The 72,089-nt window shown below is 37.9% G+C and overlaps 1 protein-coding gene across 1 annotated transcript; it reads left to right on the top strand.

The window, feature by feature from the left end:
- Window positions 1-39,757: 39,757 nt before the first annotated feature.
- On the top strand, window positions 39,758-69,844 carry SYT4 (synaptotagmin 4). Its single transcript, XM_053700397.1, has 4 exons — window positions 39,758-39,977; window positions 42,272-43,083; window positions 43,615-43,735; window positions 66,774-69,844. The coding sequence occupies exons 1-4, from the start codon at window positions 39,944-39,946 to the stop codon at window positions 67,079-67,081; spliced, it is 1,275 nt and encodes a 424-aa protein (XP_053556372.1). The 5' UTR covers window positions 39,758-39,943; the 3' UTR covers window positions 67,082-69,844.
- Window positions 69,845-72,089: the final 2,245 nt, after the last annotated feature.

The following is a 72,089-nucleotide window of genomic DNA, read 5'->3' as shown; positions in this document are numbered from 1 at the left end:
GCTTCCCGACATCTTCACCACTATAATAAAATTATTAACCCCTAAACCACCCCCCTCCTGCATCGCAAACACTATTTAAATATCATTAACCCCTAATCTGCCGTCCGCCCACACCGCGGCTATAATAAACCTATTAACCATTAAAACGCAAGCCCCCCACAATGAAATATACTAAATTAAACTATTAACCCCTAAACCTCTGGCCTCCCACATCACTACATAAATATATTAACCCCTAAACCTAACCCTAACCCTAACGTAACCCTAACCCTAAGCATAACCCTAACACCCCCTAACTTAAATATAATTAAATCTAAATAAAACTTACAATTCTTACCTAAATAATTCCTATTTAAAACTAAATACATACTTACCTATAAAATAAAACCTAAGCTAGCTACAATATAACTAATATTTACGAGCTACCTCGTTAAAATAAATACTAATTTACCTGTAAAATAAAACCTAACCTGCCTCACACTAAAACCTAACATTACAATAAAATGAAATAAATTAAATTAATCAAATACAATTATCTAAATTAGAAAAAAAAAATAAACACTAAATTACACAAAATAAAAAACAAAATTATCAAAAATAAAAACGAATTATTCCTAATCTAATAGCCCTATAAAAAATAAAAAAAAACAAATAAAAAAACCCCTAGTCTACATTAAACTGCCAATGGCCCTTAAAAGGGCCTTTTGCGGGGCATTGCCCCAAAGAAATCAGCTCTTTTACCTGTAAAAAAAATACAAAACAACCCCCCCAACATTAAAACCCACCACCCACACAGCCAAACCCCCCCAAATAAAAACCTATCTAAATAAACCTAAGATAACCATTGCCCTGAAAAGGGCATTTGGATGGGCATTTCCCTTAAAAGGGCATTTAGCTCTTTTACTGCCCAAACCCTAAGCTAACAATAAAAACCTCTCAATAAACCCTTAAAAAAACCTAACACTAACCCCCGACGATCCAGAAGTCTTCATCCAAGCAGGCAGAAGTCATCATTGAAGAAGGCAGAAGTCCTTATCCAAACTGGCAGAAGTCCTCATCTAAGCCGGCAGATGTCTTCATCCAAGCGGGCAGAAGTCCTCATCGAAAACGGCAGAAGTCTTCATCCAAGCGGGCAGAAATCTTCATCTAGACGGCATCTTCTATCTTCATCCATCCAGCGCGGAGCGGGTCCATCTTCAAGACATCCGGCGCGGAGCATCCTCTTCTTCCGATGGTCCCTTGAAAATGAAGTTTCCCTTAAGGTGACATCATCCAAGATGGCGTCCCTTACATTCCGATTGGCTGATAGAATTCTATCAGCCAATAGGAATTAAAGAGAAAAAATCCTATTGACTGATTGGGCTCACATTCTATTGGCCAATATGATTTTTCCCCTTTAATTCCTATTGGCTGATAGAATTCTATCAGCCAATCGGAATGTAAGGGACGCCATCTTGGATGACGTCACTTAAAGGGAAACTTCATTTTCAAGCGACCATTGGAAGAAGAGGATGCTCCGCGCCTGGATGTCTTGAAGATGGACCCGCTCCGCACCGGATGGATGAAGATAGAAGATGCCGTCTGGATGAAGACTTCTGCCCGCTTGGATGAAGACTTCTGCCGACTGGATGAGGATGGATGTCCGGTCTTCGAAAACTGGATCGTCAGGGGTTAGTGTTAGGTTTTTTTAAAGGTTTATTGGGTGGGTTTTATTTTTAGCTTAGGGTTTGGGCAGTGAAAGAGCTAAATGCCCTTGTAAGGGCAATGCCCTTAGCTTAGGTTTATTTAGATAGGTTTTTATTTGGGGGGTTTGGTTGTGTGGATGGTGGGTTTTACTGTTGGGGGTTGTTTGTATTTTTTTTACAGGTAAAAGAGCTGATTTCTTTGGGGCAATGCCCTGCAAAAGGCCCTTTTAAGGGCCATTGGCAGTTTAGTGTAGACTAGGGTTTCTTTTTATTTTGGGGGGGCTTTTTATTTTGATAGGGCTATTAGATTAGCAGTAATTCATTTTTATTTTTGATCATTTTGTTTTTTATTTTGTGTAATTTAGTGTTTTTTTTTGTAATTTAGATAATTGTATTTTATTAATTACATTTATTTTATTTTATTGTAATGTTAGTTTTTAGTGTAAGGCAGGTTATGTTTTATTTTACAGGTAACTGTATTTATTTTAACTAGGTAGCTAGTAAATAGTTAATAACTATTTACTAACTAGTCTATCTAGTTAAAATAAATACAAACTTACCTGTGAAATAAAAAATAAAACCTTAGCTAACTACAATGTAACTATTAGTTACATTGTATCTATCTTAATTTTTATTTTATAGGTAAGTATGTATGAAGTTTTAAATAGGTAATAATTGTAATTTTTATTTAGATTTATTTTAATTATATTTAAGTTAGGTGGTGTTAGGGTTATGTTAGGGTTAGGGTTATGCTTATGGTTACGTTAGGGTTAGGGTTATGCTTAGGGTTACGTTAGGGTTAGGGTAAGCTTTAGGGATTAATATATTAATTTAGTGTTAGTGATGTTGGAGGCCAGAGGTTTAGGGGTTAATAACTTTATTATAGTTGCAGCGACATTGGGAGTGGCAGATTAGGGGTTAATAACTGTAATGTAAGTGGCGGCGATGTTAAGGGCGGCAGATTAGGGGTTAATAAGTGTATTTAGGTGGCGGCGATGTTAGGGGCAGCAGATTAGGGGTTAATAGTTTTATGTAGGTGGCGGCGATGTTAAGGGCGGCAGATTAGGGGTTAACAACTGTAATGTAGGTAGCAGTGATGTTAGGGGCAGCAGATTAGGGGTGTTTAGACGTGGTTTTTGTGTTAGGTTTAAACGTAACTTTTTCTTTCCCCATAGACATCAATGGGGCTGCGTTAAGGAGCTTTTGTTTCCGCAATCGCAGGTGTTAGGCATTGATGTCTATGGGGAAATCGTGCACGAGCACGTCTCAGCAGCGCTTGTATTTGGATGTAATAGCAGTGCTATTAAAGGTGAGTGATGAAAATAACGTACACGAAATTAGCGAGCAGCCATAACGCCATAACTTGTAATCTAGCTGATAGAAAATAATGTACTTTTTATTATTAAATATATATTTCTATTTATAGCTGATACTTTTCATTTAAAATACATATCTATACCTAGATATCTATAGGAATAGATATACAGGTATAGATATATACAGATATGTGTAGAAATATGTATTTAAGAATAAAAAGCATCCTGTAAGTGAAGAACATTGGAATGTTGAATATGTACAGTAAATATACAGTAAAGCACAGAAATACATAAATATGTATGATGTATGTACATACATAATCACACACATATATATATTTACAGTATACATATATATATATATATACATGTATCTCTATGTTTTATATATCCTATTATATAAAAGGCCAAGTGTGTTTGTCCGAAGCTGTCATGCACAGTAGAGACAGCACGAGGACAAACACACCTGGCCTTTGAGTCCCACTCCCTTGCTGATCTCATCTTTGGCAGAAGTGGGCATGACTGGACGTGAAGGGGGAGTGGCCGGGCGTGAATTGCTGTGAAAGGGGTGTGGTCGGGCGTGAAGGGGGCGTGACCGGGCGCGGTCGCAAGATAGAGAGGGTAGAGAGACAGAGAGGAGGGGAGAGAGAGGAGGGGAGAGAGAGAGGAGAGGGGGAGAAAGAGAGGAGAGGGGAGAGAGAGGAGAGAGGGGGAGAGACAGGAGGGGAGAGAGAGAGGGGAGAGAGAGGAGGGGAGAGAGAGAGGAGGGGAGAGAGAGAGAGGAGGGGAGAGAGAGAGGAGAAGGGGGAGAGAGCACAAAAGAGATGGCGAGAGAGAGCAAAAGAGAGGGGGGAGAGAGAGAGAGAGCAAAAGAGGGGGGAGAGAGAGAGAGCACAAAAGAGAGGGGGGAGAGAGAGAGAGCAAAAGAGAGGGGGGGAGAGTGCAAAAGATAGGGGGAGATAGAGAGCGCAAAAGAGAGGGGGAGAGAGAGCACAAAAGAGAGGGGGAGAGAGAAAGCAAAAGAGGGGGAGAGAGAGAGAGCACAAAAGAGAGAGAGCCCAAAAGAGAGAGGGGAGAGAAAGAGGAGGGGAGAGAGAGAGGAGAGGGGGAGAGAGAGGAGGAGGAGAGAGAGAGGAGGGGGGAGAAAAAGAGAGGAGGGGGAGAGAGAGAGAGAGAGAGAGAGAGAGAGAGGAGGGGGGAGAGGGAGAGAGAGAGGAGGGGGGGAGAGAGGAGAGGGAGAGAGAGGGGGGAGGGAGAGAGAGGGGGGAGAGAGAGCTTAAAAGAGAGGGAGAGAGAGAGCGCAAAAGAGATGGGGGAGAGACTGGGGGTAGAGCTCAAAAGAGAGGTGGAGAGAGAGCGCAAAAGAGATGGGGGAGAGAGAGAGCTCAAAAAAGAGGGGGGAGAGAGAGAGAAAAGAGAGGGGGGAGAGAGTGCAAAAGAGAGGGGGGAGAGAGCACAAAAGAGAGGGGGAGAGAGCAAAAAGAGAGGGGGAGAGAGAGAGCGCAAAAGAGAGGGGGAGAGAGAGAGCGCAAAAGAGAGGGGGAGAGAGAGCAAAAGAGGGGGAGAGAGAGAGAGCACAAAAGAGAGAGGGGGGAGAGAGGGGAGAGAGAGAGAGGGAGAGAGAGAGAGAGAGAGAGGAGGGGAGAGAGAGGAGGGGAGAGAGAGGAGAGGGGGGGAGAGAGAGGGGGGAGAGAGCTCAAAAGAGAGGGGGAGAAACAGCGCAAAAGAGATGGGGGAGAAAGAGAGCTCAAAAGAGAGGGGGGAGAGAGCGCAAAAGAGAGGGGGAGAGAGAGAGCGCAAAAGAGAGGGGGGAGAGAGCACAAAAGAGAGGGGGAGAGAGAGAGCGCAAAAGAGAGGGGGAGAGAGAGAGCACAAAAGAGAGGGGGAGAGAGAGAGCTCAAAAGAGAGGGGGAGAGAGAGAGCATAAAAGAGAGGGGGGGGAGAGAGAGCAAATGAGGTGGAGAAAGAGAGAGCACAAAAGATAGGGGGAGAGAGAGAGGGGAGAGAGAGAGGGGGAGAGAGAGAGAGAGAGAGGAGGGGAAAGAGAGGAGAGGGGGGAGAGAGCTCAAAAGAGAGGGGGAGAGGCAGCGCAAAAGAGATGGGGGAGAGAGAGAGCTCAAAAGAGAGGGGGAGAGAGAGCGCAAAAGAGATAGGGGGGAGAGAGTGCAAAAAGAGATGGGAGAGAGAGAGTGCAAAAGAGATGGGGGAGAGAGAGAGCGCAAAAGAGAGGGGGAGAGAGAGAGCAAAAAAGAGGGGGAGAGAGAGCGCAAAAGAGGGGGGAGGGAGAGTGCAAAAGAGAGGGGGGAGAGAGAGCGCAAAAGAGAGGGGAGAGAGAGAGCGCAAAAGAAAAGGGGGGAGAGAGAGAGAGCAAAAGAGAGGGGGGAGAGAGAGAGCTCAAAAGAGAGGGGGGAGAGAGAGACAGCTCAAAAGAGAGGGGGAGAGAGAGAGCAAAAGAGAGGGGGGAGAGAGAGAGAGCAAAAGAGAGGGGGAGGGAGAGAGCGCAAGGGGTGGGACCACTGTACTGCAAAAAATGGCCCGTGTATATATATATATCTATGTTAAAGCCCTTTGCATGTATTTTTTTTCTAACACTTCAGACCTCATTTCTTTGACCCCTTTTAACTTTTAAATGCAATATTTTTATTGAATATTTTTTATCAGATAGTTATTATTAGTGTAAATTTACTGTTAAATGTTTTTTTGTGCCACTTTTTTGTTTTGCGTAACAGTTAACCAGAGCTCTGAAGTCATGGTAACCTGACAAGCGTTAAATTTGATTGTGCTCAAGTTAATTCCTTTTCTTTAAACTCGTAATATTCGTGCAAAGAGCTGCAAAATGTCCCTAATTGCTCTTGTGCAACAGTTAGCTCACCACTCATATTCTAGCCCCTAATCGGGATGATTGACAGTACCTGCTCGTGCTTGACATGCTGTGCGGGAGTAGGGGGCGGTATTGGCTCACTGCGAGGCCGGGCAGACCAGGATCATGATAGTGAACCTCATCCATCCGACACATAATAAATGGAGCCCTCTGACTTAAATCCTAAGGATAACATAAATAATTAAAAGTAATGTCACATATATCCCTGTTAAGGTAAAGCCTAGGTTATAGTATTTTCTAACTTGTCAAGACAGTCCTGATTAATCTGAAAAGACATTTCAGGCTGAAAATACCAGCAATTAACCTCAGGCAACCAATTTGTAAGTCCTATGTCTCACCAGAGAGGTTCCACAGTGATACATCATTAGTCCACACATGCATTACCTCATTAACTTTAAGGAGAGATATTTTAAGCTTAATTTATAAAACCAAACAAAATGTCTGGGATACCGTTGTTAAGGTAACTCCCAGCCTCATTTGTTACACATGTTGAACTCTGAAAACAACATTCCTGTAAGATAGCAGTATAACCCTATTCAAAAGCATGGTTCAATGTCAACATATCAAGCCTATTTCTACTTCTGATAAACTGGTAAACCTAAAGCTAAAACCTAAGTTCCTTCAAAAAAGGATATCATGAGAATGAAGCAAATTGTATAAAATAAGTAAATTGGAAAGCTTATTAAAATCACATGATCTATTTGAATCATGAAAAATAAGAAAAATAATAATGAAGGGTTTAATGTACCTTTATGTAGGACTAAGTTATAAACAGTAGTTTGTAGCTTCAGGTTAAAGGGATACTAAACCTACATTTTTTCCTTTCATGATTCAGATAGAGCATGCAATTTTAAGCAACTTTCAAATTTACACCTATTATCAAATTTTCTTTGTTCTCTTGATTTCTTTATTTAAAAAGCAGGAATGTGATGCATAGGAGCCGGCCCATTTTTGGTTGAGAACCTGGGTTATGCTTGCTTATTGGTGGGTAAATGTCAGCCTCCAATAAGCAAGCGCTATCCATGGTGCTGAACCTAAAATGGGCTGGCTGCTAAGATTTACATTCCTGCTTTTAAAATAAAGATAGCAAGAGAATGAAGAAAAAATGATAATAGGACTAAATTAGAAAGTTGATTAAAACGTCATGCTCTATCTGAATCATGAAAGAAAATAATTTGGGTTTAATGTCCCTTTAAGACTAAAGACTGACACCTGCCTTATAAACTATGGGAGCACTACAGCACAATACCAGCGTACTAAACGTATAGCATTAACACAAGGATTAGTAAATAATATAAATAAGCATAAAGAAAGCTGGGGCTACCAAAAACTAATAATAAGAGATGAGCCTCTAGTAATCAGTACTCAAATTATAAAATTAGGTAGAAGCTCTGGTACATTGTGAGGTGCAAATGTCAGATGAGGATAAGGTCAGTTAAAGCAAAAAGATACGGACTAACACATAGAACACTGCAGGAAAAATATTATAGCATTGAAATTAAACTTCCATAAATATACTGCATTAAAACTTCATAACCATAAGTGTAATAAATTGCACAGGGAATGTTTTGCAGTTTACAAAGCTACAAGTAGTTTAAACATAAATAGACTGAACTGCAGATTGCATCGCTAAAGCAAGAACTACTTTGACCGCCATGTAAAGAAGAACAAATATATAGTTATAGGAAGTATTGAATAGCAGCTATATCTTGTTCCCAATGCTTAACAAGGACATATGGTGAGCTCCATTATCCCGGCTGCTGTCAATGCAGCAACAATCACACATTATATACACACACATACATATACATATTTAGACATGTGTATGTAAGTATGTACTGTATCTCTATGTTAAAGGGACAGTCAACACCAGAATTGTTGTTGTTTAAAAAGATAGATAACCCCTTTATTACCCATTCCCCAGATTTGCATAACCAACACAGTTGTAATAATACACGTTTTACCTCTGTTATTACATTGCATCTAAGCATCTGCAGACTGCCCCCTTATTTCAGTTAATTTGACAGACTTGCATTTTAGCCAATTAGTGCTCACTCCTCGGTAAATTCACGTGCGTGAGCTCAATGTTATCTATGTGAAACACATGAACTAATGCCCTCTAGTGGTGACAAACTGTCAAAATGCTTTCAGATTAGAGGCAGCCTTCAAGGTCTAAGAAATTAGCATATGAACCTCCTAGGTTTATCTTTCAACTAAGAATACCAAGAGAACAAAGCAAAATTGGTGATAAAAGTAAATTGGAAAGTTGTTTAAAATTACATGCCCTATTTAAATCATGAACTTTTTTTTTGGACTTGACTGTCCCTTTAAAGCCATTTGCCGTCCTTTTTTTTCTAACACTTGATATCTTAAATCTTTGAGCCCTTATAACTTTTTCATGCAATATTTTTTTTTTAAATCAGAAAGTGTTATTATGAGTTCAACTGTAATTTTAAATGTATTTTTGATGTGTTTTGTTCAACTATTTTATTGCGGGTAATAGTTAAGAAGAGCTCTGAAGTCACACTATCCTGATGCTCGTTAAAGTCAATGGCGCTCAAGAAAATGCGTTTACCTTCAATCTATAATACACACTACTTCTGATGCATGCGAACAGCCGCAATAAACCAATTTTTGCTTGTGCGACACTCGTAATCTAGCCCTTATTAAGTAATAAAAATTCAATTAGCTTGCCAAATAAATTGGGACAAAACATACTGTATTTTTCGCTACATAAGACGCACCTGACCATAAGACGCACCTAGTTTTTAGAGGAGGAAAACAAGAAAAAAATATTCTGAATCAAATGGTGTAGTAAACTGTTTAATAAACAACTTCTTCCCTCTCCCCCTTGAGACTAAAGTTACAGCCTTAGAGTAATGATAATGATAACTAACGGACCACAGTGCACTCAGGATTCAGGAACTTCCTAAACACCTTGAGTGCAGCGTGGTCCGTTAGTTATCATTATCATTACTGTAAGGCTGTAGCTTTAGTCTCAAGGGGGAGAGGGAAGAACAACAAGCAGTGAGTCGGCAGATGCAGCCTAAGTGAAAGCGGCCAGGCAGCAGATAGGAAATTGCCAATAAAAAATAAAAATGCATTTGATGATGTGCCGTGTAGCGTTGCATGCATACACTGACACTCGGCCACTACCGGAAACAAACTAAGCAAACAGTATACAGCACAGGGCAGTCATATTAGTTATATCATCAGACCCCATAAATAAAAAATACATAATAAGCCTTTACCGTCTTTTAGCGCGCAAACACTGGGGCAGGGCACCACAGCAACAAACTAAACACTGAATGCAGCACTGTCCGAAGTCTCAGAGTCAGTCCCATACATCCTGATTACCCTTGTGCTGTGCACATAGAAGACAGAAGAGACAGGACAGACATACTAAGCTGCTAGTGCTTACCATGTTGCTGCTGTTTGTTTTCCTCCGGTTCCGATAAGTTATGGTCTCAGTCACTGGAGTTCTGCTAAGATCCTCTGTTCTTTTTGAATCGAGAATGTTAGCAAAACTCCAGTCACTGACTGAGACCATAACTTATCGGGACCAGAGGAAACAGCATGGTAAGCTCTAGCAGCTTATTATGTCTGTTCTGTCTCTTGTCTTCTATGTGAGTACCACTCATTGCCAGTATTTGTGTGTGCCTAGGGAGTTATTTCACCCTAAACAATGTAATGTTAGTCCCAGTATTAGCGCTCTAGACAAGGGAAAATGGATAACCCCAACTGGGAAAGTTGCAAAAACAGCAGGCTGACTTATCTGTTTTATGTCTGCAAGGAAACGCTGCAGCCAAAAAAATGTTGCATTTTTAACCTGCCTATATATGTCTGGCAGTGACTGTATTTTTTATTTTACTAATAAAGTTCAGTTTTTTTGCCACCAAGATTGCTGACTATTGTCTACAATATGTAGTCCCTATCCCACATCCTGCTCACACAGGGGACACCAAACTTTGAGAATAGTGTGCCTCTTACCTGGGGGGCTAGGATTACCACCACTGTAGTGACACTTCCTACAGCTACAGCTCCTAGAATTCTGGGGTGTCTTTCATAGCAGGCTTCTACAATCAGCGTGTTCAGCATGTGACATATAACCCCAACCTCTATGCTGTCAGCCAATGAGCTCTTTTAATTTTTCTTAAGGCCGTCTATGTTTAGACATCCGTAAAGAACACTGACTGCAGCACTGTCCGAAGTCTCAGAGTCAGTGGGCGGGGCCAAAGGTAACCGGCGGCCAACACATTTGCTCCATAAGACACACAGACATTTCCCCTTACTTTTGAGGGGGGGAAATTGCGTCGTATGGAGCGAAAAATACGGTAATTTATGCTTACCTGATAAATTTATTTATTTCATGGTGATGAGAGTCCACTATCCATTACTCATGGGAATTACTGTCCCTACTATTTGGAGGCAAAGATTCCCAAACCCCAAGAGCTCTATATAACTCCTCCCACCTCACACATACCTTAGTCTAACACATAGTCAAGCAGAAGTGAAATAAGAAAAAAGAGCAAGAGCCAAAAAAAATGGAGCAGGGAAAAAGATGTGCTTAAATAGAAACATACCCTCTAGTGGTGAAAAACTGTCAAAATTGCATTCAGATGAGAGGCAGCCTTCAAGGTCTAAGAAATTAGCATATGAACCTCCTAGGTTTAGCTTTCAACTAAGAATACCAAGAGAACAAAGCAAACATTGGTGATAAAAGTAAATTGGGAAATTGTTTAAAATTACATGCCCTATCTGAACCATGAAAAATTATTTTAGACTAGAATTTAAACAGGCAAGAATCAAACTAAAACAATTGCCTGAAGCACTTTTTTTTTTTTTTACCAAAAGCTGCTTTAGAGGAAGCAAAACAATCAAAAGGGTAGAATTTTGTAAAAGTATGCATAGAAGACTGAGTAGCTGCTTACAAATTTGATCAACGGAGACCTCATTCTTAAAAGCCCATGAAGTGGCAATTGACCTTGTAGATTGAGCAGTAATCTGTTACAGCGGAGGCTGACCTGCCTCCAAATAAGCCTTGTGAATCAAATGTTTCAACCAGGAAGCCAAAGAAACCGAAGAATCCTTCTATCCTTTCTTAGAGCCAGAAAAACGAATGAACAAACTAGAAGTCTGCCTAAAGGCCTTAGTAGCATCAATTTAAAACTTTAATGCCCTAACAAAAAGCAAATTATGAAAATATCTATTTTGAAGCAGAGATTGGATTAGGACACAAAGAAGGAACAGCAATTAATTTGCTGAAGTTATCAGAAGAAACAACCTTTGGCAAGAAATCAAAAGTAGTTCTTAAGACTGCCTTATCCTCATGAAAAATCAGATAAGAAGGTTCACAAGAAAGAGCAGATAATCCAGAAACTCTTCTAGTAGATGAAATAGCTAAAATGAACAACACTTTCAAAGTAAGTAGCTTAATGTCAATCTTATGCATAGGTTCAAAAGGAGGATCTTGCAAAACGTTTAATACCAAGTTGAGATACCAAGCAGACAAAATTAGCTTAATTACTGGTTGGATACAAACCAAAGCCTGGACAAAACTATGAATATCAGGAAGATCAGCAATTTTCCTATGAAACAAAACTGAAAGAGAAATCTGTCCTTTCAGGGAAATCTGTCCTTTCAGGGAACTGGCAGATAAACCCTTATTCAAGTTTTCTTGTAAAAACTGTAGAATCCTAGGAATTCTTAAAGAATGACAAGAAAAACCATGGTCTATACATCAAAAAATAAAGGCTTCTCAGACTTTATGGAAACTTTTTCTAGTTGCAGGCTTCCAATGCCTGAATTAAGGTTTGAGTCACAGAATCAGAGAAACCCCTATGTCTTATAAATAAACGTTCTATTTCCATACCATCAACTTCAGACACTTGAGAACCAGATGGAAGAACACATTTAGAAATAGGAGGGCAAGTCCCAGGGAAAAAGTAGGCAACTGAACCTCTGTACTAGATTTGGATACCAAATCCTGCAAAATCATGGTAGGATTTCCAAAACCACAAATATTCTTTCTAGGCTCACCTTGAAAACTATTCTGATTAGATGTACCAACATATACACAGACTGAAAAAAGAGAAAAAGTAGAACAACAATTAATATTATGTAAGGGACCCTGATCCTTACCAAGAGGCTGAAAAGTTTTTTTAATGTATGTTTAAATGCTGAAGTAGAAACAACTCCATTACGAGACAAAACTGAGGACTGAAAAAAATAATTTCCCAAATGATCAGCCCTAGAATAAGAACTACCAAAGCTAGACAACACCTGCTCTTTGGCTAAGAGGGAATTTTAAAACATTACCCTTATCATTTAGAAACTGAGAGTTCCCCTCAGATGGAAGACATACTGTGACCCTGTCTAACTGCAAGATGAAATTAAACTTTCTTTTCAACAGAGGCTAAAACTAAAAAACTTTGAAGGTTGCACCGAGACTCAGAATCTATATTGAAAACCTGACCTCCTGAGGAAACCAAAAATGTGATTCTCAGTTTCAAAAAGGACTGGAACAGAAAGGTACATAGGCAGAATACATTTTCCATCATTTTTTTTTTCTGATGTTCCTAAAGAAACTTAAGCAGTAGCCAGAGAATTGGGACAGACCAAACCTAAGCCTCTTAAAAGAGACTTAGCCCGGGGGGGGGGGGGGGCGTGTCCAGGCAGTGCCAGGAAAGGGTGCAAAATCAATGGTCTCCAGCCTGAGTTCTTTAATCTTGCAACTATCACTGAAACCAAACAGCATATCTGGTCAAATATTGTTCAGCTAACTACATGAACACTTACTGATCACGGAAATATCATGCTTTGTGATATTTGCTTCATCTATACCCTGATCTAGACAGTTGAGGCCTTAGGACGCTGGATCCTCGACTACCTTCCCTGGTAAGCTGGGTGCAACAGTTATCTTCTGATAACTTAGCATTCAACACAAAGCTACACTAAACATGGAGGAGGTTTATAAGGTTTTGAACGCCTTACTACAAGATTTCGACAGACAACTAGATGGCTGTTTCACAGACCTATCAGATAAGCTAGAAGCGGCAATGCAAGGTGCGGCTAGCTATACTCTTGATGTCATGGAATTAGGAGCCACACCGTAAGAGCAACATCGAGAGCGACTACAAGCACCATCTCATCAACCCCCACTGCTTGTCGGCTATAACGAGGGTTTTGAGGTTACATTGCAATGCCAAAATGACCCACCTTTCACTGATCCCTTAACAAGGAGAGTTAAAGACACGGCAACGGCTTGGAGCTGCATCACATTGCTGATGGGGAATCTACAGAACTTGATGACTCGGCAACCACCTGACACCAAACTGCTCCTCACAGCATCAGAGGCACATTGCATGCTTTTAGCCCTTACACTGCAAAGCTGGGCCAGGCAGTCAGATATTCTTCCATTGATGTGGTCTGCGTATCCAGATATGACACAGGCCTTCAGAATCGACCACGCATATCCGGAGAGCTTGGTCCCCTATCAAGTTTACATGGAGTCTCTGTAAACCGGAGTAGGTTAACAAAATGGAGATTACCCGCAAAAAATCAGGGGCTGCTTTTTGTATGTTATGCTAGATACTGGCATTGATTATACGCCCACATACTGCAGTTTTCCCAAAAGAATAGTGGACAGTTTATTTTCATGTATTAACTACTAAGTTTTAACTGTTGTATTGCTGTGTTATAATTGCATGGGTTTTATCTTCAATTGTTACATCTGAACTCTATTTCGAAAGTGCATTGCTTCATACCATTTGACCTTAACAGAGAAATGCCATATTACTTAGCCCCAGTTTGATTTCTATTGTTGTAATACCTAATTATTTCATTAATACAAACTCAACACTCCCTAGGTATCCAGCATACTGGGATTTAAATGTTTTAAATGTTTTGGATATATCTATGTAGAGGTTTATATTTCACTATTTTACCTATTGAGCGGGTCATATCCTTCTTCCTTTACCCACATCGCCTATAGGTGGCACCTCCCCGAGAGGGGGGCACATACTGAAGTCCTCTATCCTCAACCAGCTGCTGCAACACTAGAGGCAGAGCTGAGCTATACTTTATATTAGCCAGATTCAGGGAGTCTACATTATTGTTCAGTTATTTAGGAGAGGTATTGGGTGACTACAAAAATCCTATAAGGTACTTCATGGGAGAAGTGTTGCTGACTTTAGGCTTGAGATGCCTACGAGTCCCACATAATCACCTCATAGATGCGACCTCTCACTGTTTGATAATATGTTTTTACTCTCTTGTTTGTACCACTATATTCTGTCTATCCATGTTTATATATGCTCCTTAAAACCTGCATATGTCCTGATAGTAAATTATTAATATGTAGATTAACCTGCAGGCACATTTCTCTAATTTAGGTCAGTTCTCTGTTATATTTACTGATAGTGGATATCTCATCACATCTCTATAAGGAATTGGGTAATTAAAGTTAGCAGGGAGCGCATTGAGAGGATTGCTTCATAAGTCTGGACTTCCTCCGATTCCCTTCAACCTCTGCCCCTAACTAATATATTAAATAGGCCCCTGATATGGATGTATAGGTCCCTAATGACAGTAGCAGTACTTGAGAAATGGGCCTAAAAGCCTTCATGTAACGGCCACTTGTATAGCTTATACTTTGTATATTCCTTCTCTGGTTTTCTCTCAATGTCATTTGTTTCCTAGTTTGTAACTTTAAAAAGAGTCTTGTAGTTATTATATATAGATCAGAATTAGTGTCCCATTAGGCTCAAACACAAGGATGACATGTATACCATATACCTAACGATCTGAACACTTGAATACAGCATAGCCACTAGTAAGTTAGATTCATAGTACTATTTGTTATCAATTGCTAACAGCGGGGTTTGTGGGAAGCTCTGCCTACATGTTCTATACATTGGAGAACCTGGCCTCATATGTTCGACCCCATACAGATCCATTCTCACATTCAGGTACTACTTTACCCAATCTGCTATATAACTTTAGAGGGGAACACCACACAACACCATCCCACTTTTAGAAAATCCGCTACTTGCAACATAAGCACACATATCTCAGTAATATTTTAAAGCAGATTGTGTGTAATCTCTTATACCCTCTCGCGCTCAAGTTAGAATATTACTATATCATTAGACCTCCCAGACACGTCCCTCCCTTTATCCCCCCTAATATTCAAGCAGCTCTTGCCTGCTGATTCCCCCCAACTTTTCATTTATTGCTACATATTTAATGTTAACCCTATCAAAAATCAAAAATAAGATTTCATTATCCTAAATCCATTTACTTATTCAACGGTGGAGACCTGAGATGACTAATAGATATGTTTGGAAATCATTTAAATAAGGTTTTATTACATCTTAACACACAATCATGTATTATTATATAAAAGGGCATGTCTGTTGGGTATTAAATTGAAAATGTATTCACTTTTCCTTTTAAAATAACTTTCATAGACATATATGCTTTGCGAAAATACTTGTGTTTCTTATTGTTGTCATAATAAGCTTACAAACATATTGTATAACCAATTATTTACCATATCCACCCTTATATATTATGTACATTTTCTACTGCTGTAAATGGATGAAAGTTATGTTTTGTATTTGCCTAAAATCTCAATAAAAAACTTGAATTATAAAAAAAAGAGACACAGGGGGGTAGTTATCAAGCCGTCTAATTTTCTGGCTTCGCCGGCCCAATACGCCCGCCTAAGCTCGCCTCAAATCGCCGCCGCGGACCTGAAAAAATACGCCTAAGTTATCAAATAAAGCTGTCAAAAAGCCGCGGGGCGATGAGCAGCGGACTGTGACAGTTATCACTCATCCGATCTCGCTGCCCTTCGGCTTTTTCCCAGCTTTATTGCTAGCCTGTCACTAAGCACTCACACTAAACTACACTGTTCTACCCCCTATACCGGCGCCCCCGGAGCCTCCCGCAACTCAATAAAGTTACTAACCCCTAAACCGCCGCTCCTAGACCCTGCCGCAACTATTAAAAATGTATTAACCACTAAACCACCGCTCCCAGACCCCGCCACAACTCTTATAAATGTATTAACCCCTAAACCGCCGCTCCCGGACACCGCTGCCACCTACATAATGCCTAGTAACCCCTATCCTGCCCCCCCTACACCGTCGCCCTCTATTATAAAATTATTAACCCCTATCCTGCCCCCCACTACACCGCCGCCACTGTAATAAAATTATTAACCCCTAAACCTAAGTCTAACCCTAACCCTAACGCCCCCCTAACTTAAATATTAATTAAATAAATCTAAATAAATTAACTCTTATTAACTAAATGAATCCTATTTAAAACTGAATACTTACCTTTAAAATAAACCCTAATAGAGCTACAATATAAATAATAATTATATTCTAGCTATCTTAGGATTTATATTTATTTTACAGGTACCTTTCAATTTATTTTAACCAGGTACAATAGCTATTAAATAGTTATTAACTATTTAATAGCTACCTAGCTAAAATAAAGAGAAATTTACCTGTAAAATAAATCCTAACCTAAGTTACAATTACACCTAACACTACACTATACTTTAATAAATTAATCCCTATTTAAAAATAAATACTTACCTGTAAAATAAACCCGAAGATAGCTACAATATAATTAATAATTATATTGTAGCTATCTTAGGATTTATATTTATTTTACAGGTAACTTTGTATTTATTTTAGCTAGTTAGAATAGTTATTAAATAGTTATTAACTATTTAATAACTACCTAGCTAAAAGAAATACAAAATTACCTGTAAAATAAATCCTAACCTAAGTTACAATTAAACCTAATACTACACTATCATTAAATTAATTAAATAAACTACCTACAAATAACTACAATTAAATACAATTACATAAACTAACTAAAGTACAAAAAATAAAAAAAGCTAAGTTACAAAAAATAAAAAAATAAGTTACAAACATGTTAAAAATATTACAACAATTTTAAGCTACTTACACCTAATCTAAGCCCCCTAATAAAATAACAACCCCCCCCAAAATAAAAAAAATGCCCTACCCTATTCTAAATTAAATAAATTTCAAAGCTCTTTTACCTTACCAGCCCTTAAAAGGGCCATTTGTGGGGGCATGCCCCAAAGAAAACAGCTCTTTTGCCTGTAAAAGAAAAATACAACCCCCCCAACATTAAAACCCACCACCCACATACCCCTAATCTAACCCAAACCCCCCTTACAAAAACCTAACACTAATCCCCTGAAGATCATCCTACCTTTAGTTGTCTTCACTCAGCCGAGCCACCGATGGAACTGAAGAGGACATCCGGAGCGGAAGAAGTTAATCCTCCAAGCGGCGCTGAAGAAATCTTCCATCCGATGAAGTCATCATCCAGGCGGCGCTGAAGAAAAGTCTTCGATCCGGCCCATGTCATCTTCAAAGAGGCGCTGAAGAGGTCTTCTATCCGGGCGAAGTCATCTTCCAAGCTGAGTCTTGAATCTTCCTTCCGCCGACGCGGAACCACCTTCTTCACCGACGGACTACGACGAATGACGGCTCCTTTAAGGGACGTCATCCAAGATGGCGTCCCCTCAATTCCAATTGGCTGATAGGATTCTATCAGCCAATCGGAATTAAGGTAGGAAAAATCTGATTGGCTGATGGAATCAGCCAATCAGATTGAGCTTGCATTCTATTGGCTGTTCCGATCAGCCAATAGAATGCGAGCTCAATCTGATTGGCTGATTGGATTGATAACCAATAAGTAGAAATGGCTGGCCTTAGTAAAAAAAAAGTCCTTCTGTGAAAAGACTCTATCTTTCTGTTTATAGGGTCCTTAAAATGTACTATCTTCCAAAGGAATAGTAGTACACTTAGCCAAAGTGGAAATATCCCCATCAACCTTATGAACTGTTTCCCATAACTCAATAATAGCAGCTGACAAAGGAAATATTTTTTTAAACCTTGCAGAAGGGTTAAATGAATTTCCAAACTTAGACCATTCCTTAGAAATCAGGTCAGAGACAGCATCAGGAATAGAAAAAAAAACTTCAGGGACTTTAACAACAGTCTTAAAAACTGAATTTAAAAAAATTACAAGGTTTCTAATCAGAAGCTTTAGAATTTTTAACCCCTAAAGTAATTAAGACCTCCTTTAAAAGAGAAAGAATATGTTCAACTTTAAACAAACAAGAGGAAATATCAGGCTCAACATCACATGAAGATTCCTGCAGTCATAGGCAGGCAAAGGGGTTGATAAATTGACCCCTTAGTCTGCAGATAACAAGACTATACACAGTTATAATGTTAATATAAAATGCATTGTTTTGAAGTTATCTGTTAAAGCCAATTAGGAATAAAATAGGTAGTGGGTACACATGGGCATTCTTTGTTAGCTGTCAAATGCGGAAATAGGCACCCCCTCATTTACAGGCTCTTTTCGGGGCCACCTACTTCCGCATTCAACAGCTAACAAAGCTGCCAGATGCCCATGTCTAGTAGTGGGGTTACACATGATAAGTCAGCAGGGTGCCTTTCAATTTCTAAAGAATTAGAAAATAAACAATTTTCAGAGCTAAATTACATGAAAAGGGGGACAAAATAAATGAAACTATATTGCAAAGTTGTTTATTTACACATAACATTTATATAAAAATATTAAGGAGTTTATTGTCCCCTTTAAAATAAAATGTTTATCTTATTGAAGAAAAATACTCTGACTGTATGTTTTTTTTTAATTTGCTGTAATTAACCCTAATGTTATGGTATACAAAAATGGCTACATAAATCTATTTAATTAAAAGGATTTATGTATCAGTATAAAAGTGAATGCCATGGTATGATTGGAAAACTATACTTGAAGTGGAATTTCAAGTACTAGTGACATAACTTTTTTCAACATAAAGGACAGTACACCGATTTAGTCTTATTATTTTCCTGTCTACATTAAACAATTAGGCTTAATTAATTCACATGATAGCATTGTACAGACTATGCACTAAGAATAATGAATTCCATTATTGCTTCTGCTGTAAGACTATTTCAGTTTCCAATTGCCCTTTCTCAAATGTGGTACTTCCTTTAATGACTTCCCTTATTATCTTGTATAAATAATGTGCATGAAATATAAATGCAACTTTGGGCATTCTTAATTGTTTAATTAGTGCAGCGCCCAGGTAGCAAACCATCTGTTTAAATCCCTCCAGGCCCGGACTGGCCATAGGGCATACCGGGCATTTGCCCGGTGGGCCGCCGGTTACCTTGGCCCCCCACTAGTACTGCTGACTTAATAAATTATTTGAGAACTTTTTTTTGTAAATTGTTTATTAAATGTTTAATTTTTAAACTTTATTATCTGTAGTCTGCAGCAGCGCAGCTCAACTTTGGTACTACTACTTCAGGGCCAGCCTATATACAAACATGGGCCCATTCGGATTGGCCGCACAGGCTGCGGCGCACTGCTTCCACCTTCCGGCCTGGGTCTGAGTGCACTGTCTGTTACTAACTAGTGACGTCACAGTCACACACACACCGTCGCCCTGCACGCGACTGCACTACACTCATGCCGCGTGCCGGGTCCACATGGTGTCATTGGTGTGTCAGTGGTTGGAGGCCGGAAAGATGCTGGCTGGCGCCGGGCCGGGTGGATCTGGAGTGGTCCTGAGTCCTCCATAGGCTGATGCTCCACATGGCATTCCATGAGGCCAGGGGGCTAGCAGCTAGTGAGCAGTGCCAGTGATGACGCCGCGACTCAGCAGGACAGGTGGCCGGCAGCAGGGGCAGGCAGCAGGGGCAGGCAGGAGGTAGGTGAGGTCTGGAGGACCTTTTTTTTGGAGTATATATATATATATATACACACTACACACAGGTAAATGTTGAGCCCTGTTTTATATATATATATATATATATATATATATTTTTTTTTTTTTTTAAATAGTGCAGCAGCTATGTGGGGGGGGGGGTGAGTGGGCCTCTTTGCCCTAAAATGCCGGGCCTTTTTTTGATCCCAGTCCGGCCCTGAATCCCTCCTATACTGTCCTGTACAGGTTTATAAAAAAAACTAGCTAGGACATGTTTTCAAAATATTCTTCACTTTTATATGACAATTAGTGCATTTTTTTTTTTTTTTTAATATGTGTTCCCCTTTAATATATTTCCAAATATGTTTTTTTTTTTTTTATTTTTTTTTTTTTATTGAGGTAATAAATTGGCATACATATACAAAATTGCAGCGGTATATAACATGAAACTGGATATGCTTATAGCCTGTTACCTTGTATAGGCTACACAGTAATAGACATAACATACAGTCTTAGTTGTGCTAAGCAAAGCGAAAAACAAACCACCTGCTGCAGAGATAAGAAAGGAACAATAATTCAAGGAAATGCCAATATCAATGTTAAACCTTCTTATCAATCTAAGAGGTCACTCTTGGACGACATCACAAAAAGTATTAAACATTTATAACTGAAGGTTACCCCCATGTTCAGAGGCCTCTCATGGACCTCAGCATTGAAACCTCAGAATTTCATTGTGTTGCCTGGTGTGGTTGTTAAGTAGGGGGAAAATAAGATTTCTTTTCAATTAAGTGAGTTTACCAAATGAGCCTAGGGTGTATAAGCCTGGTTGGAGACATACCATAGGTGTTAGTTTATCAACAAAGGAGCTACATAAAGTTGTGGGGGAGAACATAAGTTACAAGGAATACAGGTTACTGTTCCTAAGGTATTAGGTATTAGGTAGGGAAGCATGGAAGGCATGCACTCATATGATGTAGCTAATAAAGAGATAAGATTGCTGTTGCTAAGAAAGAGATAAGATTGCTGTAGCTAATAAAGAGATAAGATGATAGAATGCTGTAGCTAATAAAGAGATAAGATGATAGAATGCCTGACGGTAACAGAAATGGGAGATAATATACAGCTAACCCATTTGTGAACCAATGATGAAGTTTCTTGGAAGGTGTTATTATTAGAACCGTTATTACCTATATATGGGTCATGAGACATCTACGAACCCCCAGACACACACAGGATCCCGCCATCCCGGCCGCAAACAGCGCGACCCAGTGCATGCCAATGGGAAATAGAAAATAGAAATTCTCATATAGGTCTCAGAGGACTAGAGTATAAAATAACATTGGTCAAATTGTTGCTACAAGGTGAGGAGGATTAAATATATTTGTCCTGCAAATATGCATTAGAAAAGGGTTAAACATCCACAATTAGTTGTGTTATCAGGGTAATCCAGGATTCACAGCTACAGCACTTTTACAATATTTGACCTGTAATGAGCATAGTAGATACACATTCAACCCCTATTGCAATAACCAGCTGGACAGTGTGAGATAAATGTCCTCAACATGAGTTCCTAGTGCTTTACAACATCTCAGCCTGATAGGTACAAGATCACTGTAGGAGTTATAGACCTCAAAGCATGGAAAATGTGGCTAGTAGCCATATAACAAAAACAGTATAGGTATATTTGCTTGTCCTGCATTTATATACAGGGAGTGCAGAATTATTAGGCAAATGAGTATTTTGACCACATCATCCTCTTTATGCATGTTGTCTTACTCCAAGCTGTATAGGCTCGAAAGCCTACTACCAATTAAGCATATTAGGTGATGTGCATCTCTGTAATGAGAAGGGGTGTGGTCTAATGACATCAACACCCTATATCAGGTGTGCATAATTATTAGGCAACTTCCTTTCCTTTGGCAAAATGGGTCAAAAGAAGGACTTGACAGGCTCAGAAAAGTAAAAAAATAGTGAGATATCTTGCAGAGGGATGCAGCACTCTTAAAATTGCAAAGCTTCTGAAGCGTGATCATCGAACAATCAAGCGTTTCATTCAAAATAGTCAACAGGGTCGCAAGAAGCGTGTGGAAAAACCAAGGCGCAAAATAACTGCCCATGGACTGAGAAAAGTCAAGCGTGCAGCTGCCAAGATGCCACTTGCCACCAGTTTGGCCATATTTCAGAGCTGCAACATCACTGGAGTGCCCAAAAGCACAAGGTGTGCAATACTCAGAGACATGGCCAAGGTAAGAAAGGCTGAAAGACGACCACTACTGAACAAGACACACAAGCTGAAACGTCAAGACTGGGCCAAGAAATATCTCAAGATATTTTCTAAGGTTTTATGGACTGATGAAATGAGAGTGAGTCTTGATGGGCCAGATGGATGGGCCCGTGGCTGGATTGGTAAAGGGCAGAGAGCTCCAGTCCGACTCAGACGCCAGCAAGGTGGAGGTGGAGTATTGGTTTGGGCTGGTATCATCAAAGATGAGCTTGTGGGGCCTATTCGGGTTGAGGATGGAGTCAAGCTCAACTCCCAGTCCTACTGCCAGTTTCTGGAAGACACCTTCTTCAAGCAGTGGTACAGGAAGAAGTCTGCATACTTCAAGAAAAACATGATTTTCATGCAGGACAATGCTCCATCACACGCGTCCAAGTACTCCACAGCGTGGCTGGCAAGAAAGGGTATAAAAGAAGAAAATCTAATGACATGGCCTCCTTGTTCACCTGATCTGAACCCCATTGAGAACCTGTGGTCCATCATCAAATGTGAGATTTACAAGGAGGGAAAACAGTACACCTCTGAACAGTGTCTGGGAGGCTGTGGTTGCTGCTGCACGCAATGTTGATGGTGAACAGATCAAAACACTGACAGAATCCATGGATGGCAGGCTTTTGAGTGTCCTTGCAAAGAAAGGTGGCTATATTGGTCACTGATTTGTTTTTGTTTTGTTTTTGAATGTCAGAAATGTATATTTGTGAATATTGAGATGTTATATTGGTTTCACTGGTAAAAATAAATTATTGAAATGGGTATATATTTGTTTTTTGTTAAGTTGCCTAATAATTATACACAGTAATAGTCACCTGCACACACAGATTTCCCCCTAAAATAGCTATAACTAAAACAAACTAAAAACTACTTCCAAAACTATTCAGCTTTGATATTAATGAGTTTTTTGGGTTCATTGAGAACATGGTTGTTGTTCAATAATAAAATTAATCCTCAAAAATACAACTTGCCTAATAATTCTGCACTCCCTGTACAATTCCAGCAGCTAATGATGTACAAGCCTACCAAACATTTACCTAAATGAAAAATATCTGTAGTAGGCTGAACTGACAGTCTTAGAAGATTTATAACTAGTTGGGACAGCAGCAGTAACAATAACACAAGGATCATGACTAGGAAAATACACCTAGTAAGAGCAGTAAAAAAAATAAAAAATAAAACCTTGCAGTTCCAAGTGCTAATAACGTGAATAGTGTTTCTCAGAGGTGTCCCATTCTAGATCACAAGAGTCAATTTAGCAGGTGATGGTGGTACAAAACGTATGCTCAACACCTTTACCCACTTATTTATTAATATTTAGCCTACCCCATTTTATTGCACACAATCCTAGAGCGCTGTCTGTGACTCTGAGGTAGGCTATCTGCTAAACTATACAAAGCCGTGTCTAAGATGTGAGCCATATCGGGCATGTGCCATACCCTTTGCAGCGCCTGCTGCGTACTCTGTGTGTCCTGAATAACTGCCGGTGGGATGATGTGTGAGAGCCCCAGTTTCATCCAGGCCAAACTGTTCAGCGGCAACGAGCGCACAACACAGGGGACAATAGCAGATTGGGCAGGAGCAGTGAGATTTGCCTTGACCGGCTTGTCGGGGTTCCTTGTGTCAATTGACATTAACTCTCTCTTCCTTACAGCAGTGTCCATGGGAGGTAAGTCAATCTGCAGCATTAACCCCTTAATGACCACAGCACTTTTCCATTTTCTGTCCGTTTGGGACCAAGGCTATTTTTACATTTTTGCGGTGTTTGTGTTTAGCTGTAATTTTCATCTTACTCATTTACTGTACCCACACATATTATATACCGTTTTTCTCGCCATTAAATGGACTTTCTAAAGATACCATTATTTTCATCATATCTTATAATTTACTATAAAAATTTTTATAAAATATGAGGAAAAAAATTGAAAAAAACACACTTTTTCTAACTTTGACCCCCAAAATCTGTTACACATCTACAACCACCAAAAAACACCCATGCTAAATAGTTTCTAAATTTTGTCCTGAGTTTAGAAATACCCAATGTTTACATCTTCTTTGCTTTTTTTGTAAGTTATAGGGCCATAAATACAAGTAGCACTTTGCTATTTCCAAACCATTATTTTTCAAAATTAGCGCTAGTTACATTAGAACACTAATATCTTTCAGGAATCTCTGAATATCCATTGACATGTATATATTTTTTTTAGTAGACATCCCAAAGTATTGATCTAGGCCCATTTTGGTATATTTCATGCCACCATTTCACCGCCAAATGCGATTAAATACAAAAAATCGTTCACTTTTTTACAAATTTTTTCACAAACTTTTGGTTTCTCACTGAAATTATTTACAAACAGCTTGTGCAATTATGGCTTAAATGGTTGTAAATTCTTCTCTGGGATCCCCTTTGTTCAGAAATAGCAGACATATATGGCTTTGGCGTTGCTTTTTAGTAATTAGAAGGCTGCTAAATGCCACTGCGCACTACACGTGTATTATGCCCAGCAGTGAAGGGGTTAATTATGGAGCATGTAGGGAGCTTCTAGGGTTAATTTTAGCTTTAGTGTAGTGTAGTAGACAACCCCAAGTATTGATCTAGGCCCATTTTGGTATATTTCATGCCACCATTTCACCGCCAAATGCGATCAAATTAAAAAAAAGTTACATTTTTCACAATTTTAGGTTTCTCACTGAAATCATTTACAAACAGCTTGTGCAATTATGGCACAAATGGTTGTAAATGCTTCTCTGGGATCCCCTTTGTTCAGAAATAGCAGACATATATGGCTTTGGCGTTGCTTTTTGGTAATTAGAAGGCCGCCAAATGCCGCTGCATTTCACACGTGTATTATGGCTAGCAGTGAAGGGGTTAATTATGTAGCTTGTAGGGAGCTTGCAGGGTTAATTTTAGCTTTAGTGTAGAGCTCAGCCTCCCACCTGAAACATGAGACCCCCTGATCCCTCCCAAACAGCTCTCTTCCCTCCCCCACCCCCCAATTGTCCCCGCCATCTTAAGTACTGGCAGAAACTCTGCCAGTACTAAAATAAAAGCTATATTTGGGCTTTTTTTGTGGTTTTTTTATAGCATATTTACATATGCTGCTGTGTAGGATCCCCCCTTAGCCCCCAGCCTAACTGATCCCCCACCAAAGAGCTCTCTAACCCTCCCCCTCTGCCTTAATGGGCACCATCTTGGGTACTGGCAGCTGTCTGCCAGTACCCAGTTTAGTGAAAAAATGTGCCTTTTTTAAAAAAAAAAACCCTTTTCTGCAGTGTAGCCCCCCCCCCCCCAAGATCAACCCCCCACCCCTTCCACATCTCTTAGCTGTTTATTTACAGCTTTCAAAAAGTTATTTTGTTGTACTTTTTAAACTTTATTTTTCTGTAGTGTAGCGGTTCCCTCCCGCTCCCGCCCCGTGCACGCGCCCGCCCGCCGCCCCCCGTGCACGCGCGCGCTCCCGTGCGCGCTCCCGCCCCTCCCGCCCCCGATCCCGCCCCCCTCCACTCCACTGGGCACATCGATAGCCGCCCACCCGCCTCCCAGACTTGCTCCCACCCACCAACGATACCGGCCACCGATGTCCGGTGCAGAGAGGGCCACAGAGTGGCTCTCTCTGCATCGGATGGCCAAGGAGGGTTATTGCAGGATGCCTCCATATCGAGGCATCACTGCAATAACCGGAAAGCAGCTGGAAGCGAGCAGGATCGCTTCCAGCTGCTTTCCAGACCAAGGACGTACGCCACACGTCCTCGGTCATTAACTGTATTTTTTTTGAGGACGTGTGGCGTACGTCCTTGGTCCTTAAGGGGTTAAAGGGACATGAAACCCAATTTTTTTCTTCCATGATTTAGAAAGATCATACAATTATAAAAAACTTTCTAATTTACTTCTATTATCTAATTTGCTTCCTTCTCTTGATATTCTTTGCTGAAAATCATATCTAGATATGCTTAGTAGCTTCTGATTGGTAGCTGCACATAGATGCCTCCTGTGATTGGCTCACCATGTGCATTGCTATTTCTTAATTAAAGGATATCTAAAGAATGAAGCAAACCAGATAATAGAAGTAAATTGGAATGTTGTTTAAAATTGTATTCTCTACCTTAATCATGAAATAATTTTTTTGGGTATAGTGTCCCTTTAATGAGAGGCTATTGTCCATAGCAAGCTCCAGATTAGGCGATACCGCACTCGCAACAAAAAATGTTGCTCTGCTGAACTAGGTCACTGTCGCTCCTCCAAGCCGAATCCACTGCTCTCTCAAGCCTTACAAAGTGGCCATCCAGGATCTTGGCGATTTGCGCAAGTAGGTTTGCTCCCCCAGACTCCATCTGGTGCAATGGTAGGTAAATCCCCACTGATTAAATTATAACAGTGACTGGTGAGGTGCCACTGCTGCTTAAGGACAGGCCCGCAAAGGGTACCCGCCGGGGGGTCAGAAAAGATGATGACAGTCCTCATCATAGAATGGGAGCCCGGCTAGATTGAAGAAATTCTGCAGCCACGAGGTTGTAAAAATGGCCTCCGCTTCTGTGTGTTCAAGGTAAAACTCCGGTCCTGGGTCCAGGGAATAACACCAAGGGTTAAATTTGGCTTTCGCCTGCTGGTAGACAAGAGTTCAGGGTATGCTTGAGAAGTTTCTCGGGGTTCACTGCTTGAATACAAGGTGAATAAGGCTGTTTATGGCTTAATCAGGACCGGAGCAGCAAGATTGTGCGGCCATTCTCGAGCGCTCCAGACTCCGCCCCCCCCAATTAGTGCATTTTAGTATGAGCAGTGTTGTATTAGTAAACTATAGGTACATTACACTAAAAACTTCTCTATAAGACATATAAAAACAGTAAATACATTTGCATTTTTGCATGTAAAAGATAACATTCATTTAAACTGATTTTGATAGTAATAGGAACTGCAGATTTGTCTACAAATCATTCTTAAGAAAGATTAATTACTGGCTGATTAGAGCAACCTCAATTTATCTTTCTCTTTTTAGCTATCTATGGCCTAGATTTAGAGTTTGGCGGTAGCCGTGAAAACCAGCGTTAGAGGCTCCTAACGCTGGTTTTAGGCTACCGCCGGTATTTGGAGTCAGTCAGGAAAGGGTCTAACGCTCACTTTCCAGCCGCGACTTTTCCATACCGTAGATCCCCTTACGTCAATTGCGTATCCTATCTTTTCAATGGGATCTTTCTAACTCCGCTATTTAGAGTCGTGGCTGAAGTGAGCGTTAGAAATCTAACGACAAAACTCCAGCCGCAGAAAAAAGTCAGTAGTTAAGAGCTTTCTGGGCTAACGCCGGTTTATAAAGCTCTTAACTACTATGCTCTAAAGTACACTAACACCAATAAACTACCTATGTACCCCTAAACCGAGGTCCCCCCACATCGCCGCCACTCGATTAAATTTTTTTAACCCCTAATCTGCCGACCGCCACCTACGTTATACTTATGTACCCCTAATCTGCTGCCCCTAACACCGCCGACCCCTATATTATATTTATTAACCCCTAATCTGCCCCCCACAACGTCGCCGCCAGCTACCTACAATAATTAACCCCTAATCTGCCGATCGCAAAGCGCGGCCACCTACATTATAGCTATGTACCCCTAATCTGCTGCCACTAACACCGCCGACCCCTATATTATATTTATTAACCCCTAATCTGCCCCCTCAACGTCGCCTCCACCTGCCTACACTTATTAACCCCTAATCTGCCGAGCGGATCTCACCGCTACTATAATAAAGTTATTAACCCCTAATCCGCCTCACTCCTGCCTCAATAACCCTATAATAAATAGTATTAACCCCTAATCTGCCCTCCCTAACATCGCCGACACCTAACTTCAATTATTAACCCCTAATCTGCCGACCGAATCTCGCCGCTATTCTAATAAATGGATTAACCCCTAAAGCTAAGTCTAACCCTAACACTAACACCCCCCTAAATTAAATATAATTTAAATCTAACGAAATAAATTAACTCTTATTAAATAAATTATTCCTATTTAAAGCTAAATACTTACCTGTAAAATAAACCCTAATATAGCTACAATATAAATTATAATTATATTATAGCTATTTTAGTATTTATATTTATTTTACAGGCAACTTTGTATTTATTTTAACCAGGTACAATAGCTATTAAATAGTTAAGAACTATTTAATAGCTGAAATAGTTAAAATAATTACAAAATTACCTGTAAAATAAATCCTAACCTAAGTTACAATTAAACCTAACACTACACTATCAATAAATAAATTAAATAAACTACCTACAATTATCTACAATTAAACCTTACACTACACTATCAATAAATAAATTAAATACAATTCCTACAAATAAATACAATTAAAGGGACACTGTACCCAAATTTTTTCTTTTGTGATTCAGATTGAGCATGACATTTTAAGCATTTTTCTAATTTACTCCTTTTATCAATTTTTCTTCATTCTCTTGGTATCTTTATTTGAAATGCAAGAATGTAAGTTTAGATGCCGGCCCATTTTTGTTGAACAACCTGGGTTGTCCTTGTTGATTGGTGGATAAATTCATTCACCAATAAAAAAGTTGCTGTCCAGAGTACTGAACCCAAAACAAGCTTAGGTGCCTTCTTTTTCAAATAAAGATAGCAAGAGAACGAAGAAAAATTGATAATAGGAGTAAGTTAGAAAGTTGCTTAAAACTGCATGCTCTTTCTGAATTACAAAAGAAAAATTTTGGGTACAGTGTCCCTTTAAATAAACTAACTAAAGTACAAAAAATAAAAAAGAACTAAGTTACAAAAAATAAAAAAATATTTACAAACATTAGAAAAAAATTACAACAATTTTAAACTAATTACACCTACTCTAAGTCCCCTAATAAAATAACAAAGACCCCCAAAATAAAAAAAATGCCCTACCCTATTCTAAATTACAAAAGTTCAAAGCTCTTTTACCTTACCAGCCCTGAACAGGAGAATTCAGCTCTTTTGTCTGTAAAAAAAACACATACAATACCCCCCCCCCCCAACATTACAACCCACCACCCACATACCCCTAATCTAACCCAAACCCCCATTAAATAAACCTAACACTAAGCCCCTGAAGATCTTCCTACCTTGTCTTCACCATGCCAGGTTCACCGATTGATCCAGAAGAGCCTCCGATGACTTGATCCAAGCCCAAGCTGATGATTGGGCTTGATCCAAGCCCAAGCTGATGATTGGGCTTGGATTCTTGATTCTGATTGGCTGATGGAATCAGCCAATCAGAATCAAGTTCAATCCGATTGGCTGATCCAATCAGCCAATCAGATTGAGCTCGCATTCTATTGGCTCTTCCGATCAGCCAATAGAATGCGAGCTCAATCTGATTGGCTGATCAGTTGGACGTCGGAGGAAGAAGTTTGGTCTGCGCTGGAGGTCTTCACGATGGAGCCGTTCCTCATCGGATGAAGATAGAAAATGCCGCTTGGATCAAGATGGTTGCCGGTCTGGATCGCCTCTTCTTCCCGGATAGGATGAAGACTTTGGAGCCTCTTCTGGACCTCTTCAGCCGCAGAATTATGGATCGCCAGCCCCCGCTTGGGTTGGATGAAGATTTTGGAGCCAGGACCGATCGGTGATACCCGGTGAGGTGAAGATAAGGTAGGAAAATCTTCAGGGGCTTAGTGTTAGGTTCATTTAAGGGGGGTTTGGGTTAGATTAGGGATATGTGGGTGATAATGTATGTGGGTTGTAATGTTGGGGGGGTATTGTATGTGTTTTTTTACAGGCAAAAGAGCTGAATTCTTTGGGGCATGCCCCGCAAAGGGCCCTGTTCAGGACTGGTAAGGTAAAAGAGCTTTGAACTTTTGTAATTTAGAATAGGGTAGGGCATTTTTTTATTTGGGGGGTCTTTGTTATTTTATTAGGGGGCTTAGAGTAGGTGTAATTAGTTTAAAATTGTTGTAATATTTTTCTAATGTTTGTAAATATTTTTTTTATTTTTTGTAACTTAGTTCTTTTTTATTTTTTGTACTTTAGTTAGTTTATTTAATCATATTTATGTGTAGGTATTGTATTTAATTAATTTATTGATAGTGTAGTGTTAGGTTTAATTGTAGATAATTGTAGGTTTTTTATTTAATTAATTTATTGATAGTGTAGTGTTAGGTTTAATTGTAATTTAGGTTAGGATTTATTTTACAGGTAATTTTGTAATTTTTTTAACTATTTTAGCTATTAAATAGTTTTTAACTATTTAATAGCTATTATACCTGGTTAAAATAAATACAAAGTTACCTGTAAAATAAATATAAATCCTAAAATAGCTATAATATAATTATAATTTATATTGTAGCTATATTAGGATTTATTTACAGGTAAGTATTTAGCTTTAAATAGGAATAATTTATTTAATAAGAGTTAATTTATTTCGTTAGATTTAAATTATATTTAACTTAGGGGGGTGTTAGTGTTAGGGTTAGACTTAACTTTAGGGGTTAATACATTTATTAGAATAGCGGTGAGCTCCAGTCGGCAGATTAGGGGTTAATGTTTGAAGTTAGGTGTTGGCGATGTTAGGGAGGGCAGATTAGGGGTTAATACTATTTATTATAGGGTTATTGAGGCGGGAGTGAGGCGGATTAGGGGTTAATAACTTTATTATAATAGCGGTGCGGTCCGCTCGGCAGATTAGGGGTTAATAAGTGTAGGCAGGTGGAGGCGACGTTGTGGGGGGCAGATTAGGGGTTAATAAATATAATATAGGGGTCGGCGGTGTTAGGGGCAGCAGATTAGGGGTACATAGGGATAATGTAAGTAGCGGCGGTTTACGGAGCGGCAGATTAGGGGTTAATAATAATATGCAGGGGTCAGCGATAGCGGGGGTGGCAGATTAGGGGTTAATAAGTGTAAGGTTAGGGGTGTTTAGACTCGGGGTACATGTTAGGGTGTTAGGTGCAGACGTAGGAAGTGTTTCCCCATAGAAAACAATGGGGCTGCGTTAGGAGCTGAACGTGGCTTTTTTGCAGGTGTTAGGTTTTTTTTCAGCTCAAACAGCCCCATTGTTTCCTATGGGGGAATCGTGCACGAGCACGTTTTTTAAGCTGGCCGCGTCCGTAAGCACCGCTGGTATCGAGAGTTGAAGTTGCGGTAAATATGCTCTACGCTCCTTTTTTGGAGCCTAACGCAGCCATTCTGTGAACTCTCAATACCAGCGGTATTTAAAAGGTGCGGCCAGAAAAAAGCCAGCGTAGCTAAAGCACCCCTTTGGCCGCAGAACTCTAAATCTAGGCGTATGGTTGCTGTCCCTCTGTCTATCTGCATATCATTTGATTATCATTCTCAATCAGGCTTGTCCAGCATAAGGCCCAGGTTCCACAACATGACTTCCAATGGACTGTGTTTTCTTTGCTCTTTCAATTCTCCATATTACATATGTCTGCAACTCTGTAGAATTTCAGTGTCTTGATATCCTCAAGCAGCAAATGTGTGGTTATGGAATACAATTAGAGGTGATACACTATTACGGTATAATAATAAAAAATTTCATTATTTTACACAGATATGTGGATATTAACACTTTGCAAAAAAATAGCAAACAGCTTAGTAAAACAAATAATCTGGAGTATCTTTTATGATAGGATGGCAAACTTGATTTTCGATTAGCCAAATAAGCATACAAATTTGGGTGTGGCAAAAAGTTGGATCCTGCCGGATTCATGTCTAATTTAGACAGACATACACAAATTTAAATGTTTTCCACACAAACACATCCAGACACTTATGGATCCACCAATTTTTTTTACACATAAACATCTGGGTTCTCTCAGAACCAACACTTTTTTTTACAGAAAAACAACCGTATCCTGCAGGATCCATGTCTAATTTAGACAGATATACACAAATTTAAGTGTCTTTCACACAAACACATCCAGACACTTCTGGATCCACCAATTTTTTACACATAAACATCTGGGTCCTTTCAGAACCAACATTTTTTTAAAGAAAAACAGCCGGATCCTGTCGGATCCATGTCTAATTTAGACAGATATACACAAATTTAAGTGTTTTTTGCACACAAACACATCCAGACACTTCTGGATCCACCAATTTTTTGCACATAAATATCTGGGTTCTTTCAGAACCGACACTTTTTTTACAGAAAAACAACCGGATCTTGCCGGATCCATGTCTAACTTAGACAGATATACACAAATGTAAGTGTCTTTCACACAAACACATCCAGACAATTCTGGATCCACCAATTTTTTACACAAAAACATCTGGGTCCTTTCAGAACCAACACTTATTTACAGAAAAACAACCGGATACTGCTGGATACATGTCTAATTTAGACAGATATACACAAATTTAAGTGTTTTCCAAACAAACACATCCAGACACTTCTGAATCTACAAATTTTTTATACAAAAACATCTGGGTCCTTTCAGAACCAAAACTTTTTTACAGAAAAACAGCCGGATCCGGTCGGATCCATGTCTAGTTTAGAAAGAGATAAACACATTTAACTGTTTTACACACAAACACATCCAGACACTTGGATCCACCAATTTTTTACACAAAAAAATCTAGGTCCTTTCAGAACCAACATTTTTTTTAAAGAAAAACAGCCGGAACCTATTGGATCCATGTCTAATTTAGACAGATATACACAAATTTAAATGTTTTCCACACAAACACATCCAGACACTTCTGGATCCACCAATTTTTTAAACTAAAACATCTGGGTCCTTTCAGAACCAACACTTTTTTACAGAAAAACAGCTGGATCCTACCGGATCCTCATTTAATTTAGACAGATGTACACAAATTTAAATGTTTTCCACACAAACACATTCAGACACTTCTGGATCCACCAATTGTTTGCACATAAACATCTGGGTCCTTTCAGAACCAACACTTTTTTTTTACAGATAAACAGTCGGATCCTGCCGGATCCATGTCTAATTTAGACAGATATACACAAATGTAAGTGTTTTCCACATAAACACATCCAGTCACTTCTTGATCCAACAATTGTTTACAGATTAACATTTGGGTCCTTTCAGAACCAACACTTTTTTTACAGAAAAACAACTGGATCCTGCCGGATCCATGTCTAATTTAAACTGATATACACAAATTTAACTGTTTTCCACACAAACACATCCAGACACTTCTTGGTCCACCATTTTTTTACACAAAAACATCTGGGTCCTTTCAGAACCAACACTTTTTTACAGAAAAACAGCTGGATCCTGTCGGATCCATGTCTAATTTAGACAGATATACACATATTTAAGTGTTTTCCACACAAACACATCCAGACACTTCTGGATCCACCAATTTTTTTACACATAGACATCTGGGTCCTTTCAGAACCAACACTTTTTTTTACAGAAAAACAGCCGGATCCATGTCTAATTTAGACAGATATACATAAATGTATGTGTTTTCCACACAGACACATCCAGACACTTCTGTATCCAACTATATTTTACACAAAATCATCTGGGTCCTTTCAGAAGCAACACTTTTTATAAAATAAACAGTCGGATCCTGCCAGATCCATGTCTAATTTAGAGAATCCATGTTTAATTTAGACAGATACACAGAAATGTAACTGTTTTCCAGACAAACACATCCAAAAACTTCTGGATCCAACAATATTGTATACAAAAACATCTGGGTACTTTCAGAACCAACTCTTTTTTTACACAAAAATAGCTGGTCCTACCAGATCCATGTCTAATTTAGACAGATATAAACAAATTTAAGTGTTTTCCACACAAGCACATTCACACACTTCTGAATCCAACAATATTTTAGGTCCTTTCAGAACCAACACATTTTGTTTGTGTGTAAATATAGCACTGGATTCAGCAGAGAGTTAATTCTGGTAGGAACCTGGTGTTTTTGTGTACTATAGCTTTGGATCCAGGAGTGTCTGGATATGTTTGTGTTGAAAAGACTTGGATTTGTATGTACCTGTCTAAATTAGTCTCGGATCCGGCAGGATCTAGATGTTTAGTTGTAAAAAAGAGTTGATTCTGGTAGGATCCTGGTCTTTTGGTGAATAATAGCATTGGATACAGCAATGTCTAGATGAGTTTGTATGGAAAACATTTGGATTTTGTATGTGTCAGTCTAGATCAAATATGGATCAGGCATGGTCTGTCTATTTTCTGTAAAAAGAGTTGGTTCTCAGAGGATAAGACTTTTATGTCTAAAATAGCATTAGTTCAGGCAGTGTCTGAATGTTTTTGTGTGGAAAGCACTTACATTTATATGTGTCTGTCTCAATAAGACATGGATCAAGCTGGTTGCGGCTATTTTTCTGTAATAAAAATGTCAGTTCTAGTAGGATCTATATGTTGTTGTTTTTTTAAAAATAGCATTAGATCTAGTAGAGTCTATATATGTTTGTGTGGAAAACATTTGAATATGTGTGTGTCTGTGTAAGTTATCCATGGATCTGACAGGATCCAGCTGTTTATCTGTTAAAAAGAGATGGTGCTAGTAGAATCCAGATGTGTTTTTGCCAAAAATAGTGATGGATCCACCAGTATATAGATGTGTTTGCATGAAAACCACTAAATTAGAGATGGATTCAGCAGACAGTTCTGGAAGTTACCAGATGTGTTTGTATAAAATAACACTAGATTCAGCAGTGTCTGGATGTGTTTGTTTGGAAAATACCTGAATTTGTGTATGTGTCTGTCTTAATAGGACATGGATCCAACTGTTTTTTCGTTAAAAAAGGCTGGTTCTGGTAGGATCCAGATGTTTTTGTACAAAATATTGTTGGATTCAGAAGTGTCTGGAAGTGTTTGTGTGGAAACCACTTCAATTTGTGGGTATCTGTCTAAATTAGACATGGATCCAACAGAATCTTTTTTCTGTAAAAAAGGGTTGCTTCTAAAAGGACCCAGATGTTTATGTGTAAAACATTGATGGATCCAGAAGTGTCTGGATGTATTTGCGTGGGAAACATTTACATTTGTAGGTATCTGTCTAAATTAGACATGTATCTGTCAGGATCCGGCATTTTTTTTTTTATAAAAAAGTGTTGGTTGCGAAAGGCCCTAGATGTTTTTGTGTAAATAATTTGTGGATACAGAAGTGTCTGGATGTGTTTGTGTGGTAAACACTTACATTTGTGTGTATCTGTCTAAGTTAGACATGGATCCGGAGGTTCCAGCTGTTTTTCTGTAAAAAAAGTATTGGTTCTAAAAGGAACCAAATGTTTTTGTGTAAATAAATGGTGGATCCAGAAGTGTCTGGATGTGTTTGTGTGGAAAACACTTAAATTTATGTGTATCTGTCTAAATTGGAGATGGATCCGACAGGATCCGGCTGTTTTTCTGTAAAAACTTTTTGGTTCTGAAAGGACCCAGATTTTTGTTTGTGTAAAAAATTGGTGGATTCAGAAGTGCCTGGATGTGTTTGTGTGGAAAACACTTAAATGTGTGTGTATTTGTCTAAATTAGACTTAGATTCATTAGGATCCGGATGTTTTTCTGTAAAAAAAAGTGCTGGTTCTGAAAGGACCCAGATGTTTTTGTGTAAAAAATTGGTGGATTCACAAGTGTCTGGATGTGTTTGTGTGGAAAACACTTACATTTGTGTAAACTAGACATGGATCCGGCAGGATCCGGCAGTTTTTCTGTAAAAAAAGTGTTGGTTCTGAAAGTACCCAGATGTTTTTGTGTAAAAAATTGGTGGATCTAGAAGTGAATGGATGTATTTGTGTGGAAAACAGTTAAAGTTGTGTATCGCTGTCTAAACTAGACAAGGATCCGGCTGTGTTTCTATAAAAATTTGTTGGTTCTGAAAGGACCCAGATGTTTATGTGAAAAAAAATGGTGAATCCAGAAGTGTCTGGATGTGTTTGTGTGGAAAACACTTACATTTGTGTATCTCTGTCTAAAGTAGACATGGATCCGGCAGGATCCGACTGTTTTTCTGTAAAAAAGTGTTGGTTCTGAAAGGACCCAGATGTTTATGTGAAAAAAATGGTGGATCCAGAAGTGTCTGGATGTGTTTGTGTGGAAAACACTTAAATGTATCTATCTCTGTCTAAATTCGACATGGATCCAGCAGGATCCGGCTGTTTTTCTGTAAAAAAGTGTTGGTTCTGAAAGGACCCAAATGTTTATGTGAAAAAAATGGTGGATCCAGAAGTGTCTGGATGTGTTTGTGTGGAAAACACTTAAATGTATCTATCTCTGTCTAAATTTGACATGGATCCGGCAGGACCGGCTGTTTTTCTGTAAAAAAGTGTTGGTTCTGAAAGGACCCAGATGTTTATGTGAAAAAATGGTGGATCCAGAAGTGTCTGGATGTTTGTGTGGAAAACACTTAAATTTGTGTGTATCTATCTAAATTGGAGATGGATCCGACAGGATCCAGCTGTTTTTCTGTAAAAATGTTTTGGTTCTGAAAGGACCCAGATTTTTGTTTGTGTACAAAATTGGTGGATTCAGAAGTGTCTGGATGTGTTTGTGTGGAAAACACTTAAATGTGTGTGTATTTCTCTAAATTAGATATATATTCAGTAGGATCCGGCTATTTTTCTGTAAAAAAAGTGTTGGTTCTGAAAGGACCCAGATGTTTTTGTGTAAACAATTGGTGGATTCACAAGTATCTGGATGTGTTTGTATGGAAAACACTTACATTTGTGTATCTCTGTCTAAACTAGACATGGATTCGGCAGGATCCGGCTATTTTTCTGTAAAAAAGTGTTGGTTCGAAAAGTACCCAGATGTTTTTGAGCAAAAAATTGTTGGATCCAGAAGTGAATGGATGTATTTGTGTGGAAAACAGTTAAATTTTTGTATCGCTGTCTAAACTAGACAAGGATCCGGCTGTTTTTCTGTAAAAATGTGTTGGTTCTGAAAGGACTCAGATGTTTATGTGAAAAAAATGGTGAATTCAGAAGTGTCTGGATGTTTTTGAGTGGAAAACACTTACATTTGTGTATCTCTGTCTAAATTAGACATGGATCCGGCAGGATCCGACTGCTTTTCTGTAAAAAAGTGTTGGTTCTGAAAGGACCCAGATGTATTAGTGTAAAAAAATGGTGGATCCAGAAGTGTCTGGATGTGTTTGTGTGGAAAACAGTTAAATTTGTGTATCTCTGTCTAAACTAGACATGGATCCGCTAGGATCCGGCTGTTTTTCGGTAAAAAAGTGTTGGTTCTGAAAGGACCCACATGTTTTTGTATTAAAAACTGGTGAATCCAGAAGTGTCTGGATGTGTTTGTGTGGAAAACATTTAAATTTGCGTATATCTGTCTAAATTAGACATGAATCCAGCAGGTTCCGGCTGTTTTTCTGTAAACAAGTGTTGGTTCTGAAAAGACCCAGATGTTTATGTGAAAAAATTGGTGGATCCAGAAGTGTCTGGATGTGTTTGTGTGGAAAACACTTACATTTATCTATCTCTGTCTAAATTAGACATGGATCTGGCATGATCCGGCTGTTTTTCTGTAAAAAAGTGTTGGTTCTGAAAGTACCCAGATGTTTATGTTAAAAAAATGGTGGATCCAGAAGTGTCTGGATGTGTTTGTGTGGAAAACACTTAAGTTTATCTATCTATGTCTAAATTAGACATGGATCCGGCAAGATCCGGCTGTTTTTCTTTAAAAAAGTGTTGGTTCTGAAAGGAACCACATGTTTTTTGTGTAAAAAATTGGTGGATCCAGATGTGAATAGATATATTTGTGTGGAAAATAGTTAAATTTGTGTATCGCTGTCTAAACTAGACAAGGATCCGGCAGGATCCGACTGATTTTCTGTAAAAAAAGTGTTGGTTCTGAAAGGACCAAGATGTTTATGTGAAAAAAATGGTGGATCCAGAATGTCTGGATGTGTTTGTGTGGAAAACACTTAAGTTTATCTATCTATGTCTAAATTAGACATGGATCCGGCAAGATCCGGCTGTTTTTCTTTAAAAAAGTGTTGGTTCTGAAAGGAACCACATGTTTTTTGTGTAAAAAATTGGTGGATCCAGATGTGAATAGATATATTTGTGTGGAAAATAGTTAAATTTGTGTATTGCTGTCTAAACTAGACAAGGATCCGGCAGGATCCAACTAATTTTCTGTAAAAAAGTGTTGGTTCTGAAAGGACCAAGATGTTTTTGTGAAAAAAATTGGTGGATCCAGAAGTGTCTGGATGTGTTTGTGTGGAAACACTTAAATTTATCTATCTCTGTCTAAATTAGACATCGATCCGGCAGGATCCGGCTGCTTTTCTGTAAAAAAGTGTTGGTTCTGAAAGGACCCAGATGTTTTTGTGTAAACAATTGGTGGATCCAGATATGAATAGATATATTTGTGTGGAAAATAGTTAAATTTGTGTATCGCTGTCTAAACTAGACAAGGATCCAGTAGGATCCGACTGCTTTTCTGTAAAAAAGTGTTGGTTCTGAAAGGACCCAGATGTTTTTGTGTAAAAAAATTGGTGGGATCCAGAAGTGTCTGGATGTGTTTGTGTGGAAAACAGTTATATTTGTGTATTTCTGTCTAAACTAGACATGGATCCGCTAGGATCCGGCTGGTTTCTGTAAATAAATGTTGGTTCTGAAAGGACCCACATGTTTTTGTGTTAAAAATTGATGGATCCAGAAGTGTCTGGATGTGTTTGTGTGGAAAACATTTAAATTTGTGTAACTCTGTCTAAATTAGACATGAATCCGGCTTTTTCCCACACCCTAAAAATTCCAACATGGCCCATTAAATATTTTTATGTCCACTTACTTGTCTGTCTGCCTATTTGTGTTACTGTCTGCGTGTCAATAAGCTTCTATAACACATAAACCACGGTTGGCTAAAAGTCTCAGATTTCAAATATCAATATCTTTATCTTTGACCTTTCTCGTTTTGCTTAAAACTACAGAAAATCTCATGCATTATCCTTATGAATATAAAATTACCAAAACAGAATACAGCTGTGAAAATGTAACTGAATGATTAAAGCATATAGATCTAGTAGTATTTGTTAAAAATATAGTTTAGGGCAGGCGATATGGTAAGTTGATATGGTTTTACTGAGACTCAGATTTATTGCTACTCTGATAGTCTTTGCTGGTTGGTGGAAGATCAGTTACATCTAATAAAGTTGCTAGGTTTGTGACCTAAAGAGTCTAACTCTAGCCAATGCCACTAGATAATATTATTTTTTTCTTTCTTAAACATATAACTAATTTTACTGCATCATAGCAGTTCACACCTCCTGCAAATGAAAAGTGAGCGTTTGTTATATTTTCCTTGGTAAATCCTTTTTTTAAGGTTATAAATCAACGTTTTATTTCTGCAACAATTATACAACATATTCTATAAACTTTCTCAAGTGCAATTTACACAGTAAAATAAATGCATATTAAATATTTATGTATGTATATTTCCATCTATTATTTATCTCTTGCACTTACATTTATTTTGTCTCTTCTTTATGAAATCTCTTTAGTCTTCCCTTATTTTACTTACACCTTGCAGAAAATGTTGGCTAAACGCAGGGCAGTAAATGTCTTAATTGGCTTCTTGGTGATTCATATATAGTTTGTTTCTAAATTATTTTGACCAAAAAGTACTTTCATTATTATGTAGCTCTGCACAATACATAAACAATTGTGTCAATCCACCTTAAATAAATACAGTGGATAGACGCTCTGAAAGAGCTAGGGTGGGGTCTGAGCTGAATGCTGCTTTAGGAAAGAGAGAGAGGGGGATACATGATTCACCGAGGAAACAGAATCTGATACCACAGTGGGGAAGTTGTTCATTCCATCTCTGTAGCGTCAGCATTGCGTCAATTTGGTTGCCAGCCCTGTCTGCAATTGGAGTGGTCAGACTCCCCGAGCAGGAGGTTAGCTGCAGTCATCACAAGGAATATCTCAGCTCATCCTCACATACCCAGCAACAAATTCTATACCTGCCATTTTCTGAAATAGCTTCTTCAATGTAAAAGAAAACGTAGCATTGAATTGCAATCAGTTTAATTTCAGAACCTTGGACAGCGAGCAGCAAAATGGCTCCGATCTCCAGCCATACAGAGGCTTTTGGTAAGCAAGTTGTCTTCTAAAGTTTTTGCTATCAGTCACTATAAAACTCTGATTATAGCTATTTGTTTGCCGTTATTCTCAGTATTGTTTAACAGTAAAAAGCAAGACGGAGTCAGTGAACACTGTTCAGTTTTCCTAGCCATGAAAAAGTAATCCAATAGGTAAACAATATATTGTAAAACTGATTTATTTTTGTGCAAAATACAAACATCTATTTTTTCTTTAATTTCTTTAGTATTATGCAGTAACCTTGGTTGGAGCTACAGTCATAGTAATGTAAATATAAATATATATATATATATATATATATATATATATATATATATATATATATATATATATATATATATACATATACACACCCTATCAGTAGACAGATTAAATATTTTATGGATTCTACCATATTTATTTTGTTTTAATCATGGATGCATATGAATTTGGAGCATTTTTAGACTATTCTATTTTTTATCATTTTCGATGGTTATATCCATAAAACTTTCAATTTATTGTTCTTAATACAAATAAAATAGTTTATTTTCAATAGATTTTCATTTAATATTACTGATTTCTTCTGCAATGTAATTTTATATTATGTTTATTTGCTGTGAAATAGTTTAATTTCAAGCAAAGTATTTCATTTCAAAATGTCATGTTCTGCATAAAGTAGTCATTCTTTATTCTGGAGACATAAATATATTCACTTCTGACTGATTTTGACAACAGATAAAAAAGGAATTCAATAGAACCTTTATTCTGCAACTGCAATACTGAAACATCCTGTGCTTCCTTATAAAACAGTTTCCAGTAATCCCTTGTATATCAAGGTTAAATGTGAAGTGCTGATGTTCTCAGCTAGGACTGACGTCATACAAAATGAAAAATTAAAAATAGATATGCTTAACATTGGATAATGTTTCTGCAAATAAGCAGCCCAGCTGACATACAGTATTTCCAATGAAACAGATCTTTTTTTCACTTTAGTTTTTATCTGTGAAAACAAAATTGGCTTATTAGCTACTCTACTATATTCAGATATATTAAAATACACATTTAATAAAGCATGTTTTCCTATGTTCAGATTGAGATAAACACAATACAGTACTCAGTTAATTTACATAGACACAGATAGTGCCTTCCTGAAAATGTAAAACTATGTATGTAATGCCACATTTATTTGTAGCTTTCAGGTAAGTCTAGGATCTTTATAGGAGCCAGTTTTCAAGTTTTACATTTCTAAAATGTGCTAATTTATGCACTTAGTTATCTTCAAGATAAAATATCACTTCTGTGAGTTCGTGTTTGCACTGAATTGTTTAAGTACCTTTAGTTTTAGAATGCAGGCTGATGTATTTCTTAGAATCAGTGCTATACACTGGGACTTACCAATCTAAATATCAATATTGCTAAGATAAAGTGTTTTAGTTTAAAAGCTAAAGTTAATACTAAAAATTACTAAATGTTTGCAATCTATAGTTTGATAGTTATTATTTATGTAACCAGGATAGACAGAAAGACAGATAGATAGATAGATAGATAGATAGAGATAGATAGATAGATAGACAGACAGACAGAAAGATAGATAAATAGATAGATAGAGATAGATAGATAGATAGATAGATAGATAGATAGATAGACAGACAGATAGAAAGACAGATAGAAAGATAGATAGATAGATAGATAGATAGATAGATATAGATGATATATAGATAGACAGATAGATAGATAGATAGATAGATAGATAGATGATAGATAGATATATAGATAGATAGATAGATAGATTATAGATAGATGTGCAAAGAATGTTGACTGCTGCAGATGTAGATATTTTATGATATTATAAATAGTGCAACATTAAAATAAAAATGTAGAGTACATTCTATACTTTATATTCTATACACAATCATGTTTACATAAGATAGTCCTGTGTTATTATATGGAAATTATTAGTTTGGTAAATCAAATCTTTGTCAGTTTGTGAATGTGAATGCATTTATGATCCCCAACTTTAAGGTAATAAGCTCCATTTAAAACTAAATAGAAGCAAAAAAATATATAAAATGATTTAAGCTTAGAAACAGGCTTCCATTATATGATTTACTGTTTTAAACAAATTGTTAAAACCCACATTGAACTGTAGGTGGCACATCAAATCTATTTGTACTGTGACTTATAGCTGTAACACTTGTATTAAGGTATATTTCAGTAGCTTCAAGCTTATTTTGTTCACGAGTTATAATTCTTTTTTTATTATTACTTCATATATTGTGGTGACTATTGTTTTTATTTCATTTTAGAAGAATTCCCTACAATGGTTGGACTTTTAAGTGCTTTTGGCCTTGTGTTCACAGTTTCTCTGTTTTCTTGGATCTGCTGCCAGCGTAAATCAACAAAGTCTAACAAGACTCCTCCATATAAGTTTGTCCATGTATTAAAAGGTGTTGACATATATCCAGAAAACCTAAACAGTAAAAAGAAATTTGGGGCAGATGAAAAAACAGAGTTAAATGGCAAATCATTGATATCAAAGTCTTCTCTTCATCTTGATCTTGAAAAAAGTGACTTAAATGGTAATTTTCCTAAAGCGAACAAAGTTAGAAGTTCTCCAGATCTTGAGGATTTTTCCCAACCACAGTTACCTGAAAAGGAGAAAGAGTCTATATCTCCTGATAGTATAAAGTCAAGCACATCCTTATCATCTGTGGACAAACAAGACAAACTTGGAACACTTTTTTTCTCCCTAGAGTATAATTTTGAGAAAAAGGCTTTTGTGGTACACATAAAAGAAGCAAAATCCCTTCCAGCAATGGATGAGCAATCCATGACATCTGACCCATATATAAAAATGACCATCCTTCCAGAAAAAAAGCACAAAGTCAAAACTAGAGTGCTCCGAAAGACTCTTGATCCGGCTTTTGATGAAACCTTCACTTTTTATGGAATTCCTTATAGCCAGGTTCAAGACCTCATTCTTCACTTTATGATCCTAAGCTTTGACAGGTTTTCAAGAGATGATGTCATTGGAGAAGTACATTTTCCTCTTTCTGGAATTGAGCTGTCAGAGGGAAGAGTTTTGATGACCCGAGAAATCAATAAAAGAAATGTTCGGGTAAATAGTTTACAGTTTTTTATACAATATGATTATGTATGAGTCTAATTATCCTTAACAACTCAACTGAAATATGCCTATTGAGTACATTTTAAGTCATATGGAAAAATCTATTTTAAACTTTTAAAGGTTTTCAAGCATACTTAATGCTTTTTATTTAAAACTGCAATATTTTATGCAAATTAATGTAATATACATCTATTTATCTTAAGTAGTACATTTACAATAGTAGAAGCCTTTTACCGACTTAAACATCTATTTCACTTACACAAATCAAATATAATTTTTAAAAGTAAACTAAATGTTGGATAAAATGATGTTATATTCAATGTAAAATGTCATATTTTATGGTAACAAGATGATAAAAAATGTATTTCCTCTATACTGTTTTTTCATTATTGCACTGTATATTATATTTTTCATATATGATGTTTTTATCTTAAATTAGTTAATTTGATTCTGTGTTTTAAGAACATGATAGAAAAATATCTGTAAAATTTTGTTTCAATGTATATCTTGTATTGGCTTTAGAAATCAACGGGGCGTGGGGAATTACTCATCTCTCTGTGCTACCAGTCTACAACAAACACTTTAACTGTGGTTGTCTTAAAAGCTCGACACTTACCGAAAGCTGACACGTCAGGATTATCAGGTATTATCATTTTTTTTTTTAAATGGATTTTTTACTTTTTTTTGGGTTGATCTTAAAACCTATGTCATAAGAGTAATTTTATGTGTCTGCATTTAAGTAATTGTTAAAGAAGTAAAAATAGGACTGAAATTCGACACAACAGATATATAATTAAGAAATGTTTATATAATTATTTTGCTACATTAATTGGTCAGGAATCATGGATATTGTTTTCAGATTAAGGTTAAAAAATGTGTGATTTGATTGTTTTATTTGCTCTTGTTAACTAGCGTTTGCTTCTAGTTAAAGGTAGTGTATTTCACATAGAGCATATGGTCTCTAGGTGTTGTTTTATTGGAATATAAAATACAAACATGCTGTATGGTTGAAGGATAATGGGAAGAGAAAAGGGATAAATTATTCATATAATTAATAATGCAATGGGAACTCTTATTCAATTCCATTCCAAAGGACCAAGAGCAAATTCTGATATTAGTATTATGTGAAGATTGCAATTTGTAGTAAGATAATCACATGTGCCAATAAATTTAAAGAACAGATACAACATAAATAGCATTATAAAGTCAGCAACTTTAGATAATATGAATAGTAGGCTCATTATTTCTGCAGAGCTCCAAGTGGGCGATCAGTGTAGCTTGAAAGAGCAGTGAGAAATATCAGCAGGACAAAAGGTTAAATATGTTTAGAGAAGAATTAGCATGTATATACTATAATAAAGTAACTCAATGTCTATGTTTTATCTGTACTAACCATTTTTGCAGTTATATATTTAAGATCTGTTCTGCCATTGTCCCCAATCCATTATATATCATATTTCCTTCACAAATAAGTAGATATACATAAGACTTGTAAATAACCCATTCCTGCCAGTAGCACAGAATGCAATGATTAGCCCTTTAATGTCAGACATATAGGCTACAGTATGCAACACCATCATATAAGAGAGAATTGTGATTAATCAATGTATTATAGACAGAGAACAGTAATTGCCAGACACACATTGGCATTGGTAAACACCGTTATGTCAGACATAAAAGCAGTGTAAAGCAGTGATTAACACCTTCTTAAACAGTTAGAGAATAGTTATGGGCAGCATACAGAATACAGTGAATAACGCTTTCATACCAGTAAAACTGTACAGTGCTTTTCCCCTTTTCTTCATACAGGGAGCGGAGTTGCCACTCCCTGCACATTTTGTTTCTGGCATTGGTCATGTTGGCCTAATTCCTCCATCAGTATATATTATGTATTCTTCACCTCAACATATCATCTCTTGTATTTATTTATTTTTTTTGGTTTGCTGGTGTAAAGCTTTAAATGGACTGTAAAGGCAAAATGACAAATTCATGATTCGGACAAATCATGCAATTTCAAACAACTTTATTTTTGTTAGCAAATGTATGTTATTCTCTTTGTATTCTTTGTTGAAGAGCATATCAATGTTGGCTCAGAAGCGTCAATGCACTACTGGAAGCTAGCTGGTGATTGGTGATAGCACATAGATACCTCTTATTATTGGCAAACCATATGTGTTTAAAGGGACAGATAGAGCATGCAGTTTTAAGACACTTTCCAATTTACTTTCATTATCACACTTTCTGGGGAACAGATCCTACTGAGCATGTGCAGAAATTCACATGGCATACATATACTAGTCTGTGATTGGCTGATGTCTGTCACATGAAAATGGTAGAAAAAATAAACTTGTCAGAAAAAAATCTGAAATTCAGAGTAGGTGGTATTGTATTGTCTTTTTATTATGTACATGTTAATTATGTAATTCTACTGCATTGAGTGGACTAGCTCCCTTTGTGCATTGCTTTTCCCAAGCCTACTCTTCAACAAAGGATACAAAGATAACGAAGCAAATTTTATAATAGAAGTCATTTGTAAAGTTGTTTAACATTGCATGCTCTATTTCAATCATGAAAGTTTAAATTTGACTTTACTGTCCTTTTAAGTAGCTATGTAAATTGAATGTGTGCCACCTGGTGGCAAAATCTTGAAAAGCAGTCAAGGTTACAATTTGTATATCATTTTATGGAGCCTCTTAAGTTATTAAGTTATTATATAGTAAAATACCAGTGTTCCGGTCTGTAAATAAAAAATGCAACACTCCCACTTTAAAAACTCTAACAACACTGACCCTCACTACACCACCCCACCCCTGCTCAGAACCTTGACCCACTATTTAACCCCAGTCCACTGAACTTCACAGTTTCACTTTCCAACTATTCCAGTAAGCATACCTCAGGTCCAATAAATAAATGATCCATCTATATGATTACCTTACTGAAAGCTCACCCAATATCCTAACACAAGAACCAGAGGCCCCAACTATATTATTCCCTAGTGCAAATCACACAATACCAAAGGGCTTAACCCTCCTATCTCAGAATCACTGAAAACATCCACCAAAAATAACCACTCCAGAGTATTTTCCTACCCCAATCCTCTTTACAGCATGATTGATTCACAGTCTCTTCCAGCTACAGCAACATAGTACATTGCACCATCATTTGTCAAGTGAGCCCTTCCATTTACTTGAGAGGCAGAAATGTTGAGAATTCTTGTCCAAATTAATTCCTACTAATTTTAACTTTTATTAATCATCTTTCTTAATACAATACATAATGAGATACTTATCAACTCCAAAACAAGACGTGATTTGTATCTTAGGGCCCCGATGTACTAAGAGGCGGGCGAACAGCTTTGCAACTTACAAAGCTGTCCGTACACCTTGGCTACATAAGGGCAGCGGATCTGTTTGTCCACTGGTTCATACGTATCATTACACACTCATCAGAGAGTGTAATGACCGCCCCTTCATTTGCGCGACTGAAGGGACTGTCAATTACCGCGAGCGAGCAAGAAAGCTCTCAGTGATTTTCCCTTGCCACCTCAGAGGTGGCATAGGGTGTAAGAAGCAGCGGTCTAATGACCGCTTCTTCTTACATTGCGGGAAGCAAGAACCTTTTTTTTTTAAATGTCTTATAATTTTTTAATCTATTAGTATTATCTGTCTCAATGGCATTCATTAATTGAAAAAAAAATCCTAAAAGCATAGCATGATCTTAAAGAATTACAAAACAATATCAATTAGCCCCTTAACAAAACATATAGATTGTTACTACTGTGTAGCACATAAAAAAAATTACTTGGATATCCAAACAAAGGTTTGTTATGCTTTATTATGTAGTACATTAAAACAAACTTACTTGGATATCAAAACGAAGGTTCGTTATGCTTTAAAGTGAATTATTTTATGACCGTTATGATGTCACAAGAGACTTCCCCCCAGAAAGGGCTGATCAAATGGCTAAACAAACTGGCGAACAATTTGAAAGCTTGCTTAGGGGCACTGTGTACCATTTCCCATCTATAGATGTAGATTAGCGCACAGTAAATTAAACAGTTGTGGTGACATCAGCGGGTACCTAGACCCACCCACATGCATCAGGAGATAGGGCTGCCATATTGCTACCTGGGTAGACCCCCCCGATAGGATTCATATAATGAGTTCTACAGGGGGTTTGGAAAATAAGTATTTTTCTTTATAAAATTGCAAGAAAGAGGTTTGAAATAACAGTAAGTAATTGTGAAAAATACATGTCTATAATATCATGTCCTTTAATGAGTAAGTAGTGTAGGTATTGAATTATTGTGTAATTAATGCATTTTGTAGGGGTCTATGATATGATGACATATAGATGTGTTGTTCATTTAAAGCCATTGAATATTTTAGCCTAAAAAAAACCCAGGCCACCCAATAGTGGCTGGCATAGGGTCTGTATTATGTAAGATGGTTATATATCTTGATAAGGTTTTGAGACCATTTGTTAATTCTAGTTGATTTATCAGGGATACTGGTGACTTTTTGAACAAAATACAGGAAATAACTTTGGATGGTAATAAAGGGATTTTGTTTAGTTTGGATGTAACTAGTTTGTATACATCCATTACCCATGCAGCAGGTATAGGAGCAGTGAATAAATCATTGATTCGGGATGAAGATACAAGTGATATTCAGAGGAGGTTCATTTTGGACCTTTTATCTATAGTATTAAGGTGTAATTACTTTTTATTTTAAGACCAGTTTTATTTGCAGCTCCAGAGAACTGCTATTGGTTCCAATGTTGCCCCAACATACGCAAATATTTTTATGAATGTATTTGAGGAATATTTTGTATACAATCACCCACTGTTTTTTTATATGGTGCCACTTGCTGGCGCTATAAAGATTATATATTTGGAGTGTGGTTGGGCTACATTGGGACCCTTGAATAATTTGTCAAGGATTTGAATAGTGCTACTCAGCATATTAAATTCAAGCTGAAATTCAGTAAAGAGAGGATTAATTTTTTAGACACTGCTGTATATAAAAAAGAAGGAACATTGTCAGTGGACATTTTAAGAGTGCTCATCCTCCAGCTCTGTTAAAATCCTTACCCAAGAGTCAATTCCTAAGAATGAGACGGGTTGTCTCTGATAAAAAATTTAGTGAAGGTAGACTCTTGGAAATGGGAGAATGATTTTTATAGAGAGGTTATCCTGTTGACCTGATAAAAAAAAATTGGAGGATGTGTTAAAAGTTTCAAGGGGTTTACTTTTACAAAAGAAGTCAAAGTAAGTTAAAACACCTATAATGGTATTTGCTAATGAATACTCCCCATGGAGTAAACAAATACAAAAATGTTATGTAAACATTGGCATATATTGAGGGTCTCTAATCCTGAAGTGAAGGAATTTGAAAATGTGCCTATGCCAGCTTTCAGAAGAGGTAGAAACCTTAAAGATAGATTGGTGAAAGCTGACATTGGTTCAAACAAAGGTTTGAGTCAAAGCTATATTGGATGAAAGAATGTGGGTTGATTCCCTTGCTTGGGCTGTTCAAATTGTAATAGCATAATACGGGGTTCTATCTGTTCCTATCCACGGACGGGCAAGAAATATAAGATCAAATGGTACTATACATGTAATACTAATTTTGCGGTCTACTTAATTAAATGTCCCTGTAATTTATAATATATAGGGGAGACCACCCGTAAGGTACATGAACATATAAATCTGCATAAAAGTAACATCAAACTTAGGGATTTGGAAGCGCCTGTTTCACATCATTTTGTCAATTAATATTTCAGATTTTAGAAAAGGTTAAAATTCCATGAAGGGGTGGCAATAGAAAAAAAAACTATTACAGTGTAGGTAATTATTCTGGATCCATGAGTTAGGGACAATGTCATCAGGAGGTATGAATAGAGAGATGGATTGGAGTATTTGCTTGTAATATGTGAATTGTAACAAGTAATTGTAGTATGTCACCACTAGGTGGAATTACTGTGTTAAAATATTTGTGTAGAAAGCATTAATAAAGGGTTAACTCAGGTGATGGGTGTGGCTTAGAGACTACTTAAAGGTGGTTTGAAACATATTTAAATTAGACATGACTAATGATGCAAATTTGAAACATATATATATTGGCTTAAATAAATATATTTTATTTTATGTTGGTGGTGCTGCTATCTATTTTCTGAACTTTAGCCTAAATATTCGAGAGTCATATAGGTCTGGTGTTATAATATGAATTATCTTAGTTATCTAGAATAATTAAATGCACAAGTGAAATACTTTTTACAGTGGATTGTGAATATTTTAGCTAAAATATCTTCCTTTTTTTATCTAGCAAGGAAATAGTTTACATGTGTAAATGCTGCTCTTTCTTATGCGACTTTTTAGAGTACATTTCCAATTAATGTTTATGTGCCTTGGTATTCTAAGACTGCATGGTGCATTGTTTTGTTTTGCTTATTAGTTCACAAATTACATCACTGTAAAATATATATATATATATATATATATATATATATATATATATATATATATATATATATATATATATATCTCTCACAAAAGTGAGTACATTGTTTTAGTAAATATTTTATTATATATTTTCATGTGACAACACTGAAGAAATCATACTTTGCTATAATATAAAGTAGTGAGTATGCAGCCTGTATAACATTGTAAATTTGCTGTCCCCTCAAAATAACTCAACACACAGCCATTAATGTCTAAACAGCTGGCAACAAAAGTGAGTAAACCCCTAAGTCGAAATGTCCAAATTGGACCAACAGTGTCAATATTTTGTGTGGCCACCATTATTTTCCAGCACTGCCTTAACCCTCTTGGGCATGGACTTCACTAGAGCTTCACAGGTTGCCACTGGAGTCCTCTTACACTCCTCCATGATTACATCACAGAGCTGGTGGATATTTGAGACCTTGCTCTCCCCCACCTTCCATTTAAGAATGCCCCAGATATGTTGAATAGGGTTTAGGTCTAGAGCTATGCTTGGCCAGTCCATTACCTTTACCCTCAGCTTCTTTAGCAAGGCAGTGGTCATCTTGGAGGTGTGTTTGGGGTTTTAGTCATGGTGGAATACTGCCCTGTGGCCCAGTCTCTGATTGGAGGGTATAATGCTCTGCTTCAGTATGTCACAGTACATGTTGGCATTCATTGTTCCCTCAATGAACTGTAGCTCCCCAGTGTCGGCAGCACTCATGCAGGCCCAGACCATGACACTCCCACCACCATGCTTGACTGTAGGCAAGACACACTTGTCTTTGTACTCCTCACCTGGTTGCCGCCACACAGACACCATCTGAACCAAATAAGTTTAACTTGGTCTTATCAGACCACAGGACATGGTTCCAGTAATCCATGTCCTTAGTCTACTTGTCTTCAGCAAACTGTTTGCAGGCTTTCTCGTGCATCATCTTTAGAAGAGGCTTCCTTCTGGGACGACAGCCATGCAGACCAATTTGATGCAGTGTGCGGTGTATGGTCTAAGCACTGACAGGCTGACCACCCACCCCTTCAACCTCTGCAGCAATGCTGGCAGCACTCATACGTCTATATCCCAAAGACAACCTCTTGATATGATGCTGAGCATGTGCACTCAACTTCTTTGGTCGACCATGGCAAGGCCTGTTATGCGTGGAACCTGTCCTGTGAAACTGCTTTATGGTCTTGTCCACCGTGCTGCTCAGTTTCAGGGTCTTAGCAATCTTCTTATAGCCTAGGCCATCTTTATGTAGAGCAAAAATTCTTTTTTTCAGATCCTCAGAGATTTCTTTGCCATGAGGTACCATGTTGAACTTCCAGTTACCAGTATGAGAGAGTGTGAGAACGATAACACCAAATTAACACACTTGCTCCCCATTCACACCTGAGACCTTGTAACACTAATGAGTCACATGACACCGGGGAGGCAAAATGGCTAATTGGGCTCACTTTTGACATTTCCCCTTAGGGGTGTACTCCTTTTTGTTGCCAACGGTTTAGACATTAATGGCTGTGTGTTGAGTTATTTTGAGGGGACAGCAAATTTACACTGTTATACAGGGAGTGCAGAATTATTAGGCAAGTTGTATTTTTGAGGATTAATTTTATTATTGAACAACAACCATGTTCTCAATGAACCCAAAAAACTCATTAATATCAAAGCTGAATATTTTTGGAAGTAGTTTTTAGTTTGTTTTTAGTTTTAGCTATTTTAGGGGGATATCTGTGTGTGCAGGTGACTATTACTGTGCATAATTATTAGGCAACTTAACAAAAAACAAATATATACCCATTTCAATTATTTATTTTTACCAGTGAAACCAATATAACATCTCAACATTCACAAATATACATTTCTGACATTCAAAAACAAAACAAAAACAAATCAGTGACCAATATAGCCACCTTTCTTTGCAAGGACACTCAAAAGCCTGCCATCCATGGATTCTGTCAGTGTTTCGATCTGTTCACCATCAACATTGCATGCAGCAGCAACAACAGCCTCCCAGACACTGTTCAGAGAGGTGTACTGTTTTCCCTCCTTGTAAATCTCACATTTGATGATGGACCACAGGTTCTCAATGGGGTTCAGATCAGGTGAACAAGGAGGCCATGTCATTAGATTTTCTTCTTTTATACCCTTTCTTGCCAGCCACGCTGTGGAGTACTTGGACGCGTGTGATGGAGCATTGTCCTGCATGAAAATCATGTTTTTCTTGAAGGATGCAGACTTCTTCCTGTACCACTGCTTGAAGAAGGTGTCTTCCAGAAACTGGCAGTAGGACTGGGAGTTGAGCTTGACTCCATCCTCAACCCGAAAAGGCCCCACAAGCTCATCTTTGATGATACCAGCCCAAACCAGTACTCCACCTCCACCTTGCTGGCGTCTGAGTCGGACTGGAGCTCTCTGCCCTTTACCAATCCAGCCACGGGCCCATCCATCTGGCCCATCAAGACTCACTCTCATTTCATCAGTCCATAAAACCTTAGAAAAATCAGTCTTGAGATATTTCTTGGCCCAGTCTTGACGTTTTAGCTTGTGTGTCTTGTTCAGTGGTGGTCGTCTTTCAGCCTTTCTTACCTTGGCCATGTCTCTGAGTATTGCACACCTTGTGCTTTTGGGCACTCCAGTGATGTTGCAGCTCTGAAATATGGCCAAACTGGTGGCAAGTGGCATCTTGGCAGCTGCACGCTTGACTTTTCTCAGTTCATGGGCAGTTATTTTGCGCCTTGGTTTTTCCACATGCTTCTTGCGACCCTGTTGACTATTTTGAATGAAACGCTTGATTGTTCGATGATCACGCTTCAGAAGCTTTGCAATTTTAAGAGTGCTGCATCCCTCTGCAAGATATCTCACTATTTTTGACTTTTCTGAGCCTGTCAAGTCCTTCTTTTGACCCATTTTGCCAAAGGAAAAGAAGTTGCCTAATAATTATGCACACCTGATATAGGGTGTTGATGTCATTAGACCACACCCCTTCTCATTACAGAGATGCACATCACCTAATATGCTTAATTGGTAGTAGGCTTTCGAGCCTATACAGCTTGGAGTAAGACAACATGCATAAAGAGGATGATGTGGTCAAAATACTAATTTGCCTAATAATTCTGCACTCCCTGTACAGGCTGTATACTTCGTACTTTACATTGTAGCAAAGTGTAATTTCTTCAGTGTTGTCAAATGAAAAGATATAATAAAATATTTACAAAAATGTGAGGGGTGTACTCACTTTTGTGAGATACTGTATATATATTTATGTGCATGATCAAGTATGAAAAGATGGAAAATTCGCAACCTAAACATTTGCTTTCGCTGGGCCTTATTGAAAACATCATACATGGCATCATCAATAAAACCTCGGTTGGTGTAACTTATCACATTTCCAACTGACCTTAATATGTTTTTGATTATATCTATAACTTAAACTTAACATGTAATAACATACTAAAGAATTGTCTTAGAACAGTGCTGCTGAGGATGTGGCTGATTGAAGTGATATATAACTAGGTGTTTTCTTATTAGACTTGCATAAAACATCTTCTTGAGCTCCTCAATGACTAAGAACAATCTTGTGACATACATATAATTCACATTGAAGTCAGTAAGATTGTGCTTCCTTGCAGAGGCGTAACTAGAAACCACAGGGCCCGGGTGCAAAAATCTAAGAAGGGCCTCCCCCCCCAAAAAATTTTTTTATTAAATTTGATACATATCTTTTTTTTTTTTAACATTTAACACAGAAAAAAAGTGAATCAGATTACATGTCTGCAAAAGGGGGTACCCTGTGCCCACAGTCTGTGAGATGGTCTGACCCCCTATTACTGTATATAGTGACACTGTTTAACCCACCAGTATTGTATATATTGAATAGTGACAAAGTCTGTAATCTGCCGATGAGATGGCTGGCCTGACCCTACCTGCCCCAGTACTTTATATAGTGACCACAGTAGTCTGTGACATGGTCCAGCCCCCCCATACTGTACAGAGTGGTACTGTATAGTGACACTTTTTACCCTCCCCCATGCTGTAGTAACAAGTAAATTTTGACCCTGTATCTTACAGTCAGAAGACACATTACAGCCAATCAGCAGCAGACACTCCCTCCCAGACCCTCCCACCTCCTGGACAGCATCAATTTTAGATTCATTTGGAAGCTGCATTCTTAGTGAGACTAGGGACAGTGTAGCTGCTGCTGATTTAATAGGGAAATCGATAGCTAGGCTAGTGTTTTCAGTGTCCACTACAGTCCTGAAGGACTCATCTGATCTTTGCTGCAAGGACAGCACCCCAAAAAGCCCTTTTTAGGGCTAGAACATCAGTCTGCTTTTTTTTCCCCTGTGTAATCTAATTGCAGTTGCCTGCCTGACAGCGTGTGTGTCAGGTTCACAGCATATACTGTGCCCACTTGCCCAGTGCCACCACTCATATCTGGTGTAACAGTAGTGTACATTTAAAAAACAACAACACTTTTTTGACTGTGAAATAATAGCTGACACTAGGACAAACTATCCTTATATCCCTGTGTAGAATAAGGCAGATGGGGAGGGTTAGAGAGCTGTTTTGGGGGGGATCAGGGAGGTTGGGGGCTAAGGGGGGATGCTACACCACAGCATATGTAAATATGCTAAAAAAAATTAAAAACATTTAAAAACCTTTTATTTTATTACTGGCAGACTTTCTGCCAGTACTTAAGATGGCGGGGACAATTGTGGGGTGGGGGAGGAAAGGGAGCTGTTTGGGAGGGATCAGGGGGTCTGATGTGTCAGGTGGGAGGCTGATCTCTAAACTAAAGCTAAAATTAACCCTGCAAGCTCCCTACAAACTACCTAATTAACCCCTTCACTGCTAGCCATAATACACTTGTGATGCGCAGCAGCATTTAGCGGTCTTCTAATTACCAGAAAGCAATGACAAAGTCATATATGTCTGCTATTTCTGAACAAAGGGGATCCCAGAGAAGCATTTACAACCATTTGTGCCATAATTGCACAAGCTGTTTATAAAAAATTTCAGTGAGAAACCTAAAATTGCGAAAAAAATTAAGTTTTTTTAAAATTTGATCGCATTTGGCGGTGAAATGGTGGCATGAAATATACCAAAATGGGCCTAGATCAATACTTTGGGTTGTCTACTACACTACACTTAAGCTAAAATTAACTCTACAAGCTCCCTACATGCTCCCTAATTAACCCCTTCACTGCTGGGCATAAAACATGTGTGGTGCATAGTGGCATTTAGCAGCCCTCTAATTACCAAAAGCAACGCCAAAGCCATATAAGTCTGCTATTTCTGAACAAAGGGGATCCCAGAGAAGCATTTACAAACATTTATGCCATAATTGCATAAGTTGTTTGTAAATAATTTCTGTGAGAAACCTAAAGTTTGTGAAAAAGTGAACAATTTTATTTTTATTTGATCGCATTTGGCGGTGAAATGGTGACATTAAATATACCAAAATGGGCCTAGATCAATACTTTGGATTGTCTACTACACTACACTTAAGCTAAAATTAACTCTACAAGCTGCCTACATGCTCCCTAAATAACCCCTTCACTGCTGGGCATAAAACACGTGTGGTGCACAGTGGCATTTAGCAGCCTTCTAATTACCAAAAAGCAACGCCAAAGCCATATAAGTCTGCTATAATGGCATGTCCTGGTCTGCAAAGCATGGTCAGGGCAGGTATATCACCTACACTACGCACTGTGAAGTGGGCGTAACCCTTACACTACCTGATCGATACAACATCATACCTGATGTTTTAAAGCACGTTATTCCAAACAATTTAGGAATTTTAGGTGATTTATGCCCTTTATGGATTAAAACCAGACTCTGTATCAACTATGTAATTTTCCATGGGAGTTTTGCCATGGATCCCCCTCCGGTATGCCACAGTCCAGGTGTTAGTCCCTTTGAAACAACTTTTCCATCACTATTGTGGCCAGAAAGAGTCCCTGTGGGTTTTAAAATTCGCCTGCCTATTGAAGTCTATGGCGGTTCGCCCGGTTCGCGAACAGTTGTGGAAGTTCGCATTCGCCGTTTGCGAACCCAAATTTTTATGTTCGCAACATCACTAATGGCTAAGTCAAAAGAATAGTCAAAAAAAAGAGAAGAGATCATCAACCTTTACAAACAAGGAACATGATAGAAAAATATAGCAAAGGCACTGAATGTTCTTAGAGACACCATTGGAAACATAATAGGTTAAAAGAACAGTGGTTACACTATCTGGACAGGGCAGAAAAGGAATCTATCAACAACTGCAACCAGATTTCTGAGAAGACAGGTTGAGAAAAAACCCTTGAGTGACTGCAAAAGACCTGCAGCAAGACTTGATGGCAACAGGCACTGAGGTTTCAGTTTGCACAGTGCATACTAAATGCAGAAGGTTTACATGCCCGAACTCCAAGACGTACACCACTACTGACCCAAAAGCACAAGAAAAGTTGGTTTAAATATGCTCAAAATCATATAAATAAGCCACAGAATTTTTGGGATTCTGTTCTATGGAGCAATGAAACAAAACTGGAAATTTTCAGCCCAATGGATCAGTATGTCTGGAGAAAGAAGAATGAAGCATAGGCTGAAAAGAACACTCTGCCTTCAGTTAAGCATGGTGGTGGCTCTGTGATGCTCTGGGGCTGATTTACATCCTGTGGCACTGGAAATCTTCAGCGTGTGGAAGGCAAGATGGATTAATTGAAGTATTAGGAAATCCTAGGAGAAAACGTCATGCCGTCTGTAAAGAATCTGAAGCTTGGGTGTCATTGGACCTTCTAACAGGACAATGATCCCAAGCATAGCTCAAATTCAACCAGGACTTTGTTGCAGAAGAAGTCATGGAAGATTCTACAGTGGCCATCACAGTTACCTGACTTGAACCCTATAGAAAATCTCGGGTGGGATTTGAAGAAGGTGGTTGCAGCACGCAAACCCAAGAATATTACTGAACTGGGCTAAAATTCCTCAGGAACACTGCCAGAAGCTGGTGTCTGGCTATGCATCTCGTTTGCAGCAGATCATGACACCAAAAGGTTGCTCTACTAAGTACAAGAGATGCTTGCTATTAAGGGGTTGAATAATTTTGAGACTGCAGAATTCTTTAAAAGTTGCATTTTCAGTTGAATTTGGGGAAACCACTTGAAACATTTGCTGCGTTGAGCTATTTCAATTGCTTTTGTTTGATTTTTTCTTTGCAAACAGCTGAAAGTCTGTAAATTTGGACAATAAGCCTGATTTGCAATGGGGGTTGAATAATTTTGATTACAACTGTATATACCTGTATATTTGTTCCTATATATATATATATATAGAGAGAGAGAGAGAGAGAGAGAGAGAGAGAGAGAGAGAGAGAGAGAGAGAGAGCTATGTATTTTACTTGAACATTATCAGATATATATATATATATAAATATATATTTAAGAATAAAAAGTACATTATTTTCTTTGTGAAGAATAGAAATGTAAAATTTGCGTTTTTGCACATTGTGTTTCGCAATTTAGATTTTAACGTGACTGGGTTAGCGCATATGAAAATTTTGTAATCTTGTGGTGCGTTATTGAAAATGTGCGAATATGGTAGATAGATTTTTTTTTCAGCTTTCACATTCCATTGACTTCTATGTGAGAAGTTCATTCGGTTGCAAATTTTTTTTTGCGCGCATCAGGTTTATGCTTTCTTGCAAACTTTTTACTTTTAACTCAAAGGGGTTCATTTATCTTAAATCAAGCGGACATGATTCCCTAAAAATGTTTGCATTTCTGGCGAAATGCTTGTGCACTGCTGCCCCCTGCTCACTGGAGGCCAATCGGCAGCTAGCAGGGGCTGTCAATCATCCCGATCAGATCGGACCGGGATGATTTCAATCCACCCCCTACAAGGTAGCGGACAGGTTAAGGAGCAGCGGTCTTATGACTGCTACTCCTTAACTTCCATTTCAGACGAGCCTGCAACGATGGGCCATGAAGCAGCATTCACTGCTTCATACATTAAGCCCATAATACGAGCGCAACCCGATACTCGCAAAAAGCCTCCATCTAGCAAAGTTAATGCACAAGCAAGAGTGCTAAATAGCGCTGCACTAATAATATGTCCCTTTATGTTTAGTTGGGTTTCAACTGATGTTTTATTGGAAGTGCAGTTATAGGAAATAATGTATGGTATTGTAGATGAAGAAGATTCAAAAGAAGAAGAGTAGAATTATTTGGTTGATATGTCAGTAAAGGTGATTTTTAGAATTATTCTGAAAACAAACAAAAAAAGAACCCCCATAGAAACATGGTTGCCACAGTGAAATTCCACCAATGATGACAGATATTTAACAGAAGTTAAAAGAAACTCACAAGTGAGTAGCACGTCTCCCAGTTACCAGGGATTTTGGAACATCATCCCACATGTAAACTGCAAGTAGGGTATAGAGGACAGCAAAAAATCAGCAACAGTTTTGCTTAGTGTATAGAATCACTTAGGTCTATTAAAAACAGTAAAATAAACAATGTAATCTGAGCACCTCTATATACTATACGAAACTGTTGCTGATTCCATGATGTGATCTATTTCTGATCTATCAGAAAACATCTGGTAAGCCAATAACATGAGAAAAATGTGCTGAACATATGTACATATGCTTTTCAACAAAGGATATCAAAGAACAAAGCACATTTGATAATACAAGTACATTGGAACGTTGTTGAAAATTGCATGCTCTATCAGAATCAATAAAGTTTAATTTTGACTTTACTATCCCTTTAAATATCTGTCATCATTGGTGGAGATACCTTGTTTGTATGTTTTTTTTCTTTCTTTTTAAGATGAATTCACTAGGAGGTTTCTTTACTTTTTTTCCAAGGAGCAGCCAAGGTATATTTTAGACTTAGAAGTATTGCGGACGTTTCGCAGAGTTTTACATCTTTTATTGTTGGATTTTATCATGAATGCATATTACAGGAAGAGATGAAGAGCACCCCTAGTTAGATTACTATAATATCAGTATTATTTGCTGGTTCATTAAGCACATTTGAATATTTTTGTTTGATCTTAATCTTTTATTTGAGCTCATAAGTTACAAGGCTTTCAACATTTCCCAATTTTGTGAGATTGTCATGGGCTAATAGCTCTTCCTGCTACCTCTAATACAGCTTCCTCCATCAGGGCAAGTATCCTGGTTTCCAGCCCATAACGTACTCCACTAAACACTGCCCATAGCACACCCTATCTTACCCATGACCTCCCTGTCCCAAAAAAAGTCTACAGTAAATGTTGGGAGATATGCAGTGATGTCATTGATGAAGTCATATAAAACAGCATAAAAACACAGATGTTACTTACTATGCAATATTTTATATTAAATGTTATGTAAAGGGACACAAAGGTATTGAGAGTTGCAAGAGAATGACTGGATATGGCAGTTAGGGGAGGAGCTATATAACAGCTCTGCTGTGGGTGTCCTCTTGCAACTTCCTGTTGGGAATGAGAATATCCCACAAGTAATGGATGATCCGTGGACTGGATACACCTTACAAGAGAAATAATGTGTCTTTATATTTCTGTGGTGTCTCAATGTTCAACAGTAAAGTAATGGGCAGTTTGCTTATCAGCCATTAAACATGTTAAAAATAAAAAATAATATTGCACAGCTTTATCTTAACCCATGATTTGGTTTTTTTCATTGATGGCAGCATATATAAAATGTCATAAAAAGAAAACTCCAGGAATGGCCCAGCATTCAAACATTCAATTGCCAGATCTTTGTGAAGAGATGCATCAATGGTTTCTTATATTAACAACAGAGATGCAGAACTGGGTCATGCTTCACTCATTTATGCAAATGAAAGATGCCGGTCACAGTGCACTTAACATTCACAACACACATAGCCAAAGAAAACTTCCAATAGGTTCTTTTTTTTCTATTTTTCACTGTAGTTATGTCTTCCAAGCACCATTTATGTTAACGCGTTTCACCACCTCACATAGTAAAACCATCCTGAACCAGACTATTATGTCTCATCATTGTTAAAGAGGAAACATATTATTTTAATAATAGTATTAATAATCATAATAGTCTTTATTTACCATTGTTTAGAAGGAAACACATAATATTATTATAATAATCATCATCATCATGTTTTGTCATTATATTAAATTAATCGTCCTACTTATTTTCTCCATGTTACTACTGTGAATTTTAGAGAAGTACTTGCCCAAAATACCAGAGAATTTTTAGCATTTTTGCCATCACTCCATTAAAACAGAAATAGAGCCTTTTTTTAAATATTATTTACCTGTCAAAATTATATATATTTTTTTAAAGTAAACAAACCAAGGTATTGATCTAAGCCCATTTTGGTATATTTCATGCCACCATTACTTTACAATTGTAGCTACTTCTATCTATCTATCTATCTATTTATCTATCTATCTATCTATCTATCTATCTATCTATCAAACATTGCTATGCATTTTCCATTTCTTCCAAATGTTATGGTAATATTATTTAGTTCTGCCTGCCTATCAAATGTGTTATTGCTATAGAAAATACATCATTTTAGTTTCCGTGGAGCTTAATGATTGAATTGAGTTTTGAAAACCCATTATCTGAGATTTTTGTATCTTTTAATAATGCATGCACTTTTGATTAATGGATTAAAGAAAAAAAAACGACATTGACTTTTGGATATTACATATGCACCACATTTAAACTTAAACTTTCATTCTGTATACTCTAATAATGTTGCAATTTTTGTAAATTGTAAAAAATCTCTTAACATAATGCAACTACAGAAATACAAGAATTAATAAATTTTCCTTTTATAAATGTTTCCTTTGAGACAGTTTTAAAAATACATCTAATCCTGATTTGCATAGATCAGGAAGTAGTTGCAAATATTTGTGCAGGCTGTTCAAATGAATCCTCTTAATTTAGTTTACTCATATTTGGAATTTTAAACCATAAATAAATAAATTGTACAGAGCCCCAGAGGTGTCACACAAGATCTTTTTATAAATCGTGCGCACATTTTGCTAAATTGTGAGCACATTTTGCTAAATCGTGAGCACATTTTGCTAAATTGTGCACATGTTTTGCTAAATTGTGAGAACGTTTTGCAAAATCGTGCTCACGATTTAGTAGAATCATGCTCACGATTTAGCAAATCCAGCTCATGATTTAGCCAAATCGTGCTCACGATTTAGCAAAACGTGCTCACGATTTAGTCAAATCGTGCTCACGATTTAGCCAAATCGTGCTCATGATTTAGCCAAATCGTGCGCACGATTTATAAATAATTATAATCTTGCTATTTCACCTTAAAGGGACATTATACACTAGATTTTTCTTTGCATAATGTTTTGCAGATTAACCATTTATACAGACCACCTGGTAGTTTTTTTGTAACAATGTATAGTTTTGCTTATTTTGTTAATAGTTTTGCTTATTTTGTTAATAACATTGTGCTGGTTTCAGACTCATACTCAAGCCCCAAAGTGTCAGATGTATACGTATGTTTACAGACCACTGCTGGCTCCTGTTTGCCTAATCTGTCTTTTCATATGCAGGGAAGGGGGGGGGGAGTCTCTGCACCCAGCCCCTTTCACTGGGTGTTCCAGCTAATTTCCTCAACAGTGCTAAATTTGGTGCTTTTAATTTTTTAAAAGTTTTATACTTGATTTTTAGATCAGTTTCTGTGCATATTCTTCTTTATAGCAGTGTCTATTACATGCAGTTATATGAAAATTGGTGTATACTGTTCCTTTAAGCATGAATTCTCCCCCTTACAGATCAGCCTGCTCCTCCCCTAGCTAGTCATGTTTTGATGACCTATCTACAGGAGGAGGAGCTCCCGCCCACCAGCTACTAGTTTTTTCAATTCAGTTCAGTGTGTCAGTAGAGATGGGAAGTCTGATTCATCTTGATGAATCAGTTCATTTCGGATGGTTCGTTTAACTGAACCAGTTCATGAACCAAATAATCAGTTCACTTGTTGGGCATGTGATGCATGAGGAAAGAGCAGCAGATTCTACGATTACGGATGTTCCACCAATCCGATTCCTGACTCCTGAGTCACTGTCTGACTCATCCTGACACACAATGTAGTGTTACATATATTTCTTACCCATATCATATGGATAATCAGTCTTTTGTTGTATATGAAAAACCAAGGCAAATACATACAACAAGGTGCATTGAACAGAGTATTAACTTTATAGGTTATTTGTAGAGCGCCAACAGATTTCGCAGCGCTATAAACATAGGCGGAATACAAGGAAACATTTATAGGGATCAGACGGGTAGAGGGCCCTGCCAAGAGTCGCACTCTTGTAGTTAGCTCTGAAGGAGGTGATCTACAAACATCATGGCTCTTAGGCTTACATGCTAAGGGGGTTCAAGGGGATAGCAATGGAGGAGAGGAAATGGTATAAAGAAAGGTTAGTGTAGGTTGTATGCATCCTTGAACAGTAGAGTCTTTTGGGAGCGATTGAAGTTTTCAAAACTAGGGGAGAGTCTTGTGGAGAGAGGCAGAGAGTTCCACAAGATGGGAGCCAGTCTGGAGAAGTCCTGTAAGCGAGAGTGTGAGGGGGTAAGAAGAGAGGAGGAGAGTAGTAAGTCATGAGCACAGCGAAGGGGACGAGAGGGAGAGTATCTGGAGACAAGGTCTGAGATATAGGGGGGTGCAGTGCAGTTGAGGGCTTTGTATGTCAGAGTGATAGATTGAGAAGAGAAGATGACCGAGGAGAGAGCCTTGCGTTACCCCAACAGAAAGTGGTGACGGGGCAGAGGAGGCCCCAGAGAAGGCTACACTAAAGGTATGGTTTAACATGTAGGAAGAAAACCACGAGAGGGCTGTGTCACAAATGCCAAAGGATTGGAGGGTTTGGAGCAAAAGAGAGTGATCAACAGTATCAAAGGCTGTGGACAGATCAAGGGGGATTTGCAGAGAGAAGTGGCCTATTGATTTTGCTGTAAGTAGGTCATTGGTAACCTTAACGATTGCTGTCTCTGTGGAGTGATGGGGGCAAAATCCAGATTGCAGTGGGTCGAGGAGGGAATTTAATGTAAGGCAATTGGATAGGCGTGCATATACTAGCTTTTCAAGAAGCTTTGAGGCAAGAGGGAGTAGGGAAATAGGGCGGTAGTTGGATGGGGAGGTTGGATCAAAAGAAGGCTTTTTGAGGATAGGTGTTACCAGTGCAAAAGAGAGGAAGAGAGAGTGAGCAAATGAGAGGGGGAAAGAGCACAAAAGAGAGGGGGGAGATAGCACAAAAGAGAGGGGGGAGAACACAAAAGAGAGAGGGGGGAGAGAGCACAAAAGAGAGAGGGGGGAGAGAGAGCACAAAAGAGAGAGGGGGAGAGAGCACAAAAGAGAGGGGGAGAGAGCACAAAAGAGAAGTGGGAGAGCACAACAGAGAGGGGGGAGAGAGCACAAAAGAGAGGGGGAGAGAGCACAAAAGAGAGGGGGAGAGAGCACAAAAGAGAGGGTGGAGAGTGTGCAAAAGAGAGGGGGAAGAGAGTGCAAAAGAGAGGGGGAAGGTAGTGCAAAATAGAGGGGGAGAGAGCACAAAAGAGAGGGGGAGAGAGCACAAAAGAGAGGGGGAGAAAGCACAAAAGAGAGCGCAAAAGAGAGAGCAAAAGTGGCGGAGAGAGAGCAAAAGAGAGGGAGAGAGACAGCAAAAGAGAGGAGAGAGAGAGCAAATGAGAGGAGAGAGAGAGCAAACGAGAGGAGAGAGAGAGAGCAAACGAGAGGGGGGAAGAGAGAGACAGCAAAGAGAGAGCAAAAGAGAGGGAGACAGCAAAAGAGGGGGGAGAGCAAAAGAGGGGGGAGAGCAAAAGAGAGGGGGGAGCTAGAGCAAAAGAGAGGGGGAGAGAGAGCAAAAGAGAGGGGAGAGAGTGCAAAAGAGAAGAAGAGAGAGTGAGCAAAAGAGAGGGGGAGGGAGAGAGAGTGCAAATGAGAGGGGGAGAGAGCACAAAATAGAGGGGGGAGATAGCACAAAAGAGAGAGGGGGGAGAGCACAAAAGAGAGGGGGGAGAACACAAAAGAGAGAGGGGGAGAGATCACAAAAGAGAGAGGGGGAGAGAGAGCACAAAAGAGAGAGGGGGAGAGAGCATAAAAGAGAGGGGGGAGAGAGCACAAAAGAGAGGGGGGAGAGAGCACAAAAGAGAAGGGGGGAGAGCACAAAAGAGAGGGGGAGAGAGCACAAAAGAGATGGGAGAGAGCACAAAATAGAGGGGGGAGAGTGCGCAAAAGATAGGGGGAAGAGAGTGCAAAAGAGAGGGGGAAGAGAGTGCAAAAAAGAGAGGGGGAAAGAGCACAAAAGAGAGGGGGAGAGAGCACAAAAGAGCGGGGGAGAAAGCGCAAAAGAGAGGGGGAGAGATAGCAAAAGAGGGGGAGAGAGAGCAAAAGAGAGGGAGAGAGACAGCAAAAGAATGGAGAGAGAGAGCAAATGAGAGGAGAGAGAGAGAGCAAACAAGAGGAGAGAGAGAGAGAGCAAACGAGAGGGGGGGAAGAGAGAGACAACAAAGGAGGGGAGAGAGAGCAAAAGAGAGGGAGACAGCAAAAGAGGGGGGAGAGCAAAAGAGAGGGGGGAGAGAGAGCAAAAGAGAGGGGAGGAGAGAGAGCAAAAGAGAGGGGGGAGAGAGAGAGCAAAAGAGAGGGGGGGGGGAGAGAGTAAAAGAGAGGAAGGAGAGAGAGAAAAAAAGAGGGGGGAGAGAGAGTAAAAGACAGGGGAGAGAGAGAGCAAAAGAGAGGGGAGAAAGAGAGAGCAAAAGAGGGGAGAAAAAAAGTAAAAGAGAGGGGAGAGAGAGAGAGCAAACGAGAGGGGAGAAAGAGAGAGCAAAAGAGAGGGGGGATAGAGAGCAAGGGGTGGGACCGCTGTACTGCAAAAAATGCCCGTGTGAACGGACTTTAGGACTAGGAAGAAATTAACAACATGGCAGAGACTAAAATATGTGCATGCTTTATTACTGATTGTAGTCAAATTTGAAAGCGCTGTAAAGCGTAATAACACACACACTCTCATACAATACACACACCACACACTCATACAACACACACACAAAATCATACAACACACACATTTTCATGTAACACACATACCACACACACTCTCATACAACACACACACTTTCATATAACCCACTCACCCCATACACTCTTACAACACACATATACACACACACTTTCATATAACACACACTCTCTCATACAACACACACACTTTCATATAACACACACACTCATACAACACACATACCAGACACACTCTAATATAACACACACACCACACACACACTCATATAACACACACATACTCTCATACAACACACACCCCACACACTCTCATACACACACGCACAGCACACACACAATCTCAGACAATACACCACACACACTCCTACAACACACACACACACAAGTCGTGACCCAGTACACATGGTGTTCTGACCCAGTAATGGGACCCGACCCGTAGTTTGAAAAACCCTGATCTATATGGTAACTAGCTTTTGTCTTGCTGTGAAAAACGTATAAAATTTTATTAATTTTAGTTCTTATAAATTATATTACTATAACAATATTGGTTGTGCAAAGCTAAGGAATGGGTAGTAAAGGTGCTATCTATCTTTTTATACAGTAAAACATTTGAAGTAGACTGTCCCTTTAACCTTCACATTGTACTCAGACAGATATCTCAATGTAAGCAACACATTTTGCAGCTATACTGTTTTGGAATCAATCCCTATCTTTTGGATAAGCTTTGCAATGTACAGCATTGATTGCACAATAACACAGGCTTCCATGATTCTATTGTGCACTGAGCATTATGAAAATGTGTACAGTTCTCACTGCCATTGTTTTTGTTTAGGTTGTGGAATCAAATTAGATGTTTCCATAGCATTAATAAAAAACTAAATTGCCTGCTTAAAAAAAGACAGAAGAATGTTACAATATTTTATAAAGAAATGACAGAAAAATATGTATTTGAAATTGTACAATACATCATTTTTTATAGGGAGCGCAACTATTTTGTATTGAGAAACCAGTTTTTAACCTGAATAATAATTAACTAATTTCTGTTCAATATATAATTTACAGCTATTTCACCTCCAATAATTTGAATATAATTGCATTGTATTGTGAAAGGATAAATATACTTTGTGAGCATTGCAATACTAAATGTACTGTTTGTCACATAACATAATGCTAACGTTGACTGAAGCTGAGGTCCACACTAACCAGTCTGCTCTGTATCGATCCTATTCCTAACACTGACTGAACTGAAACTGAAAGTAATATTAGCTGGTGCTGTAAGTGGGAGGATTCATGCTTAAGGTGGAATAGCATGATTAAAATTAATTATAACGTGTGTACGATATAGCTTAATCGTGCGTACGATTTAGCAAAATGTGCTCACGATTTATAAAAACAAATCTTGTGTGACACCTATGTTTCTTTCAGAAATAGTAAGGTTCTTATGCCACTTTATAGATCATTAGTTAGGCCTCATCTTGAGTATTGTATGCAATTCTGGAGGCCATATCTTCACAAGGATATTAACAAACTTGAATCTGTGCAAAGCAGGGCTACCAAAATGGTACATGGTCTAAAAAATAAAACTTACCAGGATAGGCTCAATGACCTAAATATGTATAGCTTAGAGGAGAGAAGGGAAAGAGGTGATATGATAGCAACTTTCAAGTACATTAAAGGGTTTAGTAAAACTGAGGCTGTGGGTATGTTACATAAAATGGAAAATTCAAGAACAAGGGGTCATGAGCTCAAGCTAAAGGGTAGTAGATTCAGGAGTAATTTGAGGAAGCTTCTTTACAGAAAGAGTAATTGATTTATGGAATAAACTTCCTCAAAAGGTAGTAGCAACAAACACTGTGGGGGACTTTAAAAATGCATGGGACAAGTATAAGGCTATCCTACAAACTAGATAAGTTTATACTGTTAGGTAAGGTCGGGCAGACTTGCTGGGCCTATGGCTCTTATCTGCCGTCAATATCTATGTTTCTATATTTCTACCTCTGGGGCTCCGTAAAATTGTGTGTAAATTAATATATATATATATATATATATATATATATATATATATATATATATATATATATATATATATATAACTAATGAATATTTCACTTATTCAGCAAAGTCTCTGATTTTTACTCATTTCATTATACCATTTATGTTTTTGTTCTAGATCCATATGTGAAAGTGAATCTTTATCATGCCAAGAAAAGGATCTCCAAAAAGAAAACTCATGTCAAGAAATGCACACCAAATGCTGTGTTCAATGAACTGTTTGTATTCGACATTCCTTGTGAAGGTCTGGATGACATAAGTGTTGAGTTTTTAGTCATGGATTCAGAGAGAGGCTCAAGAAATGAGATTATTGGGCGATTGATTCTTGAAGCTTCAGCTGAGGGAACAGGAGGAGAGCACTGGAAAGAAATCTGTGAACACCCTCGGAGACAAATTGCAAAGTGGCACATGCTGTGTGATGGTTAACAATCTAGGAGTGGGTGGACCTTAAATATTTACACAAGTAATTATTTTCCTTTGCAGTGTAAATTAAAAAAAAAAAAAAGCTTGTAACTACATTTTTTTGGTAATCCCATGACCGATTTAGCAAAAAAAAAATATTGAAAAGGAAAAAAAATCAATGGCAGCTGGTGTCATAAATTAGCGTCACACTTGATTATATGTGAAGTTTACACGTGAGAAAAATGAGATGGAACTGTCTAAATTATCTTAATGAAGTAAATATATATTACATCATTTTCTCAAAATATTGCACAGCATGAACAACAATTTTGTTAATGTTATCAACATTGAAGTTTCTCATGTATCTTTATGCCATAACCTAAACCCAATAATATAAAATTATATATATATATATATATATATAGTTTCTTCTGACAAGCAGGATGCAACACTTAAAGGGACATTAAACCGGCATCTAAAAGAGGGAATTTTAAAAAAGTGTCTTACAGATTTGTTTTGTCTGTCTGTCTGTTTGTTTGTTTGTTTGTTTTTAGCATTGTAGGTTCCATTTCTTAAAAAAATAAATACATTTCATGCTTGTTGTGCATGTCACATTTTGCCATTAGAGATGAGAGGCTGTCCTTGTCACCAGGTAAGCTTCTATCTCATGAACGAACTGTGCAGAAACAGCAACTTCCTGTTTCATAATAGTTTATATTTAAAAGTACTTTTTGTTTTTTGCTAAAAAATATTTTAACATTTTATACATAGATGCTAACCATTTTTTGAGTTTAGTGTCCCTTTGAGAAGCACATTCTCTTTGAAAAACATTTTTGGACTTATCCCGTAGCGTATAAGAATCAAGATACAATTTCAACCACAGCAAATATCACTTTCCCCCAACACTACATGTATGCCCATTTTTTGTTTTTCCCACAACACCTAAATATTTCTGCATTTACCCCTAATTGCAGGAATAAGCTATTGACTGTCTACCAACCATGAATCCAATAAAAACTTAAGACCCTCAAAATCAACATTCTATGCTAGGAAAATGGGACCAATGAGAAAATTCAACAACTTGCTCTACATTTTCACTTCCCATGCATTGTTGTTCTTCTTGTGAATTGTTGTATTAAAAATATACTGTTTGAACTTGGTGTTTCTGTAAGTGAGAATATATGCAAGTGCAATGTAAAACAGAGATGTAATGTAATGACAGAGAGGTAAAATAAAGGGCTTATATGGTTGTATGCGTTATCAAACTAACATTACAATACAAATAAAGGTGTACACCCTTTTCATCAAATAGAATGACACGTGTATGACAAATATTACTAGATGAAACATAAATAGATACAAACATTTTATATGTAGTGAGTATGGAACTTGGAACACATGCAATGTTATGGTTCAAGGAATTGCAGTGATTTTTTTAAATATATTTTTTTTTAATTAGTCTAGATCATATGAATTAATTAGAAAATACTTGCTTTTAGGTCATGCAAAATTTTCCTCAACCAGGACTAGACATGTAGTTAAAACCTACCTATTTAATTTTTTATATATATTTGGGCTCCCTTATTAGCACAAGGAATGAAAAGTCATTTGAAAGAGAAGTAAGTTATATATTTTTATTTGCAACAACTGTAAAATGATATGAAAATATCTGTTACTGATAATACTTATGTGGTTTGTTGCTTAATGAAAGAAATGCTACATTTTAGTTAGAGCTTATTGAAAATGAAGATGTTATTTTTCTTATCTCTAAGTTCATGGTCTCACTAAAATCTATGGATCTGTAGTTTCCAGGTTAATGGGGCATATTTATCAAGATCCATATGAAGCTTGATGCCCCGTGTTTTTCAGAAGTTTTCAAGAAGTTATGAAGTAGCGGTCTAAAGACCGCTACTCCATAACTTGTCCGCCTGCTCTGAGGCGGCGGACAGAAATCAACCCGATCAAATTCGATCGGATTGATTGACACCCCCTGCTAGCGGCCGATTGGCCGCGAATCTGCAGGGGGCGGCATTGCACCAACAGTTCACAAGATGGGCAGCGATGTGCAGCGAACATAATACGCTCTTTGGTATCATGTCCGCTCGCACATTGTTAAATATGCCCCTAAGAATGCATAGCCTTTAGGGACATGTATCCACCTTATTGGACAAGGCCCACATAAGACCAAAATTTATCTCAGTGTTTGCAATGTCTCTTGTTTAGAGTGGGGTATCTGGGTATTTTCAGTCTAGACTGCCCTTTCTAGGTTGGACAAGAATGATATGCTTCAGGAAATTCTTTGTAAAGGGATCATATTGGGGATAAAACTATGCTACTCTTGGGTGGTAACACGCCACAACTATTACGTCATTGTCTGTTGCCAAACTGAGTTCTCCCCTCTGGTGTTTTGTATGTTATATATATCTTATATATGGGATCTAATAATGTAAGCACAGACGACTAACCTCTGTGATGTTTTGCTATTTATTATTCTTGATTGTTAAGTCATAAGAAGCAGTTTATCTCAGATTTCATTTTTATTTTACATCTAACAGTAGCTTACGTTGCTCCAGTTGTTATATGCATTAAAATCGCATTGCTTTATATTAAAATTATGCACACATGATAATAATACATAATGTTTAGAATCTTAGAGAAACATTTACCTGACTTTCATGATGCTTACAGCATTTTAGGGTATTATTAAATGTAACTGCTATACTTGTACATTCTACCAATATTGACATAAGGTGTATCAGTTTTAAATAAAGTGCAGGTAGATGGCCACTGTTTGCAGTTTTAAATTGTGTGGTATTCACTATTTAATTTAAATTATTATTATTTATTTAAGGGGTAGACAAGCCCTTAAGGCCCATTGTTAAGTGTATTTTTTTCTAATTTAATAGTTTATTGCTTTGGTATTGTGTTAGAAATAAAGGGCTCCGTTTATTAAGCAGTGAGAGCAGCCTTGGAGCCCCAGTATTTTAGAGTTGCTCATGGCATGCCTGAAACGCTACTTATCCTTTCCACAATCTAAAGCAGACATCCACAAACTAGGCCCTCCAGAGGTTTTGGAACTATATTTCCCATGATGCTCAGCCAGCATATCACCTGGCTGAGCATCATGGGAAATGTAGTTCCAAAACCTCTGGAGGGTCAAGTTTGAGGATGTCTGATCTAAAGTGTGGCAGATTTCAATCATCCTGATCCAATCCAAACTGGATGATTGACACCACCGCTTGCATGAACAGCAGCTTGTTCAATAGTCAGTGTGGGCAGTGGATACTGCCTGCTCGCCATGAGGCTGGGTGGACAAGGTTCAAGATAGCGAACTTCGCCCACTCGGCACTTAATAAATGGAGCCCATAATTATTGGTGAATAATACACTTTTTGGAGTAACTGATACTTTTATTGAGGTAAACATGTCCTGGAAAATGTTGGAGATATTTCAATTGCAACAATGTATGGAATGGAGTTTATCTTCAATGTATGAGCCACACCACAAATGAGTCACATAAAATAGGAATATTTATAATCTGAGATGTATTTCAGTGTAAAGGACAAATGTCTAAAATATCAGTACTTAAAGTCTGAGATGTGCAATATTAAATTCTCCACTAGGCATTTTAAGGGACAATATGGACAAAAGTAAACTTTTATGATTCAATTGGAGCAGGCAATTTACTTCTATTATCTAATTTGTTTTGTTATCTTGGTATCTTTTGTTGAGTACCTGCCTAGGGAGGCTCAGAGGCATCACTACAGGGGTCTAGCTGCTGATAGGTGGTTACACAAAAATGCCTTTTGTAATTGGTTTGACAGATGTGGTCAGCTAGATTGCCATAGTGCATTGCTGCTCCTTCAAAAAAGGATATCAAGAGAATGAAGCAAATTTTATAATAGACAGAAAATTTAAGTTTGTGTAAAATTGTATGTTCTACTTGAATAATGAAATAACAATGACCTTTAATATAAGTCACGCCAGCATTTTCCACTTGAATCATGAAATAACAATGACCTTTAATATAAGTCACGCCAGCATGTTGGTAGGCAGATTATTAAATAAATAAAATGTAATGTAAAGCTGGTTGCATTATTAAAATTTGACATAGGAGCACTTGACTTTACACTTATGATTATGTTGAATGTTTTCTGAAAAAAAGTTATCCTGTGCCAATATATTTAAGTATGATTTTGTTTTTGAAGATTTTGGATTTAAAATCATATGGTAGACAAATCGGCTGAACAGTTAAAAGAAATATGGAAATGGTGCATCAAATAAATTAATCATTTTAAATATGCACTATGGATTTTTTCTTAATTATTTACTTTAACCACATAGTATTGTTTTTCAGTTTTCAATGTTAGTTTTCAATTTTACTCACCCAATATTTATCAAAGTGACATGAAACCTAACATTTTTGTTTCATGATTATGACAGAGCATACAATTTTAAACAACTTTCCAATTCTAAATTCAAATTTGCTTCATTCTCTAGGTATCTGTTATTGAAGGAGCAGAAATGCATTATTGGGAGCTAGCTGGACACCAGTAAACCAATATTAAGAGGCATATATGTGTAGCCACAAATCAGCAGCTAGCTCCCAGCTTTTGAGTCTACCTTTTCAACAAAGGATACCAAGAGAATGAAGCAAATTAAATAATAGAAGTAACATGAACAATCATTCAATCAAATTTGGGTTTCATATCCATTTAAATTATTAAGCTATGTATTGCAATGAGTCATAATTTAAGTGCTACAAATTATACTAAATTTAATTTATTCTAAGTATATAAATTATATTATTATTATTTTTGGTAACTTTTCAGACATGTGATGAGTGACATTTATCAATGCAAAACATTGTTATCTATCTCATTATTTTACAGTTGTTTGGTAGAAAATGTAGCTTTACTGATTGAAATTCTCTGTGCACATCTAGATTGGTGTATATAGTATACTAACTGAGTATTGTTAATAAATATTTGAAGTCTTTTTATATTAATTTATACCAAGAAGTAATTGAAAAT

This window comes from Bombina bombina, chromosome 2, assembly GCF_027579735.1.
Source record: "Bombina bombina isolate aBomBom1 chromosome 2, aBomBom1.pri, whole genome shotgun sequence".
NCBI lineage: Eukaryota > Metazoa > Chordata > Amphibia > Anura > Bombinatoridae > Bombina > Bombina bombina.
Note: the sequence above shows the minus strand (reverse complement) of the source record. Positions and strands in the feature narration are given on the sequence as shown.

Excerpts from the sequence above, each read along its gene's own strand:
- SYT4 (XM_053700397.1), top strand. The coding sequence starts at position 39,944 with ATGGCTCCGATCTCCAGCCATACAGAGGCTTTTG. Across the intron at positions 39,978-42,271 it reads CAGCCATACAGAGGCTTTTG|AAGAATTCCCTACAATGGTT; the intron begins GTAAGCAAGTTG and ends ATTTCATTTTAG. Across the intron at positions 43,736-66,773 it reads TGACACGTCAGGATTATCAG|ATCCATATGTGAAAGTGAAT; the intron begins GTATTATCATTT and ends TTTTTGTTCTAG.